A 69232-nucleotide genomic window follows, 5' to 3' on the forward strand; every position below is an offset into this window, starting at 1 on the left:
TAGATAATTAACTGCTAAATATGTGAATTTCTGTTTTACTGTATTACAACTTAAAGCTGAAGTATACTAAAATAAAATAACTTTCTTTCCTATCTCTTGAACTTTGTATATGAAATGATTCTTAAATAAATTATGATAATATTATGAATAAATCAGAAATATTTCTTTTTAGAAGAAAAAATTGGAAAGTACGCCCAGTAGGTTGCTAATAAAACCTAAACAAATCCTTGAAATATGCAGAAACATCATTTTTAAAGGATTTAATTTTTAAAGGACATGCATTTAGATTTCAAACTATTTCTTAATAATTTTCCGTACATTGTAAATTATGGATATCATCTTTATTAGTTTAAAACAAAAATTTAATAATAGCGAAGCATTTGATTATAAATTTAACATATTTTTACTGGAAAATTCACGCAAGGAACAGCTTAGAAATACGTACGTTTCACTGCCGTAATGTAATATATTGATAGAACTTACTTGACACTGCTTGTTAGGTAGGGTTTCTTTCTCCGAAATAGTGGAGGGAAACTGCTAATTCTCTCTCCCTCTATTCTCACTTCCTTGGCCTACACTATTATTTCTGCGAAACTCTTGCATGGGAGCAAAACAGTAGCGAACCTGGTGGCAGCAGTAGTAGTTCTGTTCGTTCTTGTTTCGATAGCGGAAATATTAAGTTTAAAATATTAAGATGTTTTTTCTGAGTGAGGTGTTGCGTTTTGTTTTAATGCTAAAAGAATGTAGGACGTTATTTGTTTAGCACAATTAAAAACGGCAATTTTCTAATGTTCTCATGATGCACACGGAATTTTTTTAGGTTTCAGGAAAATGTCAACAATGAATACAATGCACACTCGCGATGCGATCCGTGTTAAAGTTAAGGTAAGGATAACTGATCAGAGCTTTAAAATTTTTATATATCTGTCAGTTATATGTAATAGCTTTTGAGGTAAATCTAGTTTCTTATATGATGCTCCTGTTTTAAGTTTGAATTACGAGTGTTCTGCTAAAACTTTTGTGAGTTTATTTAACGTAATGATTAATTTATAACCTTTTAACCATTTCAGTGTTGTATCCTTCTTACGTTATGAATTGTTTATACGTAAATCAAACAGTTACCCTGTTACCTAAGAAATGTTGTTACGTCTTTAAGAGCAATAAAGTAGAAACCAGGAAAATATTTTCTGTAAACGTTGGAAATTTCATATTTTTATTCATCGTTTCAAGTAAAAGAAATGTAGCTTAAATTTTTATGACAAATAAATGTTGATTAACTCTTTTCAATTCAGATTTATTTTTGCTTAACCCAATCTGTCAGTGAAATTTTTTATTACCCTTGTTATCATGTTCATTATTTTACCATTATCAGATAAGTAATCATCCTTACAATTTCATCAATTCAAAATGAGTTATAATTAAAAGATTTGTTTCCAAAGTGTGAATATAATTTTCAGAATTTCTTGCAAATTTTAATTTGTGACATTAATTTCAACTTTACATGTGTGTCATTGTTAAAATATTTTAAATTCAGTGCTGTTATGACATACACTACTTAGAAATACTTGCAGTTATGTTTGAGATAGAGGTATTAGCTTTAAAATTAGTAAACAGTATCTGAAGTTCGGCAGATTTCTCTGTTTGATTTTCCTTCTAAATTTTACCCAGCTTTAAATTTTAATATGTATTGTACATTTGGTAACACTTTTAATTTCTGTATTTTAAACTTGTAAAGACTCAAATATGCTTTAACCCACTGCTTGGATAATTTTCTTTGGTGTAGCTTTCTCCCTTTTCTCCTTTTCCTTCCCCTCAAATTATAAAAGTCGTTTTTTTTTTGTTCAAAGAAAAAAATGTTTTTTTTTTAAATAGATGTAATTATAGAACATTCCCACATGTGTAAAGTTTTATAGCATATATTTCTATTTTTGCGGCTAGTAAACCATTTAAGATATTACCTGAAATATATATGTGCGGTTAGCTCACAAGTAATTGTATGCATTTTAAGTAATAAAAAGTTAAACCGTTAAGGCTAATCTTTGGAATACGGTAACAGGTAGTTTGGCGACATTTTGGTGAGGCGATAAAGGTTACTAGCTAGGACTTTAGCAGTGTACATGGATAAAGTCAAGAGTGTGCACAGTGCCCTTTTTGTGCAATTCTGGGATGTTTTTTTGGTTGATCTTTACAATATGGTAACTGGTAGTTTGGCGACATTTTGGAGGCGATAAAGGTTACTACCTGGGACTTTGGTAATAATGTGAGCAGTACTCAGTTCCGATTACGCATTATTTTGCATGAGGGAAATGAGAGATCATGGGATATGTCATGTGATATTAATGGACGAATTACGGTTCTTTAATCGGAAAAGGGGGGAAATCGGGAAAAAATGTGGAAATTTTGTATTTAGCTTTATTCTGTGTTGTGTGAAACAGTGTTGTTTAATTTTTGGATCCCATGGCCCTAACTAAAGTGAATTCGAAATGGGTATTTAGGCATTGTGATAAAGAGAAGTTTGCTTTTTATTTAGCAGAGGAAGTATGGAGGAAAAATTCGCAGAAAAAATCTTTCAATAATTTTATTGAATGAATTAGAAAAGTGTATCCGCCACGTAATCAAGATTCTGAAGAAGATTAGGTAAGTTAGTATTTTTAATTATTTGAGGATATTATTTTTATGCATTGTTCTAAATGTAAGGTGGAAAGGAATTTGGTATTATTGGGAAAATTGTTACTAGCAATGATTTAGTTTAAAGTAATTAGGATTGTAAGGTAATTTTTATTAAATTAATGTATGTGCTCATTTATATTTTAAGTAGTGTTTTTGAATTTAATTATATTTTAATGAAATGATAGTTATTTTGTGAATTTTATGTTTGTAGGAATTTGGTATACGTTTAAGTTGAAATAAACGTGCATGGAAATAATTTAAATATTTGATACTAAGTATTTGTAATGCTTGCGATATGAATTTGTTGGTGACGTGTATAATGTAATAGATGATTTAGAGGTAAAAGTTTTTGGATATTTTATTTATTTTATATGTGGAAATGTTCATATTTGTAAAGGGTAAATACTTTTTCGCGATCAGGTAATTTCATATATGTTCATTTTACCGGGTTTAAAGATTGAGGAAATTGTCATGTATTTTCGTGAAATTTTTCTAATTTATGAGAAAAAAGCAGTGTACATAGATATAGTGAAGAGTGTGCACAATGCCATTTTTGTGCAATTCTGGGATGTTTTTTTAAGTAAAAATAAGTCGCCGTGTACATGGTTTATGTGTATGTGTTATTTTGAAAAACGTGTGAGGAGTATGGTATTGTGCACTTTTTCCCAATTTTGCAGTGAATATTTGTCATAATTAAGCAGTTTTCTTTGATAAAATTTCTAGCATAAGTGTAATTCGGCTACTAGTTGGAAGTTGTTGGAAGAAGTGTTCAGTAGATAAAAAGAAAAGAAACATGTCTTTACTTCGTGAAGACAAAATGGCGGCGGGGAAAAAAAAATAGAGGGTTGCTGTAGGAGAGTTGGTTGCCAAATTTTCGCCAAAAAATCGCCAAGTTACCATAATGTAAAGATCAACCTTTTTTTAAGTGAAAATAGGTTGGCGTGTACATGGATACCGTGTATGTGCAATTATTAAAAAGGTGGCAAGCAGTGGGCGAATCTGCACTTTGTCCCAATTTCGCACCTAATCTTCATCATGATTAAGCACTTTTGTTCCATAAAAGTTCTAGCATAAGCGTAATTCAGCTAGCATACTGTTGGAAAAAAATGTTGAGTAAAAAAAAAAAAAACATGCCTTTACTTCGTGAAAACAAAATGACGTACAAAAAAAACTAGCAGGTTGCTGTAGCAGGGTTGGTCGCCAAATTTTCGCCAAGTTGCCATAATCCGAAGATTAACCGAAGTTAATGTACTGTGATACCCTTAAGTTATACAATAACTGGGACCAGTGAAAAGTGGGCTATGAAGTTATTTTTATGCTGATGGCTTCATAAAATGTAATAAATCGCGACATCTGAATTCATAATTATAAACAGGAAAAGAAGGAAATATTGAGAATATCAAACTGTGTTCTTTGCTTTTCTGTACCAAAGAATAAAACAGTGACTGCACTTCGTACATAAATGTAGAACTGCATTTGCTGGGAAACATAATTATAATTTAAGAATAATTATTTTGCTTTCCTACATATTATTTCTATAAAGCTAATTCTAATACATAGGCAGAGCAATGTTTTGTTTATCAGCATTTTCTAAATGACTGACAATTTCAAGTGCTAAATAATTATAAGCATAAATATGCAAAATAATGAATTTCAAAACATTTTGTGTAATTTTTTTAATAAATTATCAAACGTTCATTCTTTGCAGAAATATTTATATAAAATTGTAAATACAGAGAGATTATTTTCAAATAACATTATATATACACTCATGTCCATAAATTAAGGATAATTCGGAGTCACGCGGAAATCGAACTCTAAAATAAATATATCACCTGTAAAATCACTACACACATCTTCAAGAATCGTATGCAAATTTCAGGAAGTAACCAGATGACATTAATGGTGCGTCACAATGACAAGAGTGTAAGAGAGTGATATATAAGGAATACAAGCAAAGAAAAATTAAAATTGTTCACAGGTGCTTTTAAGCATTTCAGTGCAATAACCAAATAGTTATGACACAAAGGACTCATTTGGATGATTTTTTATGTGGTAGATTTATCGGCCGTCTGGAATGTGGGCATACCCAACTGGAAGCATCAGACGAACTTGGAATTGCCCAGAGGGTCATCTCCAGGCTTTGGCAACGATTCCAAGATGATGGTAATGTGAGTAGACGTTACAGCACAGGTCGCCCCAGAGTTACAATGCCGAATGAGGACCGGTATTTGGCAGTTACTGCTAAAAGAAACAGGCGGAGCACAGCCTCAGACTTATCTCGTCAGCTCTCTTCAGCCACTGGTACGACAATTTCAAGGCAGACCGTGTACAGACGCTTAGGACAGATTGGGGTTAATCTTTGGATTATGGTAACTTGGCGATTTCTTGGCGAAAATTTGGCGACCAAATCTTCTACAGCAACCCTGTATTTTTTTTTTTTTCCCGCCGCCATTTTGTCTTCACGAAGTAAAGACCTGTTTCTTTTCTTTTTATTTACTGAACACGTTTTCCAACAATCTACTAGCCAAATTACACTTATACTAGAAATTTTATCTAACAAAACTGCTTAATCATGACAAATATTCACTGCAAAATTGGGAAAAAGTGCACAATCGCAAACTCCTTGCGTGTTTTTCACAATAACACATACACATAAACCATGTACACGTCGACTTATTTTTACTTAAAAAAAATCCCAGAATTGCACAAAAATGGCATTGCGCACACTCTTCATCACTATATCCATGTACACTGCTTTTTTCTCATAAATTAGAAAAATTTCACGAAAATGCATGACAATTTTCTGAATCTTTAAACCCGGTAAAAAGAACATATATGAAATTACCTTATTGTGAAAAAGTATATACCCTTTCCAAATGTGAACATTTCCACGTATAAAATATCCAAAAATTTTTACCTCTAAATTATCTATTATATTATAAACGTCACCAACGAATTCATACCGCTAACATTACAAATACTTAGTGTCAAATATTTAAATTATTTCCATGCACGTTTACTTCAACTAAAACATATACCAAATTCCTACAAACATAAAATTCACAAAATAACTATCATTTAATTAAAATATCACTAAACCATGTACACGTCGACTTATTTTTACTTAAAAAAACATCCCAGAATTGCACAAAAATGGCATTGTGCACACTCTTCACTATATCCATGTACACTGCTTTTTTCTCATAAATTAGAAAAATTTCATGAAAATGCATGAAAATACTCAACGTATACTACTCAAACATATTCCAAAATACTACAAACATATAACTCGCAAAATCACGATCATTAAAATATAATTAAATTAAAAAACACTACTTAAAATATAAATAAGCACATACATTAAATTAATAAAAATTAGATTACAATCCTAATTACTTTAAACTAAATCATTGCTAATAACAATTTTCAAATAATACCATTTTAATTTATTTACTCCTTACATTTAGAACAATGCATAAAAATAATATCCTCAAATGATTAAAAATACTAACTTACCTAATCTTCAGAATCTTCATTACGTCGCTGCAGTACTACTGCTAATTTCTAAATCCTAAATCCAGTAGTCAACTGGAAGTCTATTCACCAAGTAATAAGAAATTAATAAAATTTCACCTAAACTCAAACTACTTTCAGCAAACCACGTACCCTTCCTTACACTCCTTTTCACAAAATGTCCATTTTCACCATATTTCTTGCACCGCCATTTAAGCTTGAAATATCCTTCCTTTCACACAATCTCAACTTATTATTATTATTATCAGATAAACGCATTAAAAATTTAGAATTCACTTTACATAGCGCCATGCAATCCGAAAATTAATCAACACTATTTCACCCAACACATAATGAAGCTTTTCCAAATTAACCCCCTTTTCCGATTAAAGAACTGTAATTCATCCATTAATGTCACGTTTCACACAACACAGAATATAGCTAAATACGAAATTTCCAGATTTCCCCCCTTTTCCGATTAAACAACCGTAATTCGTCCATTAATGTCACATGAGATATCTCATGATCTCTCATTTCCCTCACACAAAATAATGCGTAATCGGAACTGAGTGCTTCTCACATTATTACCAAAGTCCTAGGTAGTAACCTTTATCGCCTCCAAAATGTCGCCAAACTACCAGTTACCATATTCCAAAGATCATCCCAGATTGGTCTATATGCTCGTAGACCTGTGAGATGCGTTCCACTTACTGCAACTCACTTGTCGCCTGCGGTTATCCTGGAGTAGAGAGCATGCATTTTAGACACCGCAACAGTGGGCTTGTGTGATGTTTTCTGACGAGCTTGCAGTCTCGCCAGACTTTCATATGGAGAGCTCCAGGTACCCGTTACCACCAAGAAAACATCATTGAACGACACCGTTACGGTGGTGCAGGAGTGCTCGTTTGGGGTGGAATTATTCTGGGTTCCAGAACTGACCTGCATGTTCAAATTGGAACCATGACAAGCCAAATCTTTCGGCACGTCATTCTGGAACAACATGTACGTTTGTTTCGGGACGCCAAGGGCGCACATGTGTTTATGGATGACAACGCCCGTCATCACCGAGCAAATATCGTAAGCGAATGCCTTCAATCGGAGGATATCACCCGTATGGACTGGCCAGCATTCTCACCGGACTTGAATCCAGTAGAGCACGTGTGGGACATGCTTGGCTGACAAGTTGCAGCCCGTCAACCTCCTCCTACATGTCTACCGGAACTTCGGAGAGCATTGCTTTTTAAGTGGTGTAATATTCCCCAAGATCATATCGATAATTTGATACTCAGCAAGCCTAGGTGTTGTACGGACTGTATTACATCGTCTGGGAGACATACAATGTACAGTCAAAAGTCTTTAATCCGGACTCGTTGGGACTTCGGCGATTCCGGATTATCGATTTTTCCGGATTATAGATCATCAGTTTAAATCTGGTAAGATGGCATGCAGAAATTATAAAATTAAAAATATGAAACCATAATTTATAAAATAATGAGCAATTATGATCTAAAGGGTATCAAAATTTACCAAAAAAGAAGCCTAATATTTATTTGTTTACTTTATTAAACATTTCTTTCAACGCGCGGATGCGTAAAGCATACCTTACACATAGCCGAAATTAGAAAATTGCAACCAGAAAACTATTTGATTTGTATTCGTGGTATTTATAATGACGAGGAATTTGATTTAAATCATATCAAAGACAGAGTACATCGAAATGAAATACTACATTTAGTAAAGAATTATAAGCTGAATAAAATAAAAACATCTGCTCTGAAGATAACGATAGTGTTGACAAATCAACTTCCTGTTCACTGCGCGCCGCGACGTCTTTCCCCCCCCCCGCGCAGAGCAGCGTGAAATTGATAAACAGATTTCGGAACGGTTAGATAAACAAAGAATATGCCTTTATCCATTTTTTGTAGCAATTCGTTTTTTGTTTGATGGACATCGAAACATACTTTCGTTTTCTAGATCCTTTGGGAGCTCCAGCATCGGAAATTCTATTTGACATAATCAAAACTTCAAGTTTACTTTTAGAAAATTGATCTTACAGTCTGCAAAAAATAATAAGCCGGATCCAATTCGAAGATTAAGGAACAACGCAATCATCAACATTAACTGAAATAGATAATTAGATAATTTTAGCTTATAGCGTCCGTTATACATTAAACGCGCACGCGAAAACGTATTCTGCACTTGCGCAGATGCATATGCGCAGTCGTAAATGTCTTGGGCACATGAGTAAAACGCCTATGCGCATGCGTCAATGCGGCGCATGCGCAGAAAGATTTTAGCTTTGAGGACCGGATTATAGATCATTCCGGATTATGGGTGTCCGAATTAACGACTTTTGACTGTATTAACAATCATACCAACTATGTAATATTGGTTTTTTGTAAATAGGTGTTTTTTTTTTGTAATTTGCTCCAGGGAGAAAAAATCGCTACTTTTTTTAATAATATCAAACATATAGCATTTTTCTTTGCTCTTTACCTTTTGTTTAATTAAGCTTTACAAATATGTCAAATTCGTTTTGCTTCTATCTCTTGCATTGCCTGATTTTGCATTATCCTTAATTTATGGACATGAGTGTAAGTAGTGTGTACTATTTTTTTTTTTTTTTTTTTTTTCCTGTGGTCTGACACATTAATTTTGCCATATATGGAGATATTACCAGAGGAACTGGAACTATTACTATCGGTTTAAAACATAAGCATACTTCAAAACTAGATTTGTACTGTGCATAAATTATTTGCTGAAACTTATAGTTTATGTCACAGTACACCAAAAAGTAATAATTCAAGTTTTGTTATTTTTAGGCAAAATTCTGGCTCATTCACCTTATAACTTTGTCAAACATTATATTCTAAGAGAATACTCATCAGAATCTTACTTGCTATGAATATCTGTTAAAAGGACATGATGACAAGTATCCTTGGAAGACCACTATCCATTAAAATGAATTCTAACTTAAAACTGTGGTAGTATTTTAAAAGAAGTATAAAACTTGAAAATAATGCTTTACCTGCTAATGCAGATACAGATAATTATGTAAATATTATATAAAAAAAACATTCCTCTGCAATAGTTGGATACTTGCTTAATTAATTCACAAAGTAATTTATACTGATAATTATAAAATATTGAAAAATTTCTGGCCAACCAAAATGGAGCCTTAAGGCAAGCAATTTGTATTATGCATAGTTCTTGATAAGATATGTAAATGCTTAGCATTACAGTGCTTATGCAAATCGTGTGAGTGATGCCACATCGAAGCTATATAAAAAAGATTAAGTATAGGTTGGTTTAAGTACTCGAATTGTGTTTTCAAATTGTTCCTTTGCATAGGAAGTCTTAATACGCCTTTAAAAAATTGTAGGTATTTGATTTAACTTTCCAAGTTCAGCAGAGCCCTTTTTTACATGTATGTAGGAGGGGAGCTTATGTAAGCTGCATATTATCTTTCCGAAAAGTTGGTGCTTTGTTTAGATGAAATCAAGTTACAGTGATGCAAGTATGGAATCAGTGGTTGCAAGAGAGATGGAATGATTGCACCAGCCACATCATGCCATCCAGTGAAAGGACATATGTGTTATATACATGTAAATACACTAATGTCCATAAATTAAGGATAATTCGGAGTCACGGAAATCGAACTCTAAAATAAATATATCACCTGTAAAATCACTACACACATCTTCAAGAATCATATGCAAATTTCAGGAAGTAACCAGATGACACCGATGGTGCGTCACAATGACGAGAGTGTAAGAGAGTGATATATAAGGAATACAAGCAAAGAAAAAGTAAAATTGTTCACAGGTGCTTTATAAGCATTTCAGTGCAATAACCGAATAGTTATGACACAAAGGACACATTTGGATGATTTTTTACATGGTAGAATTATCGGCCGTCTGGAATGTGGGCGTACCCAACTGGAAGTATCAGAGAAACTTGGAATTGTCCAGAGTGTCATCTCCAGGCTTTGGCAATGATTCCAAGATGATGGTAATGTGAGTAGACGTTACAGCACAGGTCGCCCCAGAGTTACAACGCCGAATGAGGACCGGTATTTGGCAGTTACTGCCAAAAGAAACAGGCGGAGCACAGTCTCAGACCTGTCTCTTCAGCCACTGGTACGACAATTTCAAGGCAGATTACTTAGGGCAGATTGGTCTATATGCTCGTAAACCTGTCAGATGCGTTCCTCTTACTGCAACTCACTGTCGCCTGCGGTTAGCCTAGAGTAGAGAGCATGCATTGTGGACACCGCAACAGTGGGCTTGTGTGATGTTTTCCGACGAGTCCAGGTTTAGCTTGCAGTCTGATTCTCGTCAGACTTTCCTATGGAAAGCTCCGGGTACCCTTTACAACCAGGAAAACATCGTTGAACGACACCGTTACGGTGGTGCAGAAGTGCTCATTTGGGGTGGAATTATTCTGGGTTCCAGAACGGACCTTCATGTTCAAATTGGAACCATGACAAGCCAATTCTATCGGGACGTCATTCTGGAACAACATGTACGTTTGTTTCGGGGTGCCATGGGCGCACATGTGTTTATGGATGACAACGCCCGTCCTCACCGAGCAAATATCGTAAGCGAATATTTTCAATCGGAGGATATCACCCATATGGACTGGCCAGCATTCTCACCGGACTTGAATCCAGTAGAGCACGTGTCGGACATGCTTGGCCGACGAGTTGCAGCCCGTCAACCTCCTCCTACATGTCTACCAGAACTTCGGATTGAGTGGTGTAATATTCCCCAAGATCAGATTGATAATTTGATACTCGGCATGCCTAGGCGTTGTACAGACAGTATTGCATTGAGATATACAATGTATTAACAATTATACCAGCCATGTAATATTGTGTTTTTGTAAATAGGTTTTTTTGTGATTTGCTCCAGGAAGAAAAAATCGCTAATTTTTTTAATAATATCAAACATATAGCATCTTTTTTTGCTCTTTACCTTTTGTTTAATAAATAAGCTTTACAAATAAGTCAAATTTGTTTTGCTTCTAACTCTTCCTTTGCCGGATTTTGCATTATCCTTAATTTATGGACATTAGTGTAATGGGTCCATGACACATAGCCGACGGGACACTTAACTGACACCACTTAGCCGACAGGACATTTAGCCGACAGGTCATTTAGCTGACACGGACAGTTAGCCGACAAGACATTTAGCTGACAAGGACACTTAGCCGACACGGAGTTAGCCGACAGGACATTTAGCTGACAAGGACACTTAGCTGATAAGACATGTAGCCGGCACGGACAGTTAGCTGACAGGACATTTGGCCGACACAGAGTTAGCCGAAAGACATTTAGCTACGGGAGACTTACCTGTCAAGACACTTAGTCAACAGGTTACTAAGCCGACAGTGACGTTTAACTGAGACATACCCAAAAATTATTTAAACTATCAGTTACAAAATTTTTCGACTACTCCATAAGTTCAATATTTAAGTCATTTTTTTCACTTATCAGTAAAATTCATTTTTTGATTCTTAAGGATCTCATATTAATTATTGTGTTAATTTAGCATTGTTTGATATGTATCGTGCTGTTTTTATTTATTAAACATCATGTTCTTCACAAGTAAACCACGTAAAATTTAATTCAAGAGGAATATCACAAAATATTTGAAAGTGAATCTTTAGAATTTCTGCGCGTTGCCATTGCTTGCTTTGAACTCATTGAGTTTCTTAATCAAAACTTCGTTAAAGTTACAAAATATGAAATGGATTAAAACAAATTCGAAATTAGGCCGTCCAGGTGCCCATGTTCGGGTGGAGGATTATGTTATTCAAAATTTTATGGTGCTAAATTCTGTTGTTTTTTTTTCACAGTGCGAGAGAAACGTACATGCATTCATGCAGATTCTTAATTATTTAATTTCTTTAAATTTAATACAGGGCGAAAATATTTGGTGGCAACAGTTTGCAAAGTGAAACGGATATTTATAGTGAAACAAAGCAAAATGCCGTTTCGAAACTAATAGCTTTTCTGAGCTGCCGCCCTTTTGGGTTAATAAAATAAATTAGCAATAAATAAGAAAACTTATGTAGAACTAGACATAAATTAAAAAATAATCACTATAAAATACTTGCCAATTAGTTATTACTGTTAAATACAATTTTTAACATTAGAATAAATGCATAAAAAATATTAAAGTGTTAAAAGTGTTAATCACTATGATGTATTAGAAATATTATTGAAATAAAACTTTGTAGAATATTATGCTATAATATTGAGATATACTTTTAAAAAAGCAGTACAAATAAGAATTTTAAGCAAAAACTTTCAAAAATCCATTTTTTTCGATTTTAGTATTTTCTACTTATTTACACCAATAAAAAGCATAAAAATTGTAAGAGGAAACTGTTTGTTTGAATTTTTCTATTAGTTCAGATTTAAAATATTATTTTTTAAAAGAAGGAGATACAAATTTCCTTACAGCATAGGAAAAGCTAAAAAATATACAGACCTGAAAGCATGTAACAGCTTTATAATTATTTAGAATGTTAATTACGCTTGATAAACATGCTAAATTTTAAAAAATCAATCTCAGTTTCAAAAATAAAAATATCTAAAAATTCTAATTTGTGAAATGAGTGCTATCACCAGCTTTTTCATGAAAATTATACGCGCTGCAATTTGCTGTGTCAGCAAAATGTCCTGTCGGCTAAATGTCCTGTCGGCTAAGTGTCTTGTCGGCTAAATGACCTGTCGGCTAAATGACCTGTCGGTTAAGTGTCTGTGTCGGCTAAATGTCCTGTCGGCTAAGTGTCCCTGTCGGCTAAATGTCCATGTCGGCTAAGTGTCCCTGTCGGCTAAATGTCTTGTTGATTAAGTGTCCTGTCGGCTAAGTGTCCACGACCGGAGTGTAATATACTGCATAGCAACATGAAGAACTCTAGTGCACGAATTAAGGTCTGTTGCACAACAGTGTTTGGCAACGCATTCCATTCAACATTTGCCTGTTGAAGAGGGGAATCTGCAAGTCATCCATGGCTGCAGTTACCATAGATTCTCTACCACAGGCATATGCAACTGTAATAGTGTGGTGAATGTGATAAATGGATAGATTAATGCTATAAAATTGTCTTTTCATATAACTGTTAAGTCTACCAATATCATCATATTGGTCATGTCCAATTCTGGTAGCACTGCAGTGGCAGACATCATGATTTTTGCATTACGTATCATCAGACCAATAAATGTATATGTATAGAGCAGAGTAATTTAGAATTAATCAGCTGCTTTCAGGTTTTAGTTCAGTTCATATTCAACAATTGTAAAGTGCTGTGATTGTATATGCTGGAGCAAGGAATCTTATAATTAATCAATCTTCAGTGTCACGCAGGTCCATTACATAAGTTGTTTAATAAATGCCAAATTCAATTTTCCATAAAATTTTTAAAACAGGTATGTGAGGCACATTCTTGAGTCTTGAAAAATCTGCAATTTAGGATCCAACATTCACAATTTTATCTTCTTGTGCGACTACAGTAGCAGGTTCATTGACTTATTGTAGACTGATTTATTTATGACATTTTCTGGGTCTGTTCTGCAGTACCTCTTTCCTCCTCCCAAATTAACCAGTTATTAGTTGCAGAGTATGCATAGTTTGGCATATGTTTCTAGCAATTTTGAGAGCAAATCAATGCTCACAATGGTTTCTCGCACCACGTGATCACTACATGTTCAAGCAGTAAGTGTACTGAATGCAGCAATAATATTGCAATAATCTAGGATGTGTAACTTCACATTCCAAGCACATTGGGACAACATTAATGCCATCACAATGACTTCTATTACAACTAAAGTAAAGGATAAAATCTTATGTATGTGTTTATAGATATAAAGTAAAGGATGAAATCTAATATATTTGTTTAAACACTTTTGCCTTTGTCGAATTGCATATCATTAAATTTCATGCATTGCTCCGTCAAATTTTAAATTTTTTTACTTTTCGGATGTTTCTGTCATTTGAGACAAAATGTATTCCTAAAAAGTTTCATTGCATTTTGGATCATTAAGGTGACATTCCATTATACATTAAATGTGATTATTTTGATATTTGATAATTATTTTATGCAGGAGAGCTATAGAGCACAGAAAGAGGGGGAAAAAAAGAATTGCCATTTTTTATTGAACAGTCAGTCATACTTATAGGTACGAAGGTGATGGTGAAATTATGCCATAAGTACTTGCTGAAAGATGAATCGGTAGTTTAAAATGTAATTTTTATTAGACTTTTATTTTTAGTAAGAATACCTAAAATAATCATTCAACCAATCTGTTTATTTGCTTAGCATGATTATCCAAAGGAGACTGAGTTGAGATTCATTTCAAACTTATAATATTAATGAAAAATGACTAATATTCAGGAAAAAGCTTGAATCACTAAAATAAAAGTTTCGTGTAAAATTATTTTGGAACATTTTACAGATTATCCAAAGGAGACTGAGTTGAGATTCATTTCAAACTTATAATATTATTGAAAAATGACTAATATTCAGGAAAAAGCTTGAATCACTAAAATAAAAGTTTCATGTAAAACTATTTTGGAACATTTTGCAAACAACTCTTTCAGTTATGCATATTTTTATAAGTGGTAAATTGCATATTACATCATTACCGATAAAAATTAGGTTGTGATAATTTAATAATTGCAAAAATAAGATAAAGCTAAATACTCATATTGTTTGTATATTTTGATGCACTGGTAATAGCTGCAATAGAATAACAGTAAAGAAGCAATAATTGTAGATTTTATTGCATAGTGTTCATGTTGATAAAGAATGTAGAGAATATTTTTGTTTAGGCTTAATCATGAAATTTTAATTTATTATGAAACTGAAATAAAATATTTTTTTAATTTAATTTATTGGTTGTATTTTTAATAATAGAAATGTGAAGGACTTCTGGCTCCAGAGTATCGAAGGTTTAGTGTTGATCCTCAGATCACTTCCTTTGAAGTTCTACAAAGTTTATTAGCAAGAGCTTTTGATATAAAAGGGTAAGTAAACTATGTAGTTGCACAAAAGAGAAAGCTGTATAGTTTCTGTATAGTATTTTAATGTGTATAGATGTTTTGCTTTACATAGTATCCATTATGTACACAGTATTCATGAAGCTTTGGATTAGTTTATTAAAATAGAATTATAAAATTCTTTGTATAAGTAAATAAAGTTGAAATTATGCAGAATGTCAGTTCATGCACAATTGATAACTTTTAGTTTTCATAAAGAAATAAATGCAATATAAAAGAAATTAAGCATTGGAAATATAAATAATTGATGCTTCCAACAATCCATATACACACTGAAGTAAATTTAATATAAAATTAAGTTTTGGAATTATTAAAGTTGTTTAACTGTAGGGTGTTTAAATGCAATTGTGACCCATTTCCATGATATATTTTTATCCAGCATATATCTCAAATGCGATATGAATTTTGAAATTTCAGATAATAAGACTTAAAACTTATCTGTTTTCCATAAGAAATATTGTCTATAATAATTTTTAAACCATTATTATAAACTTGGGAAAAAGTAAAGTTACCTTTTTTTCCAATTTTAAATTGTGATAAAACCTGCAAGAAGTAAATTACTATGTAATAATCCATGCATAATCAGAATCTCACACTTTCATTAATGCATGAATTGTACAATGGCAGGAAAAATTCAAAGAACATATTCAAAATTCTTACATAAATTTAAAGAACATATTTAAAAATCCTACATAATTTAAATGTTTTTTTCTGCTAGGAACAGGCAACTTGCACAAGATCTTTATTTTGCCATGCGTAACATATTGTTACAAAATGTACAGGCGCAGTGAGATAGCTTCCTCGCAAAGCAGTTTTAGGGTTGCTATAAAATGTTAAGGGAAGACCGGGTTGCCTCTGGAACGAATTCTTACCAGTTTAGCCCAGAATGTTCTCAAACACCAGTCAAAAGCTATATAAACCTTGCTGGTATGCTGAGAGTTAGTTAGTATCGAGTTGGTGTCTGGTCTGGCAAGCCAATCCCTGCAGAGTTGATCGAGTTGACAGCCAGGCAGCAAGTGCTGAATGGGTCGTCGAGTGCACCGAAAGAGTCTTGTAGTGTATCGTGGTTAGTGCATCATCAAGAGAGCATGTTAAGTTCTGGGAATGACTGAACCGAAGAGTCGGGAGCTGTGCTCTGTGTGTCATCGAGTGCATCGCGAGTTGTAGCGTGGAGAGTCTCGAGAGTACGTGGAGTTCCGAGAATGACCAAGCAGAGTGGGGAGCTGTACTCTAGTGCTTTGCCATGAAGCTGTTTCCGCTGTGATAGCCTGATAACCTGGAGGCTGTGTCGCTGATCGTGTCAGCGTGTTTGTAGTAGTTCATCGACGACTGTAAAAATGTGTTTTGGAGCTGTTCTGACAATGCTGGCCAATAAAATGTGTTTAGATACTTCAAGAAGTATTGTCATTATTCACTCTAAATCCTCACGAACCCCGTATTAACGTGAAGGAAGAAAATAACGTAAAAACTGGTAGCAGAACATAATATCTTCAAAAGCAAAAATTACTGTTTCTAAAAAAAATTAATGAAATATAAGGTTGTGGTATAAAGTGGGTGAGACAAAAATTGGTGTTTGAATGTTTAAGAAATACTCAGAAAAAATTAATTAGGTGTGTAATCATCCCTGTGATCACAGGCTTTACAGTAATTTACTATCCTATTGATTAGACTGTCTGGGACTTCCTGTGGTATCAAAGTATATTCATGATAAAGAGTGTTAGGTAGAGTGTGAAATGCAGATTAGCATCCTACACAATTCCATCATTTAAATCTGGGAAATATATGAACTATTCCTGGATTCATTTGTCCTCAAGATAATTGGTCAACAGTACCGCATGATGGGGACAAACATTATCATCCATTTGTGAAGAAGTTATTACTGATTATATCTTTAAACAGCTTGACATAAAGATCAAAGCCACATCTCTATATCTTTCAGCATTCATAGTTGTCCTGGTAAAGATGGGTAGGTCAGTGTGGCCATTCAGAATGATGTTTGCACATACCATGATTCCATCACCTTTGTATCTTTGCATTTCACAAATGTTTTCAAGCTAATTCCTTGTATTTTGCTTCCTGTAGATTGAAAAGTGTCTGGAATCAGTCTCCAAACAAAAATGAGACTTATTGGTGAAGAAAGCTCAGGCCTAGTCTGTGGTACTCCAGTCACAATGACCACTGCAGTGGGATGAGTTTTGAAGCTGCAATTAATGCGACACAGACCATAGTTTTCTATGCATATAGCCTTTTTTTATGTAATTTGTCACTTTCAGTATATATGGATTGTAGCAGTAGTGAATTCGTGAATTCCCTTGCAATCTGGGCTATCAACACTTATCTATTTCTGTTAGCAATCTATGCCAATTAATGATTTTTAGCATCTATTGTGGCATGCTTCTGACCTTGGCTATATCATGTGCATACAATCCTATTGTCTTTAAACCATTTCCAAATTCTTGACATAAAGCTTTTGGCTACTTTAAGGTCTTAACAGACCTGCATGAGTGTCTGTCCTGCTTCCATTTTCCCAATCGCATGCCACTTTTCACATTTCATCAGATGCCTTGTCAAGAATGTGTCCCAACGTCCATATTCAAAATTTTATCCAACTACTTGTACAACCCTTGAAATTAGAGTTTGAAACACCCACTTATACTCCTTTCTGTATATGCCAAAAGGATGAATGCAAAAATTTGAATATTTCTGTGTAGCAAAGGTGAATCACATTAGATTGCATGTTACATTGAAATTGAGCTACCAACCGCCTATCGGTGGACTCCTATTCGAATTTGCAGAAAGCATCTTTTTTTGTTCTTTTAGTTTTTTGCTCGAGTGTATATCATCAGTTAGGTAATTCAACAGTATATTAAAATAAACAAATTTCTTCAGTAGGAAAATGTACATTGGAAACTTGCAGTTATTTCACTTTATTCAAGCTGTGGTTATCTGAAGCAAGTACTGCAATTTTCCAAAGGAGTCTTTTCCTAAATTTTGGGATATCAGATATTTTGGAATAATAAAAATGTCTAAATATGCTTTATTTTGAACTTGTAGGACTGAATATGAATAATATAGCAGTTGGATCAAAAAAATGATGTCTTGGAGTTTTTCTCATTTTTTGTGTTTTATGTGACCTTGAAAAGACAAGAATAGCAGTATGGGAAAACTGCTTAGTGTTGCACTGTGGTATCATGCAGTAAAACATATACAAGGTTTTTGTAAACTAGTTCAACAAAATAAGAAAGGAAATAGTACGCATTAAGACGTAGATTGCGTACAGTAAATACTAGGGATGCATTTTATTCAGAGTGTCAGAAAAGTGTAGAGTTAAATATCTAAGTTAAACATTCAAAAGCTAAAAAAAAATATTTAATTAAAATCATAAGTTGTATATCCTCATTCAGATCAGAGAAAGACTTAACTGGTTCCGGCGGCACACTACCTTTTAAAGTCAGAATTTCAACAAAAAAAAAAAAAAAAAAAAAAAGGTAGGCTGTCTAATGAGGCCTAGAAAACTACACAGGTAAAATTTTGTGAAGATAATTATCATTTTAATTCTGTGGGCACACTGAGTGAATAGAGCTTTGAAAAGAGTGCTGAAACGAGCATTGCTGGGAAGCGTGTAAAAGAGCAAGAGAGTTTGCCTACGATTTAAAGTCACTAGATTCTGAGTACTGTAGCAGATTTAGCATTACCCAGGGTGTGCCACAGGGAGGCCTGGTGCTCTACACCCCCTAAAAAAGCTCTTCTTGGTTATATGATGATTACATGCGTATGAATGGAAAAAAAAGTAACTTGGGTATATGGTATTTATGTTATTTACATTTCATATTTACACTTTCATTTAATTTTTCATGGTGGTACTTGTGAAAGTGACACCACCTTTAAAAAAGCACAACCCAATATTGCATGTTTTGCCACGTATCGGGATCCATATCAGATTCACTATCTGAAAGCAATTTGTGTAGCACTAGTGCTACAGAAATGGTCAGCCCTCTTCGATCCATTTCAAAAATAATTAAAAATCTGAAAAACAAATAAACTAATATTATATCTACAATTTGAAATTATAAACTATAAAATAAAATTAAATAAACATCTACAACTCAAAACTATCAATTGTAGTGCTAACAAAAAAAAAAAAAAAAAGAGAACTGCTCTAGTGTCTTAAAATTACCTGTGACCTTGAGAAAATCACCCCAACAATTTCTTAGTTGATCCAAACCTCCCCTCCCCCCAAAAAAAGAGAAGAAAGAAAAACAGGAAATGAAACACATATGTGGACCCACCTTTCTGTTGTCAATGAACTGACCAGAGAGCTGCAGAGAAACAGTTACAGCTTTTGGGCTTGTCCTAGCCTCTCAGTGAGCCCAATTTGGGCACACCTGATGTTCGCCATTCGATTTTAGGCAAGATTTCAAGGTAAAATTTTTAAACTAATATAGAATAAGGACATTAGCATACCGCCAGTAAAATAACATAGAAATTTCTTTTCAAATAATTCCTTTTATATCCTACAAAAAATAAGGAAGATTTCTTTGAAAAATGAGGGTCTTTAAAAACTAAACATGGCTAAAATATATGGATTGGTTTGTGTTGGGCTGCCATCTACTTGAAAACTTACTAAAATAAAGAAGGTTCAGAGTAACCTCTAGTAACCTATAAATCCTTTTTCATTCAATTTTTGTTTGCGTACAGAAGGAAATTTTTAGGTGTGCTACAAAGGGTTAAAATAAGTGCTCAAAGTGGCATCCAAGGGTACCATTTCATAATTCATACCAATGAATGAAAGACACATTTTCATGTAAATTCTTGGTGCCATGTTTACTTTGACACTGCAACAACTCTTGCAGCAAGAACTTTCACGAAGTCTACAGGTATCTCAGTGATCTAAATTTAGATCTAATAAGCATAAAAGCCAAGCAACAGGACCATCATATCCAGTCCCCTGTCTATGATGTATAACATTCAGTAAGTGTTGGACTGTAGTGTCTAAGTGTGCTGGAGCTCCATCATGCATAAATGGCATATTCCTTTGTTTATGAATAAAATAGCCTGTAACAAAATGGGAAGCTCTTGCTCTGCCTGGACATAAGTATGCTGTTCTCAGACATTCTAGCAGCAGGTAAGAACCCACCATACAATGACAAAGAATATCTTTCTAGATTTTCCTGCAGATCTCTGTTAGTGCTTATGAGGAACGGTGACATGTAAATTGCTTTCAGCTCAAGCATTTTTGTTGTTACTGTTCAGATTGCTTCCCTAGGTAAGCGAAGCCCATCACTGAAGTATCCTATGATAAAAAAAAATGACTGATTTTTAGTTGTAGTCTGGATCATCCACCACGCAAACCTTAGCCAATGGGGATGGCCAATTATTTGTATTTAAAGATTGAACATTTTGCATGTGGAATAGGTGCATGTGGGCCTCAGGTACAACTTTCCACATCACATTGTGACAAACTCCAATGTTGGATGCATGCTTGTTATAGAAGTTGCTGAAAATCTCTCCAATACATGTTCTTCTATTTTTAGTTATGTTCCATGTCTCTAAAATAGTGGATTTTATGTTTTTATCCAGTCTTTTGTCAACAGTGGCGGAGATAGAATGACATATTATGCATTGAAAATTACTTATGGTATAACAGTAGTTCTGTAAATACATTCCCACTTGCTTGACTGTGCATTAGATATGTATCTGCGAGTTCCTCTTGCATCTAATCTGCCATGGCTTTTATGAAGTTATTTCATGCAATATTTGCACAATAAAAATCTAAAGTATTGAGCATGTGACACTTTTAAAGATCAGTGTTTGCTTTGGACAACTTTCCATTGAACCTTTGTCAGCTAGTCAGCTATAGCCATCAGTGCTGCTTCTTGTGGCTGGAAATTTTCCATACAATAATAAAAGGTTTGCAGGAATGTTCTGAAGGTGTGCTATTTCGTTCGCAGGACAGATGCAACGTCAGAAATGTTGTGCTTTTTGGATTTGTTTTGAACTCTTCTTTGTGCATGGAATGAGGACTGAGTTCCATTGTAAATATTGTTTATTTTAATGGGTACTATCACATCTTATTTCGTTAAGACAGGTGTATATATCTCTGGATTGTTAAAGGCCATGTTAACTTTTAACCTAATTCTGGGCCTTTTATCCATGTCTTGCCTTCCAATGCAACTGAGAAACAGCATTGGAAAAAGTACCCTTGGTTTTTATCATTTCAGAGTACATTGCAAGTATCCATTCATAAACTCATTCATGCAAAAGAGGTGGATGTCAGTGTCCTATTTTTATTCAGATGTTGATGATTACTCGTTACTTGTGACCACTTAGGAGGTGGAAAAATCCAAACCATCACCAAATCAGGAAGAAATATATCTTTTTTTCCCCATCTATATCCAGCAGCAGTATCCTGGTAACAGTGGTGCCTTATTAGTTTAAATTTGAAGTTCTTGATTGTTTTGCAGTTTCATAGTATTAGAAATGGATAATTTGATTGGGATAACATAAAAGATTGGTTCTGCAAGTGTATCTGCACTGTCATAGCCTGGAATCTCCCATTATCTTGGGATCTACTGTTAAAAAATTCCTTTCCCATCATCAGTAAATCAGCTAATGATTTCTTTGCAGCATTCTCCAGCTTCAACTGCTGATGTACGATTCTTGTTCACCATTCAAGGTAGATCTTGAATGGCTACCTGGAAACCTTTAAGACCAACTTTTCATCTTGTATTCAAGGCTTCAATAGCAAGAATAACTTAAGAGATATCTGAATCAAATTTTTTAAAACTTAAATGTTTAGACTGTCACCTGTGACATCAAACATCAAATGTTTTATACTTAAATTTAAATCTTTTTGAAATGAAATGTATACCTTTTCAAATCCTATCATCAGTTAGCACAAAATGTGTCTTTACTGCACATTTTGTGAAACGTCATGTTCTGGTTAAAAAATGCTTGGTGGAAGGTATTGCTGAACTTCTCCAAATATCTTTAAAAATCATCAGAATAATTTCCGTAATGACATTTAATAATATCAACAATAACCGGTTTTAAATATAGTACTCTTCTTACATTATTTTTTATTATATTTGAGTATCCTAGAAAATTTAGAAAGTTTTTTTCTTCAATATTAATTCAGAGTAAATTTTACATTTTGGTTGATTTTAAGGATCTTCCTGTGAAAAGAATGATTCTTAAATTCAACAAAACATAAAATTTATATATATATTCATTCTGCAAAATATATATATGAAATGAAAATCAAGATCATGTTTCATGCTTATCAGCCATGATCTGCTTAGCAGCACAGGTACTGTAGTTGGACAGCTCAGAAACAGTTTTCTCTTCTGATACAAAGAGGAGGTCGGTCTATGAAATTATGCATATAGAGTTTTATGGTCTGAGACACTTACTACAGTACAAAGTCCAAAATCTGAACTCGTTGGAACTTCAGCAATTTCGTATTTGGGATTTTTCCAGATAATAGATCATCAATTTAAATCTGGTAAGATGGCATGTAGAAATTATACAATTAAAAATATGAAATCATAATTTATGAAATAAAGAACAATTATCTAAAGGGTATCAAAATTTACAAAAAAAGCTTAATATTTATTTCTTTGCTTTATTAAACATTTCTTTCAATGTAAGTTGTTTAAGTTGCTTCCATAAAAAATTAAAAAAGTTGCTTTTTCTTATGTCATATACAGTTGACTTTCCAATGCCATGCTCCTTGCATAATTTTGAGACAGATATGCCTTTATCCATTTTTTGCACAAATTCCACTTTTTGTTTAATAGACATTGAAACATGGTTTCGCTTTGTAGATCCTTTGGCAGCTGCAGAACTAGAAACTCTTTTCGATATAATCAAAAGTTCAAGGTTAATTTTTATAAAATTGCTGTAATAATAACAGTCTGCAAAAAATAATAAGCTGGTTCAAATTAGAAGATTAAGGAGCAGCTGCATTAACTGAAATGCCTTAGAATCAGTTAATATACGTTTAGCATGTGGGGAATGATGTGTTGACACAGCCTATGCATGTTAAGATCCTTATTCAGTATCCACTGACATGTGGCCTCTGATAGCTCAACTGATTCTGCTATTTGGTAAATTGTTTGCTGCCTGTTTGCACGTACAGCCGCAGACACCTTTTTGATGTTCTCGTTGGTGCATGAAGACGTGAGACGGCCACAGCATTTGTCGTCTTTGGCACTTTCCCTGCCTTCTGTGAAACGATGATACCACTCAGAAACTTGTATTCTCAATAATGTTTCACTTCAGTACACATTTCAAAAGTCTCCATAGCACTCTTTCCCAAGTGAACGCAAAATTTGATATTGATTCTCTGCTCAACTGATGCCATTTCTTTCTATCACCGGTAAACTAAATGCACCTGCCTATAAAAAAACGCTGTTGCTGCGAGCTTTCAACCACGTGATTTTTGACAAACCACTTTTAGAAAAGGGTGAGAACGTAGTGTTTTGTATTAGCTGAGAAATGCTTGGCGCCAGAGCGGAATGTTGGCTGATGTCGCATGCGCCTCCGGAATTGGCACTGAAATGTATTCTCTGAGAAACTTGATTTGTGTGGTACATTGGAAGTTGCGATTCATATGTTACGCTGTAAGGTGGAACCTAGCGCCTGAGTGTCGCTATGGAAAATAAAGGTATTTAAACTGTGTAATGTGTGTGGAGTTATTTTATTATGATATACAGCTATCGACAGGAAATAGAATAAGTCATTTCAAGTTTTGTGGTCCGTCGAGCCGGAGAGTTAACACAAAACTGTCCTCATAGTCACACTACTGCAAAATTTTTTACTCCGGGTCTCAGTCCGGGAACTTTTGAGTCCTACAATATGTATATAAGAATCATTTTCTAAAGAAAGTATGAGATGAAATAATAAGTTACATTTTGTACGGACTTCAGTTATTTTCTTTATTTTGTTTCTTGTGAATTTTTTTTTATTATATATTTTTTAAAGTTTTTTATTTGTGTGTAGAGCTTATTTTGTAGTTCCATAAATATTAAATAGAATAAGAATTACAAAATAGATATTTTTCCTTTGTGTGTAAGGTATATTTTAATTTTATAACAATTATTTTAAGTTTATGCCTCTCTCCTGTCTCTCCTAGTTTCAGCTTACAACTCCTAACAGACTGAGTTTTTAGAAGCATGTTAAATGCAGATGAGAAGGAGAATAGTATTTAAGTTTGACTAACTTCAAGAGAGAGAGTTAGGATTCCCGCTTAGCGCATGCTTGCCTTTGGACTACGTCTGTCTAAGCTGTTACTATGCTCAGCCATATTATGTCCCTTTTTGAGAGTTCGCTGGCTAATTTAATATTACGGGCCAACTAGTTTAGAATTGTGTTAGCTTTGGCTAAATCTCTTTAGTTAGTCATTAGTTAGTTCTTATTTCTTACATTTTGAGTTTAAGCCTAAGTGGAGGCTTTGCTGTACACCCTGAGAAAGGGGCTGACTGTTAATCTTTATTTGGAGTAAATAAATGGTAATTAAATTCTTGAGTTAATTACCATTTATTTACTTAACGTATCTGACTAAACGTTTCTCTTCTTGGACTTAAGTGATTATTCAATTAGCAGTTCTTTAGGTTCCTCGACATTACATTTAATAGGATAAAAGTGAGGAATTCTATATGTGTATGCATGAATGTATGTGTAAGTAAAGAAGAGTATGAAAAACACCATGAAGTATTTGAAAAAATTCCGTACTCTGCATAGCCTTATTGTTCTTTACTTCTGAGCCTTATGTTAAAAAAATAATTAGTTTCATTGATTTATTTTAGTTGAAATAGAAATGTAGTAGGTAAAAATGTGAACAAAAAGAATTTTCGCTCTGTAATTTTATTGAAGCAAATGTGTACTGAATTTTCTTTTAAATACATGAAAATATTTTACTTTTTTTAACTGTAATTTTTTTGTTGAATGAAAGAACAAAATTTCCCCTGCTGTATTACATTAAATACATACTTGACATGCAGGGTTGAAACCCAACTGTTGGAGTTTTTCAAGTGTGCAGGAGAGTTGTGGTCCCATTTAATATGCATATGTTGAGTTTAGTGCACTTAAATTTAAAAGAAATTTATTTTTAATTTCATGCTAAGGACGCCTCAGGGGCTCACTTTTGTGAGTACAGGTGTGGCAATCCCAAGGTACCCTAGCCCTTCAGATCATCATCTTGGTGAGACGGGTGTCACAATCCTGGAGCCCCTGTGATCTGTCCTCTTTTCCGTCTCCTATCCTCTGAGCTGAAACTTTTTTCCTTCCATTATTCCTTGTGGTTTTCCTCTTTGGAAGTTGAGGCTCGTCATGAGAGACTCGTACAGTGCGCTGAAAGCATTAGAAGCTTTTTCCGACACTCAGAATGCTATAATAGTGGATGTTCTCGAGATGCATATAAACGAGTCGTAGATATGAAATCCTGTACTGCTGGGTTCCTGGACATACAGGAATAAAGGAAGATGAGCTGGTAGATATCAGAGCAAAATCTGCTGTTGAACTGTCCAGTCGCCTCATCCCTTTTAGAGATATCTGTTATGTCATCAAAGAAAAGATTAAAAAAAACTAGCAGCAACTTTGGGACGTTCAGCCTCACAACAAGTTGAGAAGTGTAAAGCTGAGCATTGGAATTTTAATAGAAAAATCGGAAGGAGGAAGTTCGTTTGGCTCGCCTCAGGATTGGTCCCACTAAAGTAACACATAAACTACCTTCTGAAAGCTGAGAAAAAGCCTATTTGTTTAAATTGTAATTTTTTCTATCTGTCCGTCATATTTTGAGTGTCTAAGTTTTAATAATTTTTGTCAGAAATATTTTAATAGATGGGACTTACCTCTCGACCGTTTAATCGGAAGACAGGTCAATTGTAATTAATTTTATTACTTAAAAGAGACTGCCTTTTGTTACCTAATTTAATCAGCTTTGAAGATTGTGTATTGTATTTTAATGTTTAACACTTGTGTGCCTTTACCTTGTTTTTATATGACTTCATCCTTTGAATTTGGACATGCTAAGGAACTTCCTAAATCAGACTTTTAAGATTTTGATTTTTTGTTGTTAAAATGCTTGTAAAATTAGGTCTTAATTGACCATTACATTTTAGCAAACATCATAAAATCTTGTCTTTCTTTTAGAGAAAAATCTTGTCTTTCTTTTAGAGAAATATTTAAATGTTAATTATAAACTTTTATTATTTTATTTATTAATTATGATAAGTTATTATTTTATTTATTAATTAGGGTAACTTAAAGGGAGTTTCTGCAGCAGCAACAACAACAGGAAAAAAAAAAAAGAGGGTAACCTAAACAAACAAAAAATATGTTTAAAGCTATGATCAGTAATATTTCTGTTCTTGCACTTAGTCACATTTAAATTACATACTTTAACATTGAAGACTAGATCTGATTATGTCTTTTCCTTTTAGAGAATTTTCCATTAGTTATCTTGCTAGAGATGAAGATGGAAAAGATACATACTTATCCTTATTATCTGACTGGGATTTAGAAGCGGCATTTCTTGGCTCTTCTGATCCATGTTTGCAACTGAAAGTAGATTTAAAACCATTTGAAGAAGGTAAATTTCAAAACTGAATAAATTATAAATTGCATTTTTATGATTTTAAAATATTTTAGTATTTCTGATTTCATTAATGTATGTCTGTATTTAATGCATTAATTATTACAGTCAATCTGTATTTCAAATATTCAAATTTTATTTATGGGTAAATAGGCAAAATCTTATTTCCAATTGTGTTTTTCTTTTCGCATCTTTCGTAAGCTGAATAAATGCTTTACTTGCTTATATATTTAAATAAATAAGTAACTTGTTTGCTTTGCTACAGCAAGAATATTTTAAACCTCTAATTTGCATTGATGCTGAATTCAGGACAGACTACTTTCATTTTTGTCTGATATATTTCATGTCACTTCAGAATACTCATTATTGCTCATTAGTAACATTGTAAATGGTTTACTTTGTTATTCTAATGAAGAATTTAAGAGTATAATTATAATGTTTTAGCTAAGCACTAGTTTTGACCTGTGTATGTGCTCATATTTTGCATAAAGATTTAATTTGTGTTTATGAAACAGAATCATAGTTAAAGTATTACATCCAAACAGTGTTTTTATGTTTGTTACCATGCATATAAAATGGTCCTATATTATGTATTTGGTTTGTTTTTTTTAATTAGGATTAGAAGATTGGGATGTTGTTGCTTCTCTTGATGTTGGTCGTAGCAATAATGCTAGCTTCTTAATAGATCGATCATCCATAACTGGCACAATTTTGAACCATGTAAGTATTATACACCATTTAGAAATAATGTTTTCTATCAGTTTTTAAACTTAAAAAAATTGCATGAAAAAAATGTTACTTTTTGTCTGAATTCCTAATTTTGTGCCTGTTTTAAGAAATCTCTCAACTTTTTCCTATTGTTTAATGACGTTTTTCCATATATCTACGATCAGCATTCATTTTGACTTATTCCAAGTAGAAGAAAAGGTTCACTTTTTGCTAATATTATGTAAAGTTAATGCTTATAAAGATACATTTTGTTTATTTAAGAAGTAGATAAAGTAAATTGAGTAAATACAGGCAACCAAAAGATAATTGAATGTAACAAAGAGCAAAATAAAGCAAAGTGAGTAAATTTATTAATCAAAAGATTATTTAATATAACAGAGCTAAAAGAGGGGGGAAATCATTCTAGCTATTTTTAAACTTCTTATGATTTAATAAATTGCCTCATAAAATTTTCAATATGAAATACATTACTTAGTTTTGCAGTGCATGCAGGTTAGTAATTTTTTAATTTTACCTGTACAGGTTCCATAAACATGATTTTTATAGTATTGACACGTATTCAAAGTTTTGTTACCGCAGCATGTATTTATTTGGCATTTTTTTCCACTTACAGGAAGGGTTGATGCAATTACCAATTCTCTTTTTGTTAGATACAAAGTTTGTGAACTTTGGATGAAATGTACATGTTTCAAAGCTCCTCAGCCATATTCAAAATAAAACCATTTGGTTTGCTGATATTTTTATATTCAGTTGTTTCCCTGTAAATTATCCATGCATTTATCATGGCCAAATCAAGTATATTAAAAAAACTTGAACTAGCCTACGGCTGAATGAGGACTTCACTGAGTATTTTCAGGCCATCGGGTCCAAAACGTCATCTCCATATTTTTGTAGAACTGTAAAAATTCACAACTTTTGGAACATTTTTTTCATCAGATGCTATTTCTAATGTTGTGCATGTCACTCAGGAGCAGGACTTTTTTTTTCACCCCTCCTTGATAAGACATAAGCGTTATATTGTCGTGCTTAGCAATCTAGAACAGACCTCATCCCTTGTACTTTTGACAGAATTAGATATTTCTCTTGTTGAACAATTTATTGTGCCAATGCCGCTTATCCCTGAATTTCTCGCACGGGTGTTTTCGTGGTTTCCCCATGTGTAACGTGTATACAAACCAGTTTCCCTTAGTAAGCCCTCCACGAAGGCATCCCTCCCCTTGGGCGGATGGCCCTCGAGGCATTGCCGTAATTAAACAACGTAAGCTAACCTTGGATTCCTCATTTTGTTTGCTAATTTCAGCGATTCCATTAAACAAAAAGCTGCATGTTCACCTACTGTTTCTGCAGCTGGTCTTGTTTTGTCTTTTCGCAGGTAGGGAAATCCGTTCAGTAAATATTTTTTGGACTGAACGTCAGTAGCAAGTCAAAATTTAATGACGAATTTGTCCACTGTTTTAGGCATATACTGAATAAGTTGGCATCGGGTCTCCATGGGAAATAATTATTAATCCACTGTTATATTTTCATCCAGTTTATAACATTTTGAGCAGTTTTCTATAAAAAGCATTCCAAATATGTGAAACTAGGGCAAATGAATCAGTTTGCAAACTTTGGGATCTTCATCGAAATGTTTACTTTTCTTTTCTGTTTCGTGAACAGGTTCTCCATCAGACAAATCGAATTCCTTGTTTTAGTAGGAAATCCAGTTCTCGTCGGATAAACTTTATATAGTTTAAATATGAAATTCTTCATCAGGTTCAGTTTCTGAAGCAGAATTATCATCAGAAAGACTTTTAGAAACCTTCACCATCACTTCCTTCGTTAGATATTTTTTACCAATGCTTCTATGTGGCTTGATAAACAGGTCATAACAGCAAAACTATCCAAGTAAAGTAAAGTACATTTGTGTCTACTGAAAAATAAACTTACTAACACGAGCAAAATGTACAGACATATGACACACAAAATTTCTAAAAGGTGATTGTATTCCCTCCTCCTTCCCTCCCCCTCACTTCTGTGAAATATGCAGTCTTCCTTAGCAAAAATAGCACCAGTTTATCAATCAGCAAACTGGAAATAGCTAAAAGTGTCATAAAAATATTGAGAAATCTGTTATTTTTCTAGATACTGTCAAAATTACTGATAGTCGTAATTCTAGGTATAAACAGTAATATTGTTGAAAATAATTATTTAATATGAACCCAAAAAAATATAATATTGGTAAATGTTTAGAAAAGGTATCAAAGTTATAAATAAAGAAAAAAACATTGTGTCCAATTAAAATGGAAATATGGTCAAAATGACCATTCCTGTAATTCTAGTGTTAATGTCTGATAACAAGGACCCGTATCAGTGTTTAAAGTCTGCTAATGAACATGCAGTAATAGTAATTTAAGAAGTAATTATTAACCCTTTAACTGCTTAAGACGTGTTTAAACATTTTCGCAGTTTCCTTTAAAAATGCTTAAGACGTGTTTACAAGAATTTCAAATCGCATGAAAAATGCTTAAGACATGTATACACGAAGCCCAAATTTCGCGAAGATTGCTTAAGATGTGTTTAGACGACAGATCTGGTCTTCCTTCCCCTACCTTTCTGCAGGCGACTGTCAGTTGACACAAAGGTCTTAATAGGCTGTGAAGTCTGTTTGAAAAGAACACTTTACGGATGGGTCCTGAGAATGAAGAATCATTGTCAGACAGCAAGTGTGCATTATCTTTCCAACGACTGCAAGCTTGTGAATGAAGATAAATCGTTTTACAAAAGTTTGCCTTGTGGTTATTTATACAAATGAAACAGAATCGCTTGTTGTTATAATACATTACCGAAATTTAGAAGAAACAGGAAAAAAACAATTGTAACGTAAGACGAACTTTTTAATAAATCACATATTATACAATGTATTAAAAGATATTTATTACAATTTCTGATTCGTCAAGAACAGGATAAAATACGAAATGTTGCAAACACCTATCTTGTTTGTTCTCATATTTCAAGTGCGGTTGTTTTTAATGGTATATTTTTCTTTTTTACATTTTAAAATGTTAAAACTGTGCTTTCAGTATGTCTGATTTTTGTATTCGTATATGTGGCTGTATGTTCCTTATAAACGCGAACTGGCGTATAAAAATTTCTTGGATGTTAAAAGGAAGATATTTTACTTGAAAACTTCAATTAAATCGAATAAATTCATATGCTGAAAGAATTTCTAGAGATATTTATTTTAAAATATTTTATTATTAGGATTTTAAATACAAAATAGTTTTAAAATCTAGGGGGGAAGTATGCGTTTTTTGGAAAGAAATCTACCGGTATAAAATTGCATAAATTTAACGGAGTGTAAGTTAAGTAAAAAAGCGGTAAAATCGCTGTAGTTCAGTCTGAGGTTCGAATCCCGTAAACAAGCTGGCTGCATGGGCGTTTTCATGGTTTCCATAAAGTATAACGTGTATACGAGCCAGTGTCTATCAGAAAGTCCTCCACAAAGGCATTCCTCCTCTTAGGCAGATAGCCCTCGAGGCTTTGCCTTAGTCACATAAAACCAAATCAAATTAAAAACCAATATAACTGTGTTCGTGATTACTTTGCAAAGATTTTTGATAAAGATTCAACTAAAGCCCGCAGCGACCTAGTAGAAATTGGCAGTTTGAAGTGAGTTTAAATCCTGGCGAATGGGCTGGCTACCTAGCAGTTTTCGTGGATTTTTGCTGCCTAATAAGCCAATCTCATTTAAAAAGTCTTTCACGAAATCTCCTCTGAGTACTAGTCCTCGCTTGGGATTAGGTTTAGTTTGGTTTGTTAGATTATGATAAAACACGCAAAGGGCGATCTGTCTAAAAAAAGTATGTTTCGTTAAAGACTTTCGAAGAAAAACTATCTTGTATTTGTGTTACATATAGGTAAATTCACGAAAATGCCCATGTGGTGAGCCAGTCACAGGGGTTTTAATCCGGGTCAAACTACAATTATATTAATAGTCCTTGTGTTATCATGAGCTAAATAAAATAAAATACAATCTTGCAAAAGTCGATTTATGCTACTGAAATGGCAATAATTTCATATTATACAGGCCATCATTTTGCATCTATTATGAGATTTTGCTCTTTTCCATTACCTAGTCTAGCCCACAACGGAACACTGCTAGTTCTATCCGGGGTTCGAATCCCGACGAAAGGGCTAACTGCATTGATGCTTTCATGTTTTTCTCATGTGTCATGTGTACACAAACCGGTTTCCCTTAGAAAGTCCTCCACGAAGGCATCCTTCCCCTTATGTAAAATAACCCTCCAGTGCTTTGCCACAATCAAATAAACCAAGTGATTACTACACAACATGCTTAAAATATTTTGTGTTTAAAATTTTTGCGTCAAAGTTGGCTCTTGTTAAATGAAATATGCTGTTCCTTTTTTTTTTTTTTTTTTTCCTTTTGCTTTTATAGCAAGGTTCTTATTTTCAGAATGTGAATAAAATATTTTTAATAATGTGTCATTCTATTTGGTTTTTTTTTTTTTTTTTTTTGTTTGTTTGTTTAATGAAGTTAAGCAACAAATTTCTTATGTTTAGAAAAATTATACCATCACCGACATGAGCTGCTGTCAAAAGTGCATTTTCTTACTAGTGCATATATTTGTATAGAGAAAATTGTTTTGCACGTGTTATCCTATAACTGAAAAGATCCTGAGAAATTTCTATAGGGAAATAGTTATTAAATGTAAATAAAAAAATTAAGTTATTAGTGGATTGTATGTGTTTTGAGGTAAGAGTCGAAACACGAGGTATGCAATGAATTTAAAATAAGGATGTATATAATAAGGATTTTGCCGCCAGACATTCCCAGTGAAATTTGCTAAGTTTTTCTATATATAGAATTAATGTATATTTTGTTTAGTATATAAATTCAGTGTTATAATACTCCCCTTTATCGGTGTTATTCTGTGTTATATCGAGATTTAGTTACGTCTGATATAAGCATTTTATTTTTGTTTTATAAAACTGGTTCGTTTATTAGTATTATGCTTATTAAATACAATTTATCAGATTTTCAAATCTATCAGACCCCAACCAGTGGCCTTCCTGGCTAAGACTGCTGATCCACTTGCACTGAAACCCACACGAACAAATTATCTGCATGGTTCGGTTTCGTAGTTTTCCCATGTATGACATTGATATGAGTGAGTTTTACTTAGAAAGCCCACCACAGTGACTAGTCTATCTTTTAGACAGACAGATCTCATTTGCTTTGCCATATTCAAATAATTGGACAAAATTTAACAACAAAGACTAGTAAATGCATATTACAAAACTAAAATAAATGCACATAACGTAAGAAATGAGATCACAACAAATTTTTAATACACTAATTCCTAAATTGCATTATTTTCAAATTTTATTTCATTTTTATGTATATATTTTATACGTGCGAAAGTGCACTTGTTGAGCATATCCATATACATTAAATAAATCTGATTTGAAAATACATGTAGGTGAGATTTTCATAACTTGAAAAAAATTACTCGCAATATAATCTCTTGAGAAAATATATATATTAAGAAAATAAAATTTTATCTTCCTACTTGGTTCTGTGTAAAACAATGTAAAAATTACTTATTACTTTTTTTTAAATCATGCTGTCAGACCGGAAGTATGTAGAAGTTCAAAATTATTCTTTTGAACACATGTTTCTGTGGTATTTCCTTATGGACGTAGATAAACAGATAAGAGGCTAACCCTTCAAGAAGACATTCACAGATTTCACCACCAAAAGACCTTTTTTCTAACATAGGGGGCGGCCACTTTTATCTTTGGCTTCTGCTTTGTAATGTAGTATAACTAAACCCAGAATGGCCATTTGCCCAAATAGCTTCTGAGAACCGTTCGCAAAGACTTCGTGTTCCCAAAGCAATCAGTCAGACACCAATAAAATTTGTTGTCAATATTTTTACTCCCTCTTTCTTTCTGTGAGTTCTTCAAATCCAGGAAAGGGTCATGTGTGCATTTGGTGCATCTGAGAAAAAAATTTCTATGCTGATTTTGTATTACTTTTATAGTGGAGCATTTAAAAAAAAACAGCTTTATATGCAAAGTTTTCTCTTATAAATGAACTCAGCTGAAAACATGTTTCTATCTTCTGTACATCAAAAAAAAAAAAAGCATGACGTTCTTTTAAGTGAATTAAATTCTTTTTGTGCTCTTATTACATTTTCTAAATTTTTCTGTTCCTCTTTTCTTATAACACACAAGCAATTTTTTAAATATGAGTGAACCCTGAGCGTTAAGTTCGGTAAAATCGCAAAAGAATGGTAATTTGAAGGAGTTCAAATCTAGGCGAATAGGTTAATTGCAGGGTAGGTTTCATGGTTTTTCCTCATGTGAACGTAATACGAATTCCTTCCCTTTAAACGTCCTTTACGAGACGCGACTCTTTTAGTCATATAATTTTCAAGTGCTGTGAACAATTCTAATCTAAATTTTTATGATATAAAATTTCATATGAATGTATTCTAGCTGCCTCTTTTGTGTGAATTATATTTATGAATACAAACCTGAGATTAATATTAAGAATACTATTGATGCAATTGATGTTATGATTAATACTGAAAATAATGTTTATGCTAAAAATCAATTTTATAACACATTATATATTTTTTATAATACCATGCGCCAAAGATTTTCCGACAGAGATTTTGGTTTGTGGTAAAGCACACAGGGGTTACTTACCTAAAAGAAGAGATTTTTTAAGGAAGACAGGCTGGTAATTCACAATACACTTGTGAAAAAGATCGAAACCTCCCATGCAGCCGCTAGGATTTAACATGCTCAACTATCTTACCTCTCGACTAAGCTTTCTCAGCTTACGAAATATGTATTTTAAGTTGGTTATTTACATAACAGAAGAACAAAATAAAATGACATTATAAATAGTGCATTTTACTGACAAAACGTTCTTCTACAAAAAAAAAAAAAAAAAAAAAAAAAAAACTACTTTAAAGAAAAGAAAGATGCAGTTAACTTAATGGCGGCTGATAAGCATTGTTGGTGCATATGTTTTTTCAGAGAAAATTATTTTGCTCGTGTTGTCATAAAACGAAAAATATTCATAGATTATTTTTTACAGTGGTTAAAATAGTCATGGATTATCTGTGTTAATAGAATATCTTCTTAGAAAATTTTCAAAATGAAATTGGCTTGAATTCACAATACGCATGGGGAAAATTATAAAGACACCAAGCCGCTAACCTGTTCGGTTGCCAGCGACAAATCCAGGACAAACATCACACATCCAGCATTCTTATTCACTCAACTGCAGTGAACTTAAATATTTGTTTGTATATTATTAGTATTAAAACAATAAAAATATTTGCTCTAATAAAACTTTTGTTTAAGACATTTTATTTGGTTAGGGATTTTATGTGAATAATTAAATCTGTGTTGAAGCAAGATAATTTCTTAGAACGTAATGCTTTAAAAAACTGAATACTGGGATTCCTAGGAGAGAAATTGTCCTAAAAAGATATATTCCACAAAAAATTTTAAATTATATTCTTGTAATGACTTCTTAAATAATTGTTACAATTATTAAATATAATGCTTCCTTATTTTTTACAAAATGTACAATAATACCCTTTATTTACAAAAATACCATATTGAACAACTATATTCTAAGCTAATAAATAACAAAATTGCATTGTTTCTTATTAACTATACGTCATTTTTCCTTTTCAGCTTTCTGTTATAGGGTAATGTTTTTAATCCTATTTCAGACAAAGTGTACTAGTGTTTCAAGGACAGGAAGGCAAGGATTTTTAAACTCAGTCAATAAATTCATGATCAAGTGAAAATTCATGAAGACTGTTGTTTTGGGTTAAAACTCCCTTTCAGAATAGAATAATGTATATAAAAAAAGTGAAATGTAAATTTTAAATTGATATGCTCGCCGTTTCATCCCTTAAATAACTCCGAAATGTTTCGTTTATCGCTTTTAAAAACAGATCAGATTTTTAAAAGTTAATATCGTAATGTTTGTTTTAAAAAATCTCAAAATTATTGCTTAAGAAAAAGTGGAAACAATGGCATTATTATTATTTATTTATACCATGAGCATGTTTAATTTCTTTGAGATCGAGAAGATATTTTTAAAAAATTTTTTACGCTGTATCCTGAAATCACTTAATTTTTTGTTTTCATAAATCAGATGAAACATAAGTCACATTTGAAACCCATCCATTTTCAAAACAGCTATCCACATATAATAATAAAACTTTCCCCCCCCCTCTTGAAATTAAGATATTCAGTTACCAAATTTTATCTTGCTGAATATTTAACTTTACTTTAAAAAAGCATATTTGTATACATTTTTAAGTATATATTGTTCATTCAAAAAACAAAATCTTTCCAGAAAATAACATCCGTTTTAAAAACTAAGTAAATTTCAGCATTAAATATGCCTGAAAAGTTAAAATTTTTAAATCTTCTTAATATTTAACTAGAGTTTATTTAAAGAGCAAGTTTAATAGTCACATCAAGTTAAATTGATTAAATTTGGCAGAAATAATAAAAAAGATGTTTTCCAGAATAATTATACAAATATTATGCTAAATATCTATAAATAAAAGAAATTATTAAAAAAAATTATTATCTGCATGTAAATGAAGAATGTAGAAAAAGGTTGAAAGATTTAAAGATTTTTAATTTATGACAAAAACATAGAAAATCAGAAATAATATGAAATGCAGTCAAACTATAAATATTGCTTTTCAAATGTTTCAGGAATCTCACAGAAAGAATGAATATTGCACCAGATATTTTTAACCCTCCGAGCGTTACGAGTTTAGCCCTGAAATTTCAAAGTTCCTCAAACTGTCATGAATAAGTAGTATTTTCTTGATTTTAATTAAAAAATGAATCTCTCATTTTGTACCTTGATTCCTTTTCTTCCAATATACATACAAACTGAAATCAAATACATTAAAAGCTAGCAGAAATTTTCATTTGTAAGGTATATAGAAGGCAGCCTTCTGTACGGAATTTTCCGGCCGTAACGCTGAGAGGGTTAATATGGATTTTATTAATAGCAGTTTAACCAATCTGCATTGAAATTCATATGATAATCAATGACCCAGAGATTTAGGTAATTTAGATTAAACATGAATAATAATTAAAAAAAGAGCTGGTAAATTTTAAAACCAAGTTGTTTCAAAATAAGAGTTTTTTAGGAAAGAAAACTTTTAAGATAGTATTCACCACGCGTGTAAACCCTGCAGCATTCAGACGGTTATCACGGAGAAACTAGTTTTTTGCAAATTTCTTGACAGCTCACATCTAGGGGTACTAATATTTATGGTAGTAATCCATCTCACTTACAGTCGGAACCCTTGATCAAGTATTCTGGGAGGGGAAAGAACTAACAATAGCAATAGCTGGCATTTTTCAGAGGTTTAGGGTTATTTTCCCGACATTTTAAGGGAAGCTCAGTCCAAAATTAGTGACATTTTTAAAGATATTTGTAGAAAATCACTCGACAGGCTAAGGGTTAATATAAATATCAATAGTAATCAAGTAAAATGAAACTTGACCTTGTTTTAGGTTTGATATGCCTCTCATAGCAGCATGCACAGTGATCACTTTAGAAAATTTGCAGTCTAGGCAAAATCGTGAAGGAAGAACTTGTCCAATTGTGATAAAAACAAATTAATTCAATTAAATTACAGTTAGTATTAAAGTATATGACTAACACATAAAATTACAGTTTATTTCCATTAGGGCAGAAATAATTTCTTCAGGTTCTTCCTCCCTCCAGCAGAAAATAAATTTGCCATCCTTAGTTTAAATGATTTTAAATATTTAAAGCTGCTTTTACAATCTGATAAAAGAATTAGATCTAACTGAATAAATGATTTCCTTTTCTCTAAAATACAAGGACCATTTTGATTGCTTACTGCTTTCAGTGAAATGTGTGCTGCCATCTACTGCCAAGAAACTGGAATTGTTTCTGCATTTATTGCGAGGTTCTTTTTTGTTGTATTCATCATAGTTTTTTTGCTATAGCATTCTGAAATCCCGGAGGGAATTATTAATAACCAGATATATATATGCACACACACAGACATATGTATATAATTACATGTTTCCTGTTGGAATGTATTGTATAACATTTCAGTGTGCCATTAACTTATTTATATTTCTGGCCTAATTACAGTAAACTGGAAATCTTTTGTAATTATCTTTTTCTTCATAGTTTCTAAATCTGGCTAATTGAGGCACATGTATACTTAGAGTAATATTTAGTTCATGCTAAATTGTACCAATGTGTTGAATATTAAAATGTTTAACTATTCCCACATGTGTTCATCAAATGATTGGAGTCCTAATATGCAAGATAACATTGACAAGAAATATAGAAATGAGGGAAAAAAAAAGGAATATGCTTTTCTTTATGAGTTTAAATGTAGCAGAAGTAGCCAAGAGCATTAGTAGAAAGTGTTTGAAACTAACACAGTGGTGAATTCAGCAATATGATCCTTGAAATTCAGAAGCACAGACCTTTAGCAGCAACCATTGACAATGATGAACAATGACTACTGTTGGTTCTGATAAATGAATGTTTAGGTAATAGAGGCTGTTTCTGTTTCCATCAAACAGAATGACTGATGGTTCAACAGAATCAAGCAGTATGACAGACTACTAATGGTTCTGATAAATGAATGTTTTAGATAATGGAGGCTGTTTCTAATTCTTTTTATGTCTGCATCAAACAGAATGAAACAGATGACAGAACATGTCACAATGATTTCAAGTATCTTATTTAGAAAAGGTAGATTTAATTTTATATTTGCTATTTCAGCATTTTCTCTTCCATGCCTTATTACTATGATAACTATTTTAGTTATAAGAATATTTATTTTAATTCCTTTTGTCGACTTGGGGTAGTTTTGTCAGTGCACACAGCAGTTGTAATAAAGCTTTTTATACTACTTTATGGGTACACAAGAAGTATCTAAAATGTATAAGAAGTAGTGGAATTTTTCATTGCATATATGCAGTGTGTGTTCAAAAACGTATGTATGCACAGAGTGATCATAAAGTCAGTTTTTCTTAAAATGTGGTTTATTTACAAATTTTAAATTGGCTATATGGCATTGATGCCTAGTTTTTAAGTGTACTTTCATCACTCCAAACATTCTTTCTTGGAAACTGTATTCTTAGCATACATCTTGTCAAGTAGCATTTTGCAGTCTGAATTATATTGACTGAGAGTGTGGATTATTCTTGAGATAATTTTTCTGATGATGGTGCTTCAAAATGTGATAGACATGAGGTTTTGAAATTATTAAATTGTAGTCCACTTCCCTCTCATATTTAAGTCAGTTGTTACAATATGTTTACATCAAACGTTCTTGTTATTTGGGGTTTGATGATGTCTGTTATCTTCCAGAACATTTCTGGGGACATTCTGAATGTATGTATTTAATTTCTGCATTATTTACATGTTGGCTTTGTGTTGCTTAACTCTGAATTTATTACTGCATTTTTAGAGAATTTCAGTGATTATTGTAAATTAGCAATTTTTATTCATTTATCATTCATCATAATAATCTGATTATTTATGCTGTCATTTGAAATGCATTTTATTAGTGCATAGTTCCTCATTTATCACCTGTGACCTATTTTGATCAGTTAAGAGGTTTTTGTATATCCTTATTGGAATGAATAGGTAACTTTTGAAAAATTTATGTGCATTAATTATAAACTTTGCAGGTTTATTAAAAGTAAGCAAATTTCTAAAATAAATTGAGTGCATGTAATAAAAACAATTTTTGTTACTGTTTGGTTAATAGGAGGCTAATGACACTTGACACCAAACATAATTGTTTGCACAAAGTCTAACTAGAGATAGAAATAGCAACCTTAATACAGTTTCATGATATGAATAGCTGTTTCATTTAATCTGAAATATATATTTAAAACAAAAAAATACAGAAATTCAAAAATTAGAATGCTTGTAATTATAATATAAGTAAGGCATATTAGATGCATTTAATTAAATTATTAATTGAAATTGTAGTAAGCTCACCTAAAAGTTACCAGGAGCTGTTGCTCCAAAAAGTTCAACACGTTTAAAAAATATATATATATATATATACATTAATACAATAATTACCGTAATTTTGCACGTATAGTCCGCACCATCGTATAGCCCGCAGACACGATTTTATATAAAAAAAAATTTAAAAATTGTCAGATAGTCCACACCACCGGATAGTCTGCGGACTATACGTCCGAAATTACGTTTTTTTAATACGGCAATATTCCCATGCTTTTTAAACACATCCTTTTGTTTGCGCAAATTTCTCACCGCTTTCTTGTCCACTTTAAAATAACGGAGTAAAATCCTAGTATACGGTGCAGCCTTGGCGCGACTTTGAAAATTATCGCCAACACCAAAAATGATCCAAAGAACGTCTATATATATACACCATGCGTGTATAGTATATATACTATATACATAGTATATACTATGTTTATATATTTTCTTTGAATGACCCATTAACTACTCATCGTATATGTCCCGTTTTTACTGCTCATCATAAAGTCGCCAAAAGTAGTCAAATCCCGTGTGCACCGGATACTAGGATTAAACCAATAACGGCCCGCTTCTCTATTTCCATCTTTTTCAGTTTTCTCAACTACCTCTCAGCAGTAAATCTCCGGCGATGTTTCATCAACGTTAGCGAAGATGAAAGACAAAATACTGTGCAACATGCTATCCTCGTGATAAGTGGTAATGAAATGTGACCTTCGACTCCATTCACTCGGTGTTGCCAAACCACGCTATAAGTAAATGAATCACGCTTTTTTTTCGTACTCCAGGTACTTGCTACTATGGCTCCTAAAAACCGAGTTGACACATCGACTACTTTTCCCTCCCGGCAGTTGTGCTAAAGCAGTGCGAAGGATACTTGGAATCTCACACTTTTTTTATACTTGATCATCGGCAGTTCACGACAGCGCGTTTTTTAAATTTCAACAATTTTAACCGTGAACAACCAGCGTATTATCCGCACTGGTGGATAGTTCGCAGCTTCAAAAATTCGCATTTTAAACACAGATAGTCCGTGGACTATACGCTAGAAATTACGGTAATTATATGCATTAAATTATTATTACATATATGAACTGATTATATTATACTGTTCATTTACATTAGGCTCCTCTATTTTTAAATCAGCATGAATCTGCTTCCCCTTTTCTCTCAGGAGTACAGGTTAGGCTTGGCGTGTGCCTGAAATAGGTACCCCCATCACTCTGCCACTGCCGGAACCACTCGTATAAGACAGCATCGAAGTTTGCCGATTTCGCCTCATGTAAAGATTTCCGGTTTCGGATTCCGATGTTAGAATCACTGTTGCTGTAAAATTTCAACAGCTTTTCTTTATTGTTCCGTATATCAAACACAGTCCCTGTTGCAACTCCATACGATTCTGCTATAAACCGAGCAGGAGCACCTGCCTCCATCTTTAGCAGAATTTCCACTTCTTTCATTACCATCAATGCAACGCGTTTATGTTTTTCAACATTGCAAGCAGTAAAATCACAAGTGCCTTTCTTATCTGTCACTGTATTAAAAAGCACTGAAATTTAAAATATTCGTAATATATATCCACAAAATATCTGGATAAAAAAAAACGACATTACTAAACAATCTCGTGAAATAACAAAGCTAAGAAAGTACAACAACATGAAGCGTGAACTTGAAAGAAGAGTTGAGTTAATCGTCTGCTTTTTTACCCTCAATGCAGATTGGAGTGGGAAAAACTATTATCATGATGTCAAAAATTTGGTATTTCCATTATGACTCATTATTATTCGGTAATTATGACGTCATTTATCCAGTAAATATTTTTTCTTCGATATTTCGTACTCCATGTTGTGGTTTCCGGAACCTATAAACTAAATGCTTATATTTTAAGAGGCAACACGGATTTCAGGTCAGCGGATTTTCGGTATTTGACTGTATTTCAATTGGCAGCTGTACAATGATACATTTCTAGTTGGAGCTGACAGATTTCTCCTGATATAGGCTGTTAACACCAGATGTAAATAAACAGAATATCAATCAAAAAAGCATTCATGAACCCTTAAACCACCATCTGCTTTGTTAACCTTTCTTCTGCACCACATTTCTTCAACCCCATTTCAGAGCTTTGGTAATTGTAAAATATAATTTCACTTAAAGGGTTTCTGATCAGTTTCTTAGTATGAAATCATAGTTTGTTCTTGGGTGAATTTAACTGGAACTCTTTATTGCTCTGTAATTTATATTGATTCTTTAAAGAAAAGTGAGTGCTCTACAAAAAAAAAAAAAAAAAAAAAATGCAACTGAAAATGCCTAAGGGAAATTCACAGGATTTATAGTCGTACTTCTTGCTTGCTTATTTCTAACGTAACCGTTTAGTAATATGTAATCACATTTGGCAATTTGATGCACAAAAACGACTGTTGCCTCATTCATTAGCCAAAAAAGTATTCAGTTTAAAAGGAAAAAAGCTGTGTGTGTCCCTTTACGATGTAAAAGCATTTGGGCAGTATGATTTGTGTAGATAAAATTTCCATTTATAAGATTATTCATTTAAAAAGAAAGGGAATTATTTTACAATCATAGGGTGTTGTAATCCCTAGTTAAAGAACTTCTGTTCATTAGCATTAGCTTTAACTGTCTAAAATGTTAAATATTTCAAATATCAAATTTGGAAACAATATTGTTATTTTTCATATCTTTCAGATGGAGAAAACACTAAACATGGTTCAAAGAGCTTTTAATTTATCTGAGAGTGAAAATGAGTATGACAGCTTCAAGCCTGTTAAACAACCTATGGTGGATTCAGAGTTTCATGTGTATTTAGATTCTGAAGGACGTTTAATTAAACCTAGAGAATTAAGACTGTCTGTATATAATAGAGGAATTGATCCTGCTTTACGTAAAGTTGTGTGGAAGCACATTCTTAATGTTTATCCTCAAGGCCTTACAGCAAAGGAAAGAATAGCTTATATGAAACAGCGTTCAGCAGAGTATCAGAAGTTAAAGCAAACATGGCAAGATATGATTTCAAATGGGAATTTAACAGAAGAAATTCAATATGTTACTAATATGGTTCGAAAAGATGTTCTGCGGACAGATCGCACCCATAAGTTTTATGCAGGCTCAGATGATAACAAAAATGTTGTTTCACTTTTTAACATCCTTACAACGTACGCCTTAAATCATCCTAGTGTGTCATATTGTCAAGGTATGAGCGATTTAGCATCTCCCATTTTAGTGACAATGAAAGATGAAGCCCATGCATATGTGTGCTTCTGTGCATTAATGCAGAGACTGAAGCCTAATTTTCATTTAGATGGTAAAGCTATGACTTCAAATTTTCAGCAACTAACTGAACTTCTTGAGCATTATGATTCTCAGTTTTTTGAGTACCTTAAAACCCAAGGGGCTGATGATCTTCTCTTTTGCTATCGTTGGCTTTTACTCGAATTGAAGAGGGAGTTTGCTTTTGATGATGCTCTGTCCATGTTAGAAGTACTTTGGAGTTCTATTCCTCCATCTCCACCAGAAAAAGAATTAGCCTTGTATGAAGAATTGTTCTCAGAAAATTCCTTTCGCCCTCATTCCCCTCGAATTCATAGTAGAGAAAATCCATACACTAAAGTTCGTGCTATTAGAAAACAAAATTCTGCATCATCAATTAGAGGTCTGATGAAAAGTGGTAGCAAAGAAAATGAAGAAGTAGAATCTGACAAAAAAACAGAATCTCAAGCTGAACCATCTATTAATACAGAAAATTCTGTGGATACCTCATGCAGAGAACATTCAATGTCCCTAAGCCGCCGTAACAGTGTTTCAGAAATCAACACAGATGATTCACAAGACTATTTTCCAATGACAACATCAATGACTAGAGAACTCAGAATGGAGTTGGAAAATTTAAATAGACAATTACCTGGCTCTTTTTTGCAAAGGTCAATTACAATTGATTCTGAAGATTTAGATTCTCCTCGTTCACCAGATTGTTGTGAATCCGCAAGAGAAAGTCTGAGGTATTGTCAGCATTTGCAGGGCATTGAACAGGCAGCTGAAGATGACGCACCTGAAAGTTGGACTAGTGATGATTTATCATGTATGGATCAGATTTGTAGGCTTGGTGCTGCTAAGAAAATTCAAAAACATCCAGAATTTTTACACTTGAATGGCAGTGATGGAGGAGGTGATTCTACATATTGTTGTACTCCAGATGAGCAGCTTGACATAGATTTTGATGTACAATTAAAATCAAGTTCTGATATACCTTGTAATGGAGAAATTTTGGAGAATGAAGAATCTGAAGATACAAATGGCTGTGCATGTCATCTTAAATCTGTAATACCTATAAGGTTAGTGCATAGTCCGGGCATTGATAATAGGTATCAAAGACATGGTAGTGATAGCTCTGATTCACTGTCTGAAAGCTGTCCTGGTAGAATTGAAAGTGACAATGAATATTTTCCTCTTGGTTTTCAAACTGTAGGTGGTGGATCTGAAAATAATGTATCAAAAGAAGGTACATTGAATGATGAAAAATCTTACAAGAGAAAAAATGATAGTCTACTTGATTCTTCAGTGCCATCTGATCAAGTTACTAACACATGTGTAGAGGCCTTAGAATATAGTGGCAAGTACCAGAAAGCTTCTCTCCCACCCCCTTACGAACTTGGTGGAGGAAATCCTTTCATGTTGTTTTTGTGCCTAACTCTTTTACTTCAACATAGAGATATGATAATGAAAAGTCACATGGATTATGATGAACTAGCAATGCACTTTGACAAAATGGTTCGTAAACATAATGTACATCGTGTTCTGCATCAAGCTCGTGCAATGTTTAGAGAATATTTACAAATGAGCTGTCAAGAGCAAGATTCAGACCTTCATGTCTGACATTTAAACTCTTTCTGTAAGTAATATAATTGTTTTAAGAGTTTTGCTTTGCTCATGCTGTTTTACAAAATTAACATGCATACAGAATGAAATTGTCATTCTCAACATACAGATTGTGAGTATTTAAAATTTGGACACATATTCAAATTTTATGTGCAAGAAAAAATTTTAAATAAGTTTCAAGTCATTCGAGTAGCTAACGTAAATTAGTGAAATTATAGACAGTCCCGTGTCATCATGGCATAGAACAAACTAAGCCATTTATTTGGTAAAAAATTAAAATAATCTTATTGATCTTTTGTTTAAAATTCAAATATTTTTTCACCAAAAAAAAATGCATTGCAAATTTGAGGGTAAAAAACAAAAAAGTATAATTTCTGCTTAATTCTGTTGATTTGAATTTGAAACGCGTGTATACTTTTGTTTGAACTTTTGTTCAAATATAAAATTGTGAAATATGAATTCATGCTAAGTGTTCAAGTAATTGCACTATTTAAAATCAAAAGCTACTTATAAACATTAAAAATATGACTAAAGATGACATGCAAAAGTTTTAGTTTTATGAACAATGCAGAAAACATTTTTCATTGTTATATGGTAGCTTTTTCATATTTTGATCAAATATGCTTCCAGGTTTATTGCCTCAGAGCAAAGAGCTAGTATTTATATGCTTTTGATATTTTTAATTAAATATTCAATTTTATATTTGGTTTTGGTAAACAATGTGTTAATTGCTTGGTCATTAGTATGTTCCTAGCAGCATTCACTTTTACTTAAGAAGTGCACTAAGATTTTTGTCAGATAGATACCAAGACAGGTGTAGATAATGGATGAAGTAATTTATTCTTAAAAAAAATTATTATAAAATCTTTGTCCTAAAAGGGGGGAAATTATCACTTTGGACACAATTTAAAGTGATAATTTTAATTCTTACAAAAATAAAAATTATCGCTCTTTACAAAATAAAGTATTTCCATCTAACAAGTTAATACAGTGAGCAAAATAACATTGTCAATATTAGTATTATTGTAATAGGTTTATATTATTATAAAAATTATGTGTATCAGAAACAAATGGATGTGAGAGCATATACATATGTGAGAGTGAAAATAAATCATTGAAGAATTGCTGAAAATATAAAATAAATTTTTGTTTAACGAAATGAAGTTTGTTTTTGTTAAAAATTATGTTAGCATCTAAGTTGTGTGTTTGTTTGTGCCTTTTCAACTACTTCAAAACGTTTCCTATCCTCTCAAATCAAACAAAGAGGCATTTAATTACCATACAAGACAAGAACTTTAAGATGTTCACATCTCTATGTATATGACTGTAATTATAAGGCAGAAGTTTAATCAGTTCTTTGTCTAGTATAAACTTAACTTTATTTTTACCTGTAATATACTATAAAAGGGTAATACTATAAAAGACTATATGTGCTATGTCATATCAGGGACTCTAAAATTTCTTTTACTTATTCTTTTAATGAAAATTGTCTTAATCATACATTCCTTATGAGAATATTATATCATGATGTTCAAATATGGAGGAAGTTATAGAGAGTCTATTAGGCTTTTTAGCTCTACTCTTATATGCAGCCTAAGATGACCAAATGTGGCAATATGTGTTCTGCGCTGGTTTTTGGCACGATTCCATGTTGTGTGGCAACCCTTTTGACGTTGAATACTCTTTTGCTGGAGTGTTTTAATTGTTGGTTCGTGTCATGCGTGTTTTGAAATGGCCTATGTTGCAATGAGAGACAAGGTTGCAAGAGGGTCTGGGAGATTATTTGTAGTGGCTGGGCATGATAGAAGTAAGGAAATGCTGATGCAGTGTATTAAAGAGTGGATTGAGCCTTGTACAACTATTTTTTCGGATGGCTGGAAATCTTACAAGGATTTAGGAAAAAAGGTTTTGAACATGTATTTGTGAACCATAGTATGGATTTTCTGGATAGTGTGTCTGGCTGTCATATAAATATAATAGTGATTACGTGGCGGCATGAAATTGGTATTTCTGCTGTTCGAAAAAGCATTCATTCATGGTAAGTGCATTTTATTTTAATTCTTGTTCTTATTTTGTAGAACGTTATGTTCATTGTTTTTTAGTATGAATTTCTGTCGTTATTGTTTTTTTTTAATTGTTTGAAATTTATTTTAGTTTATTTTGTTGATTAGTGCATAGTGCCTAGATTGTGCAATTCATAGATGTTTTTTTAAGTTTAAACAGAATGCTGTGTACATGGTATTCTTTGGAATTTATTGTTGTTATGTTAATTTATTAAAGCGAGGTGTGCATAGTTCGTAGATTCGTTTGTTGCCTGGATTTTGCAATTCGTAGATGGTTTTTTTAAATTTAAACAGGATGCTGTGTACATGGTATTCTTTGAAATGTATTGTTATTATGTTAATTTATTAAAGCGAGGTGTGCGTAGTTCATACATTCGTTTGTTGCCTAAATTGTGCAATTCGTAGATTTTTTTAAAGTTTAAACAGCATGCTGTGTACATGGTATTCTTTGAAATTTATTGCTGTTATGTTAATTTATTAAAGCGTGGCGTGCGTAGTTCATAGCCTAGATTGTGCCATTCGTAGATGTTTTTTTAAGTTAAACCATATCGCTGTGTACATGGCTTCTTGTCAAATATTTTTGGTTAGAAACTTTACATTTTTGCTATCTAAATTTTTTGTTTTTGTTTTGGATTTTTAGCTTAAATTGTGTGTTTAAAACGTGGTTTTTGCATATGCGAAAACTGCGTTTTTGGGAACATTTTAGGCGTAAAGTTCGAAATGTAGACAAAAAATTTAGATAGTAATATGACTCTGTGGATTGGCGAGAAATTTGGCGACTTGAGAGCACATATAAGAGTAGTTCCGGCTTTTCAAAGCAGGAAACAGAAGGAGTTCGCTTTGTCTTTGCCAGTATTCAAACTTTGAATCTTCTGATTGGTAACCGGATACCCTATCAGTTACATTATGAAATCACACAATGAGGAAAGTGAAAATTCCGTTTAAAGTTAAATACTGAATTCTTGCATATTACAAAATTTAATACAGTGCTGCGTACATTTATGCAAATAGTTGCAGTTTCTTTAAAAAGGTATGAATTACCAATAATTGCATTTTATAACAAAAGAAATATCTGTTTACTTAATTATTTAACAAAATGATAGTTATCATTTTAAGAATTGCTGTAGTTTGTACTGTGAGACTGAAATGAAATTTAGTTATTTTAAACCTGTGCATTCTGAAGTATTCTATATGCACTTTAATTTTTAGTAAGATTCTTATGAGATTAAAAATAAGAAAATTATAGTTTGATTCTGTTGTTTTTGTAGTGTGAAAAAAAAAACTTTAAATAACTTGCCTGTGTAAAAAAAGAAAAAAAAAAAAAAAGATATTTTTCAATTTGGGGTAAACTTAAACACTTTCTTATTTTCACTTTCATATAACCTTGGGGAAAAGATGAATTTGTTTTGCAAGATTTCAAGCTGAACTGGTTATGGGATACAAAATGATACGATTAGATTATCAATTTTTCTAATGTCTTTTGAATTTCTGAAATGGTATGTGTGCAGTTAAGTCATGATCTGAAGGCTAATTTTCAGTAATACAAGATGTCGCACATGTTACTTACTTGTTTAAGAATCTTATAACATGTCAGATTTGTTATGATTTGGGGGGTGTTCCAGAACTTACATATATTAACAATAGGAAATTAATTTATGGTAAAATTTAATGCTGAACAAAAACTGAAAATTGGGAAATTTTATTAAACTAGACAAGCATTTGCACACAAAGAAGCATACACCTAATTTGTGCAAATGGTTACCTTGTCAACACTACAGTAACAGAAAAATCATCAGTTGATTCAGCGTCAGCTCAAGTATAGAATCTGAGCAGAAAGTTGATGGCTGCACCCAGAATCATTAAACACTCTGAAAATTACCAGCAAAAGAGAACATTTGTATGTAAATGGCAGACATTTATGTCATGATATTTTCATTATTAAATAAAAATTTATATTCAGTGTTTGAAATTATTTTTATATATAAAACAGTTCATGAGTAATGAAAAAAGAATGTGTAAGTTACAAGATTTTCTTTAAATTACGTCAGTTTGAGGGTACACTGTAGGAAAGCTCAACAGTTAGTGAAAATAAACAAACTCCTCAACTTAGTATTAGTTGATTTTAAAAAACTATTATGGATAAATTTATCCTGTCACATCTTGCAGTTACATTTCAATATTGTTAAATATTTACAGTAGCAAAGCTTTAAACCTCAGAAGTGCAGTTACTCAACCAGAAACAACAGAAAATATGTAATTCAGTAACTACACATAAAATTATACCATTGGTGGATACATATTACAATAATATTTACATGCTACAAGTTCATCACTACCACTTAAATAGCTAGGCCAAATGAAGATGAAAGTTTGAAATCTTATTTCAGTTTGAAGTGAACAGTTTTTACACATAAGAAAGATAACGAAAATTAGTTCAAGTAGAACACAGGGTAACCGAAAATACCCCGAACGCGAAATGAAAATTGTAGATTACGGAAATCGCTCACAGAGCAGATTAAAACCATTCACCTGTAAGCTAAATAGCACATTATTTTTACATAGTAAAATGTAAAATGACACGCGGCTCCCGTGTTAGCATATTTATACCATTTACTTAGGTTGCAAGAAAGTTGTTGCCGGACTTTCTTGAAAAATCATGACTAAGGTCTCGAAAATGTGTTTTTTGGAAAATTAAGAATGTAACCAAGCCGGCAAGTAATCACCGATATGTTACCTAAACCCTTGAGCTGGCTTAAGTGTGTATCTCCAGCTCTCGTCAGCGCTCAAGTTGATAATTCGACCCCGAGTTAAAATCTCAACGAATCGAAGTTTATGTGTTTCCATGGTTTTTCCCTTTTGCAATGTGAATGTGAGTGAAATCCCTTTAAAAACTATCCATGAAGACATCCCTTACATTAGGCAAATAACCCTAGTGTGCTTTGCCATAATCTAATAATTCCAATCCAGTCTCTTTCAAGTTATTTTCAACTTGAGTCAATCGAATCGGAATTATATATGCAGTGGCGTAGCTAGGATGGGGCAAGAGGGGACATCTGACCCCGTGCGCCAAATTGATACTACGAAATTTTTTAATGAAATGTTTTCCATTCTTGGCACACAGAAAGGGGCGCAGATTCTTCAGTTGTCCCCGAGCGCTGGAAACTCTAGCTACGTCTCTGTATATATGCCTCAATATAAAACAAATTAAATACAGGGACACCTAAAGTGGCTGAAAACGTAAGATTTTCGAAAATATATAGTAAATATGCAGAAAATTAACTAAAAAATGCATTAAATAAATAAGCAAGTAAAAACGATAAGAAAATATGTGAAAATCATAATACATGTGCAAGTTTAAGCAAGGCCGCTTCCTGTGCGTTCCTTTACGTGTATGTAAGAATATAGCCAGTCCTTGCTAACTGTTAATTCTGCCCAAAATTTGGAAGAACAACCGAGGGCGGTCTGAGGATCTTCCACCTCTCTTCTGCCATCAACCTGTCGAGAGGACTTCTGTCTCGCCGTGTGTTTTGAGCGCCCCTTGCTGCACAGGCACTACATGCTTACAAACATCTATGCCTTTTCTAAGCCCACCAGCACGGCAGTCAGTGTGACTAACTACTATACTGGCTGGGCAAATTACAAATACTTGTGTGGAGTACAGCGTTCTCACTCCTCAAAGATCACATATTGGCGATGCAGTCCCCAAAATCTTACACAATTAATAAGTCACGGTAAAGAGCAGGTCTATTACAGTGCATTTACATTAGATATGCAAGAAGAAATTATTTCTTTACGAACTACAACGTCGTCGAATATATCACTCGGAAGGGCACCTTCAGGAATAGCATAGCTTGGGGGTTTTGCAATTACGCTTGGTTTCTGGCTTTGAATGCCTAGTCCGTTGATTTGGTATTCATTTCATTGTTGTACTGATCTTTGGCGAATCAATAAACATCTTGTAAATGCGTCTATGTTTTCTAAATGCCATTCAGCGGAGAAGGTGTATGCAGCATTCGTCCGAAGAGCAGGTCACATGGCCAGGGTCAAAAATCATTTGTCATGCAGAAAGTCCAGTGCTGTCATGAACTGCATGTCATATATACTAATAGAATGACGGCAGTTCTGGGTCCAGTCCTGCTCTCTCGGGGTTACAAAGAGATGGTCCAAGATTGTAAGATTAGACCTTTCTGCCATGCCGTCGGATTCTCAACGGTTTGAATCTTCATACCAAACATCTCATGTAAAGCTTTAAATATGATAGATGTGAAGTTCATTTTTTCTGAAAGTGATAACAAACGGCGCTTTAAATAGGGAAATCAACTGATGCAATTTTGGACTGACTGTCTTCATTCCAGCATTTTTTTGCCTGGGGATAACACCACAGTTCATTGAATGCAGAGTTGGTATTCTACTTTTCCCAGCATTCTATCGGGCATCGAAGTTCTATTTTATCTTTCTCTGCCAGGCAGGGCTTGTCTCAGCATTCCACAGGAGGCTTAGCCGAAGGCTTTTCCCAGCATTCCACAGGAGAGTATGATTTTGGAAGTGTTAAAACTCATTTTTGTCAGAGGTAAGGTAACTGCGTCCTCCTCAGGCTGAGCAGGGGGCTTAGTGAGGGGTGTGTTCCAGCATTCCTTTGGAGATGTAATTTTGGAAGATGTTAATCCTTCTTCTCCTCCTAATAGCCCGAATAGGTCTTACTGTGAATAATGGGTTGTTGTTTAGTAAACAAAAAGTCCCCTTACAATATATCCCATTAGTAATATCACACTTTATCTTCTGCACAGTGTATATATCGGTAGAAGTATCAATGCCTGTCACATTTGCTGAGGCACCACCATATTACACATCTGGTATATATATATCTGGTTGTAACGAACGTTTTCCGCCAAAAAAACGTACTAAATGAAGTTAAGGTGCGGCTAGTAATTACTCCCCAAATCTATGATTTTCTGCCAACGTTTTGGTAGTTTTTCAAAGCCTTCGGCCCAGAAACTTGGTGGCACGAGTCCAGAAACAGATCAACCTTATTTCGAACGTCCTGTGCGGAAAGGAAGATATAGCTGCAGGTGTGAAAAACGGTAGAAGTCCGAAGGAGCGATGTTGGGTGTGGAAAAAGATCCCATTCGAATCAGTACAGAGTCCAGCCGGTGAATGCAGAGACATGTGATCTTGCATTATCTTGCTGGAACATTACTTTTTCTGCACCGGAACGCATTTCGACGTTTTTTCTTGATAGCATCGTCAACACGGACTAGTATTTCGTTGTACACCTTACTGTTAAGCGTTTTACCTTTTTCTAGGCGCTCTCTGTCGATAATACCATAGCAATCCCAATAGATACAAAGCATGACCTTTTTGTTATTCAAATAGCGCTGCTGATGGGCTCACTTGGCGCAGACCAATTCCCTGTTCCGCCGTTGTTGAAGTAAATCCACTTTTTGTCACAAGTGACGACCCGGTCCAGAATTTTGGCCTTGCGTCGATATTCGAGCGGATTAGTGCAGGTCCGAACACGTCTGTTCTTATCTGCTTAAGTCAGCTCATGTAGCACCCAGTGATTGAACTTATACGCCAAGTGTATGCGATGCATAGCGCGACTAATGGACATGGTACTAACGCCTAACTCCTTAGCAAGCTCTCGAGTGGTTGCATACTAATCTTCTTCCACACATTCTCGCAGGCGGGCCTCATCAACATCAGTAGGCCTGTTAGAGGACTCTGCTTCTTGAATGTCATAGTCCTTGTTTTTTAATTTTCGGCACCAAACTTTCACAGTGTTATATGATACAATATTATAGCTAAAGTTATAGACATGATTTGGTGACATTTTGCAAGAGAACTAACCGGAATTAATTATGGTTCTAATCTGGTAGCGTGATAGTTCCATTTCAGACACTTTATACTTAATGATAACTATATCTTTTTACAGATTTCACAATGCAGTGTTCTAAAGCAAGTCTCTTTCAAATGCTAAATATCGTTTGACAAAATATAATTAAACACGCCAACGTGAACTGTGCGCAGACGATATTTGCGGTGGCGAGAAACTTTCTTTTAAAACCCGATATTTCGATGGGTCTAAATTATTATAAGGAATACCCCCATCGTTCCATCGTAAACCCTGGAGGTAAACCAGAGATCGGTTTTTCGATCTTTAGATGATAATTCATCCCATGGAAAGGAAAAGCAAAAAAATCATTGACCCTGCTATTGTCAAGTCATTAGAAGTGTAGTGTGGTTATTTTAATATGTAACTGTAGTAACCACTACTTTCGTAATACTGGAAAATTATTTCGTAACTAGGTCTAATACGATCAAGCTTGCGGAAGAGTTTTGAATGGGGAACTTTCCTTTCTTTGCAACAACTTTCGTTTACAATAGAACATTGCAGGAAAAAAAGCAAAAACCGAGCTATTCACTGCTCTTTTAATTTAAAAAAAAAACTTTACTGATGTATGTTAATCATCGAGCTATCTTCTGCTCTCTTAATAAAAAAGTAACTACAATAACGTACATTAATAATCGAGCTATTCTCACCTTTCTCATTGTAAACTTTTTTCGTAATTTATTACGAGCGTAGACTATTATAATTTTAGAAGAAAAGTAGGATTTGTTTGAAATACTGAACTATCCTCTGCTCTCTCTCCTTATAAATATTTTCTTCATCCTTTACACACATAAAATATTACAATTTTAGAAGAAATTGTCACAACTTGCATATTATTCTATCACTTCGAACTTACGACCTCGTTCCCTTTATAGGGTTATGCAAATTTTGAGAAGAGCGTAGTGATTTAAGCAGTTAACCGGAACCGACAGTGGGTCGGTACCCTGCAGTTACCTTATGTTGGATGTCCTTTGCTTCCTTATCTAGAATGTATCCGAGTCTGGTCATAAGCGTGGCAGAACATAAGAATGAAACCACTGGAAGCTGTAGCTATTGATTATTCATATTGAAGTAAGTAACGATTATCAGGTTCAGTGTTCCTCCTTACTTGCTTTGGGAACATTAAATGACCTGACTCGGAACAGGGAGCTTACTAAAGCTATGTTCAATAAATGTGGGAAGTAGACAAGATACACAGGAAGGGTATACGAAACCTTTTATTTTTCTCTCTTTACAATGATTTCCGGACTTCGGAATACAGAGACCAACCACTTGTGGTCTGAACGTAAGAATATAAAAATATTAACTAAACTAACTTTGGATTAATAAACAAGTGTCTACTTGAAGATTGGCCGTATATTAACAGAAAGGCCGTATGTAGTACAGAGAACTGTTAACACTACGATACGTTTAAAATTATCAAGAGGATTAAACATCTGGCCTTGAAGGCAACCAGCAACCGAGTAAAACTGCAATGGCAAGCGGTCTGCTCCTAATCACTCAGTTCCTCTCTCTTGCTTGGCAAAAAGCCACAACTTAAGTACTTGGCGTTCGCAAGACAAATTTGCATAAATAAGTTAAAGCTTTTAATTCTGCCCGGAAGTAGAAAATAAGAAGTGATAGTAAAGATTTAAAATAAAATAAACGTTAGTAAAACTTAAGATCCTTACATACTTCCTGCCAGAGTTAATTAGTTTGAAAGTGAGGTCTAAAACGACCTTGTTGAAAACTTTTTGCTCTAGAATCTAACGCGAGGCCAATCTTTTACAAACATTTCTCACTAGAAACTAGAAATTTAAAAAAAAAAATCGTTTTTTACATTATCAACTCCATGGACAATTACTTTTCATCTGTACTGCATCTAAACAGGAGCTTTTAGTTGAAATCTGGTTCCTTCCAGAGATCTGGAAGGAAAACTAGTTTAATGAAATGTTACACAATTAAATGGCAAGTAACATGAATACTTATATTTCTCTTAACATTCTTATTTCATTTATGACGTTATTTAATTCTCTCCCCGTGCTCTCTGACATGTGTTGTAAAAGAAAACACCAAACACGAACGTGTTTATGTACAAGTGTTCAACACTACCGCCTGCAATCAAAACACTAACGTATTAAAATTCAACATAACAAGACCTCATAACACACCTTATATTCATTTCTAAACCCTGAGGTACTATTCTGAAAGTGGCTAACTCTGAAGTGTAGCGTCAGAGAGCCTAACTACATTCATTCAACCTTTAACACATATTCACAATAATTTGGCTCTTTTTACAGTCACACGAATTAGTTAAAATTTTTTTTGGCATTACCTTCACTTTTAACATATCACAGTATTTCTTAACGCTTAAAATAACAGTTCGCATTGTATATAAGAACATATTAACATGCCGTTAATTTTACGCATTTTAAAACATACATTAGTAGTACATTGTTAACTTCTATTCTTTTCCAAGCAAGTGCCAATTCTTCTACATTGAAATACTACATTTCAAAAGTCTTTCAGACTAAAACTTCTTTCTTGCCAGAATCTTTTAAATAAAATTTTATACAATAACTTTTACAATATTCAAGTATTTAAACATTCCTATTATATATTAATTTTAGTTTTACTCGCGAGTAATTGAAAAACATAATACCAAAATAGGTAACAACTCATTTCTCGCCTTTTTGGCGATAAAGGTAGACCTCACATGAGGTAAAACGTCTTGAATTCTGCCACTTGCAGTAAGAATGAAAGATTAACTTAAGGTTGCAAAGTAACATAAAGTTTTACTTATCTTTGTGATATTCGGACAGTCTTTTTTCTGCCCAGTCCTGGAAGGTAGTAAAGACTAGCGTTTGGTTTATCTTCCTTCTTGTGCGGGTTCGCCCTTCAGTTCCTTCCTCAATTCGTCGACATTTGCTGCGTAGACTCCTGTCCGATGGGTAGATCTTCCGTTTGGGAGCCGGGTTATAGTTGCCGTTATTTCTCCTGGCTCTCTTTGCATTCGTCGTACTTCTCCCTTCTTCATTCTGTGGGTGGTCGTGCGCTCTCTTTTCTAGTCGGTGGAACGGCTTCTTTTTCTTGTTACCTTCAATTTTCCAACGGGGAAACTTTCTTTTCAATTGCTCCTGCCTCTTAATGGCTTGCCCTTGTGATTGTCGTTGTTCCACCTCTGGAGCTTGTGCCTGCAGTGCCTGCCGTGCCGGATCCTGCAAAAGACCTTTAAATATTTGCATTTTATTACGGTCATAGAATGGTTTTATCTGGTCAATGTTTGCGGAGCATGTTTCACCATTCCTGGCTTTTAACACCACTACAGCCTGAGTTATTTTTTCTATGACATATGGTCCTTCAAATCGTGGAAAAAATTTGGCGGTTTTATCTTCTGGTGCTGAAGAAAGTGAATGCTTAATTTTTAATACTTCATCTCCTACTTTATAAGTTACTCCCCGTCGTTTCAAATCGTAATAAAGTTTCTGTTTTCTCTGTGCTACTTCAGTGTTCTTTTTTGCTTCTTTAATTAATTTTTCTATATCACCCATTTTAAATTCTGGGGCTCTTTGTTGAACATAAAATAATTTATCTAACGGCGTTATAATCTTTCTGCCTAAAAATAACTCAGCAGGAGTTTTCCCCGTTGTATCATGTTTTGAGGTCCTAAGGGCGAAAGCAAATTCATTGACATAGTTATCCCAGCTTTTATGAAAATTTTTAACATAACTACGGATAATTTTCACTATATTTCTATTGACCCGTTCCGCTATATTTGATTGCGGCCGATACGGGACCATTTTTAAATGGCGTATGCCCAGTTTTTGGCACATGTCTTCAAATATATTACTTACAAATTGAGGACCATTATCCGATATAACTTTTAGGGGCGCCCCGTATTTTAAAATATATTTATTTAAAATAGAATCAGTAACTAATTTCGCGGAGGCTCGTTTTAAGGGAACAATTTCGGTCCACTTACTAAAATGATCAACCATAACAAGGAGATACCGACTTTTATTTACTGACTTTTTGGGAAAGGGCAAATAAATCGATGCCAATTATTTCATTTGGAAATTCGGATTTAATGCTATTTAGAAACCTGGCCGGGCGGAAATTAATATAATTAACTGCTTGACATGTTGGGCAGGACTGGACATACGCCCTTGTTAACTTTTGCAGTTCAGGAAAATAGACTGCTTCGCGTACGCGTTGTATAGTTTTTCGAATACCAGCATGAGAAGCTAATGGGCTGTCGTGTAACTCTTGCAGGATATTTAATCTAAGACTAGCTGGGATAACAGGTCGAAATTCGTTGTTGGAATTTGTAGTTTTTGTATAAAACAATAGACCATCTATTAGTTCGTAATGGGCCGCCCTATTTCTTATCGCCACAATATCTTGGTGGCTAAAATTTTCAGGATCCTTTAAATACTCATAAATGTTTCTAAATTCAGGATCCATACCCAGTTCGGTTATTACAGTTTCTGGGGAATTTATTGTACATGCTGTGAGCATTGCCACCTTTACAGTATTACCATCTTCATCTATTTTTATTCTGGATAGGGCATCTGCTACGATATTTTCCTTTCCGGGGGTGTGCTTGATTACCAGAATATACTCTTGTAACTTGAGTGCCCATCTTATTAACCTTGGGGATAAGTTTTTCCCTGAGTACAATCTAGTTACCGCCGCATGATCAGAATACACTGTTATTGGCGCCCTTGCAAAATAGACTCGGAACTTTTGCACTGCTAACAGAACTGCAAGTGCCTCTCTCTCAGTCGCGGAATAATTTCTTTGTGTTTGATTTAAAGTTTGACTAAAAAATGCCACGGGCTGCTTATTTTGCGAAAATACCGCTCCTACCGCATAATCCGAAGCATCCGCTGAAATTTCTAAATTCTCATCCTTTTCAGGAAATTTCAAAACAGGGGCTTGCGTTAATGCTTGCTTTAATTTTTCGAAAGCACTATTGGCTTCGGCCGTCCACGAGAATCTTGCCTTTTTCCTTTTTAATTTTAACAATGGTTCAGCAATAGCTTCAAAATCTTTTATAAAGGACCTATAATATGAACAAAGTCCTAGAAAAGAAGAGAGCTTCTTCGCCGTATTTGGCGGCGGATACTTTTGCACAGCGATTATTTTTGATTCGTCTGTCTAGTTTCCTTTCCGAGATATTTTGTAACCTAAATATTTTAATTCAGGGGCTGCAAATTTGCACTTTTCGACATTAACTTTTAGACCGGCGTCATTTAATAATGAAAACACCTGTCTTAAATCCTGTACATGTTGGTCCAGATTATCACTAGTAATAATGATATCGTCTAAATAGATAAATGTGGACTTTCCAAGAACAGGCTTTAGCACAATGTCCATACATCGCTGAAATGTTGCCGGTGCCCCTGAAAGGCCAAACGGCATACGCAGGAATGCATAAGTGCCAGACTTGGTTATAAAAGCAGTCTTAGGCACATCTTCCGGTCTAACGCCTATTTGAAAATAACCAGTCGTTAAAGTCGTCATGTATTTGGTAGAAGTTTTGTTCCTTAGAATTTCTTCAATAATAGGTAACGGATATACCGGATATTTAGTCATGGAGTTTAATTTACGATAGTCAATCGCAAAACGCCACCTTTTTGGATGTGTTACTGGATAGTCATTGTTTTTCTTACATAAAACAACCGGGCTAGCATAACTACTTGAGATGGGCGTTATGATCTTTTTACGTAACATATCTCTAATGTGCCACTCTATAATTTTTTCTTTATTCTTATCATATCGGTATGGTTTGTGGCGAACTGGCAGTGAATCTCCGGTGTCGATACTATGGTTAGTAACTTGAGTAAATCCTGGAATATCACTAAATAAAAAAAAGCAAATTCACTTACCACTTGTCGGATTTTTTGTTGCTCTTCCTTAGGCAGGTTGTCAAGGTTTAACATTGGTGGTTCTGTTTTTTCTTCTCGAACTGGTTTCATCGTCAGCTTAAGGGACGCTTTTTTAAAATCCAGCGTTGCTTCTGCCTCTGAAAGAAAATCTATCCCTAAGATGATATGTGCTTGCAAATTCTTTACTATAAAAAACATAATCTTTACTTGTTCGTCCTTGATACGAACGTATAGCGGTAATTTACCTATGCACTTGCATCTTTCTCCCTGCGCAGCTAACACTGTCGTATTATCCGAATTATATATGCGGTATTTACGAAAATACTTCCTAAAAAAATCTTCTGCCACACAGGAACACTGCGCGCCTGTATCCAGGAGTGCGGTGGCTGGGATGTTATTCACCAACACTTCAATCTTTGGAAGAGTCAAATTTTTCACCATCACTGTATTTAACTTGAAGGAAGAGGGGTTTTCTTGGCCTTCGGATTTCCGCACCCTCCCGTCAGCAGAAATCCGTTTTAGTTTAAATCTTGGTTTTTCCTTTCCATGCTTTCCTTCTTTTTCCACTGGCCTTCAGACTTTTTTCCTGGATTACTATTGAACTGTCGACGTTCGCCGGTTGTTTTTGGATACTCGGATTTCCTTGCCCACTGATTCGCTTTGCTTCCGTAGCCGTGTTCTTGGCTTTTCTGTGGTCTTGGCGCACCAAATTTGTTTCGTTGCTCATAGTGGCGTCTTCTTTCAATGTCCGCCGTTCTTCTACTTTCAAACTGGATTGCTAGCACAAATAACTTTTCCAGTGTAGTCGGATTCCTTAATTCAATAAAGTCTTGTACTTGGGGAAGTAACCTCGGCAAAATCACTTGAATTATCTCAGGATCCGGACGGTTTCCATACAAGAGTTTGAAGACGTGAATTTTTCTTAAAATAAAGGTGGAAATATTTTCGATTCGTTGCTGATATATGCTGAAAAGTTCCGTTTCTAATTTTGCACGATCTCTTACGACAGGGAAGGCTTTTACTAAGGCAGTCTTAAAATTTTCGTAAGTATAGGTGGGACTTCCCGCTTGACCCAAGAGACTTCTGCCTATACATTTGAACGAATTAAGCGCTTGGCCCCTCAAAGCGCTGGTAGCTAAGGTGACTTTCTGGAACTCATGCACGGGATACAGCATGAAGTGGTTATCCAATTTTTCCAAAAAACTGGTTACCGGTGAGTTTCCATTAAATGTTGCTTCTGGTTTCATCCATGCGCGCATGGTCTGGACGATGTAACCAAATCCTTCCAGGGCGGCAGCTGGTATTTCTGGATTCTGAGCCGCTTCTGCAGGCAGCACAGGTCCTTCTTGAAACTCGGCCATGGTTATTCTTCTTCGTCGGGCGCCACTATCAGGTTCAGTGTTCCTCCTTACTTGCTTTGGGAACATTAAATGACCTGACTCGGAACAGGGAGCTTACTAAAGCTTTGTTCAATAAATGTGGGAAGTAAACAAGATACACAGGAAGGGTATACGAAACCTTTTATTTTTCTCTCTTTACAATGATTTCCGGACTTCGGAATACAGAGACCAACCACTTGTGGTCTGAACGTAAGAATATAAAAATATTAACTAAACTAACTTTGGATTAATAAACAAGTGTCTACTTGAAGATTGGCCGTATATTAACAGAAAGGCCGTATGTAGTACAGAGAACTGTTAACACTACGATACGTTTAAAATTATCAAGAGGATTAAACCTCTGGCCTTGAAGGCAACCAGCAACCGAGTAAAACTGCAATGGCAAGCGGTCTGCTCCTAATCACTCCTTCCTCTCTCTTGCTTGGCAAAAAGCCACAACTTAAGTACTTGGCGTTCGCAAGACAAATTTGCATAAATAAGTTAAAGCTTTTAATTCTGCCCGGAAGTAGAAAATAAGAAGTGATAGTAAAGATTTAAAATAAAATAAACGTTAGTAAAACTTAAGATCCTTACACGATGAGAAAGAGGTCCTTTCCAAATAGGTGAGCTAAAGATTTTATGGCTAACTTCATAAAAAGTAGTGAATTGTGGTTCCTTGTGATTATCTTTGAAGTGTGAATTTTATTTTCGTCAAGTAGACTGTTATCATCAAATTTTTATTTGTGTTAAATGGAGGGGGGATGACTTGCGTCCTATGTGAAAGTGCCTTAACAGTGCGTCATCATCAAAGCTCTCGTCCTTTTTCTGCCCGACAAGGTGTGTGGAAAAGATAAGATTTATGTTTTCGTAATTACTATTTTTCTTAATTATTATTGCTGTTTTTCATATACTTTATAATTTCCTTCTTTTGCCACATCCTTCTACATTGAAAAGACTATATTCTGAATATAATGTTTATCCTAAAGTGGAGCAAACTCTTGAAAATTTCCTGAATTATGCTAAGGAAAAAATTCGCTTTTAGGACGAAAATGATAAATATGTCACTTTAATGGTTGATGAAATTAATATTAGGCCATTCTTAGATTTCAAAGGTGGAAATATAATAGGCATATAAAAGGTGGCATAAAATGGTGAAGAAGCTGCTTATTCTGCTTGAGGTTTTATGCTGCAGAATATTAAATCTTTATATAAAGATGCTGTAAGTATTATTCCAGTAAAAGCATTACCAGCGCAATATTTGCATGGATATATTATGAAAATAATAAAAGTTATGGAAAATTTAAGTTTTCATGTAATATATGTTGCTACAGGTAATAATGCTGTAAATAGAAAAGCTCTTTCATATCTCTGTAATCCTCCAAAAATTAGTATCGTATACCAACATCTAATTCATCCTGTTCCACCATTGTTTTATATAATTGACAGTGTTCATGTACTTAAATATGTTCACAATAATTGGCTTAATCAAATGAATTTAGGACTATGCATGTATTTCCCAGACTTTCCTGTAACATCAAAAACAAAATCTGCGAAAATTTTAAAACCATCATCTTTATTGTGATTAAGGAAACTTCATGAAATTGAATACAGTGGTATTGTGAAATTTGCTCCTACTCTTGACTACTAAGTCATTGTATTTTTCATTGTCACCTTCCTATAAGAAATAAGAAAAAGTTGCAATACTACTTGTGTATATATGCGTATAAAGCGAATTAGTGTTTTTAATGTAAAAGTTTGTGCTTATAAATATGCCCTGCTGAAATTTAAAAGCTTCTAATATCCTTAAAAAATATTTCCATACATCCTTCCTATTTTTATGCAGTTAAGTGACTTGAATATTATTAGTATGGGGGGGATTTTAACTTTTTATTATTGTTACTTATTTTAAGTCAACAATTACTTTAAAACGTTATTTTAACTGTAGACCTACAATATATGAGCATGCAAAAATTAATAATTTATAATGTATTTTTTTTGCGTTTGAATATGTTTCCAATATTATATCCTCGAATGAATTGAAAATATATACACTCTATAACAATAAAACTGACGCACCAAGAAGGAATCATTCGATTGCTTTGAAATTTCGCATGCATAAATGTTTTGACCGACTATGCAAATGATTAAAATTTGGTATCCAATGAATGAATAGTGCGATCTCTAGCACATCGGAACTGCGCATCCAGCAGATGTATATAAGGAGCTGTTCTTGTTAAAAAATGTCTGATGCATTGCGATTTTCAACGACTGAAAAAATGCCTTCCCGCAGAATTCGAGTTCATTACGAGCAACTGTGATAGTTTGAAAGAGATCGTATCATTGGATTAAAAGAGGCAGGTTGGGCAAATCAGAGAATCGCTCGTCATATGAGTCGAAGCGATGCGGCGATTAGAAGATGCTGGCAAGAATAGGTGGACAGTAGCAGATTTCAGCGTCGAGATTGTAGCGGTCGACCTTTAGCCATAACAAATCCCGAAGGCAAACTTTTCTCACATCAGCTGTCACAGCACTTGGTTTATCGTTATCAGGCATCACACGTGCGAGCCGCACACGAGCCATGACCATTCACAGACGACTGATAGAGCGAAATCTACGCTTGTACCGACCGTTACGCAACCTGGCAGTCACGCCTGCACACTGTCAAGCCAGATTACAGTGATACTTGGCTCGATCAGGTTGGAATGATGCTGGCTGGGAACGCATAGTCTTTAGCGACGAATCCCGCTTCCAACTGTGTCGTCACGATCATCGAAGACGTGTCTGGAGACGCCCAGAACAGCGTGCCTGTCCTGCTTTCACTATTCACGCCACACAGGCCCTCAGCCAGAAGTTATGGTCTGGGGGGCATTTCCCTTGATAGCCGGACCCGTTTGGTCGTCATTAGAGGCACACTTACAGCACAGCGGTACGTCGAAGACTTTCTGACATCTGTTTTGCTACCGTTCCTTTAGCAGGACCCTGGCCTTATTTTCCAGCAAGATAATGCCGGACCACATACGGCACGTGTTGCTATGAACTGTCTTACAGCTTGTCAAACACTTCCTTGCCCAGCCAGATCTCTCTTCCATCGAGCATGTCTGGGATATGATAAGAAGGCGGCACATCTACCAAGGAATGTTGATGATCGAACCCAACAATTGGAGCAAATTTGGCAAGAAATACCGCAGAAAACCATTCGGGAGCTTTATCAGTCTATGCCACGCCTTGTGGCAGCTTGCATTCATACTAGAATTGGGTCAACACCTTATCGAGCTCGTTGCTATGTAACTATGTAACTGAAATAAATCATTCAATTGTTCTGAAATTTTTATCAATTTCTATTCTTTATATAATCCTCCCATCCACCCATTTTTGTCTGCATCGGACAACTTCTTGGTGCGTCGATTTTTTTTTAATTTTTTTTTTTTTGTTTTTTTTTTTTTTGTTTTTTTGTTATAGAGTTCATCTCTCTCTGTATATATATAAAGTAAAAAAAGAAAAATAGTATACATATATATATATATATACATCATTAGAAGAACCCATCCTTCTAGTAAAGCTTTTAAAACGTATATAATTTTACGGCAGGTAGTGGATCATCAACGGCGATTGTCAGCAGCCAATTTGTGACGTCACGTTCTGGTAGTTGGATTTCTGTTTAAAAAGCTGTTGGTACTTCTCTCGTCAGTTGGCCATAATAACGAATGCTTAACTTTTACCACCACACCTCCCACTTTATAATGAGCTTCTCTACGACTTTTATCATAATATGCTTCTTGTTTCTCCCTTGTCCTATCTGAACTTTTAACTACTTCATCTAATTATTTTGGGATATTTTTCATTTGAAATTCCGGGGCTCTCTTCTGCACAAAGAATAATTTGTCCAGTGGCATAATTAAATTTCGGCCTAAGAATAGCTCGCTGGACTTTCCCAGTGGTATAATACTTCGCTGTTCATAATGCGTACGCTAACTCATTGACTCCGCTATCCCAGCGCTTATGATATTTTAATATGTAACAACGCGTTATTTTCACTATATTCTTGTTTACGCGTTTAGCTATGTTGGATTGCGGCCGTTAAGGTACCATTTTTAGGTGACTATGCCAAGTCAAATATTTCAGACACAAACTCTTTACCGTTGTCGGGAAATTAATTTTAACGGAGCTCCGTGTTTTAAGACATATTATTTAAAAAGGAATCTGTTACTATTTTAGTCGAGGCTCTTCTCACGGAGGAGGCTATTCAAGGCCTATTTAGAAAAATTAACTGCGATAATGAGTAAAAAACGATTTTTATTTGTTTCGCTGCTCGGGTATGATCCCAACAAGTCGATCCCGATTAAGGAAACGCTGTTATTTAACCGGCAAGTATGGCAAGACCAGGCATACACAGCTTCGAAATTCTGTAACTGCGGAAAATACATCGCCTCACGAACTTGTACTCTTTTTCTGATTCCCAGGTGGACAGACACGGGCAAATCATGTAATTCACTTAAGAAGTTTAACCTTAACGCCGCTGGGATAACCGATCTAAGTTCATAATTTTGATTCGTCAACTTTCAATAAAATAAGAGATTGTCAATGATTTCGTAATTTTCGGATCTATTTCGTTTTACCGTAATGTCTGAATGTTCAAATGATCTGGATCCTTCAGGTAAAAATAAATATTTCAAAATTCGGGATCTCTTTTCAATTCTTCAATATCTGTCTTGTGAGTCAAGTATTTTTTATCTTAGCATGGTGCATTTTAGTGTGTTGCCTTAATCATCTAAATTTATTCTTGAAAGCGCATGAGCCACAGTGTTTTCTACCACAGTGTTTAACCCAGGTAAGTTTTATAATTAGTGCCGAAAGGATCAATCTTGGCGGCAAATTTTCCCTGATTATAAACGTCGGTAGTAGCCCCCAGTAACCGGATGACGGATGTGACGTCACAGAAAAAGAGCGTGCCCTCCACCATCTTGGATCACGTGACAACCGGAACTGACGTAGACGGGTTGGATGACGCAGTCGTGCTTTGAATGACGTCATGAATAGTTTCGTATTTATTGAGTGGCAACGACCCTATTTTTCAAAATTTATAATTTTTTGTGCCTGCTTTTTTATTTTATGGCAACGACATCTTGAACCACGTGTTTAGGATGATATAATTTTTAATACTATTAACTGTTTAATACGTGATTATTTTTAATTATTTAATGTTTTTAATTATTAATCATCATTTTCATTATTTAATATATCATCATTTTAAATTATTTAACCCGTCATTATATTTAATTAGTTTTATTTGATTTCATTACTTATTTTAATTTTAATGAGTGCATTTTATGTAATTGAACGTGTTTTAAAAATAACTGTACGGCCGAGATTCGAACTCGCCATCTCTGAGACCTGACTTCAAGGCAAACCTTTCGTCCCTACAAACTTGTTATTTCATCTTATCGCCCCCTTTTCCCATTTGACCTTGTGCATCAAAACCACTATGATCTCATTAGGCTGAAGGACTACGCATACGCGAACCAGCGACGACGGTGAACGAATACAATCTTACGAATATAATACGACCAATCAGATTCTCGCTAATAATATCCTTCTTGTGACCACCAACGAGCATGTTTGTTTCTTAAAACGGACATAGATTTCTTTTGGCTTCTAAATCATTACTTTGCTGCTTTAAATGTAAGATTTTTCCCACAATTTAAATTTTCTTTATTAGTAGGATATTTTTTATTATTTTCTTTTTCTTCTCGTTCTTACTAAATTTAATTTATTAATTTTTCATCCCACGTGTATACATGTTTGCAAATTAAAATTTTGCTTTTAATTTTCGCAAATTAATGTTTCTGCAATTTTTTTTCTGCAAAAGTAAATTTATTTTTTACATTTTCTTTTCACTTTAGCTATTTTACGAAAGTTTTTTCTCATCCCACGTGTATACATGCTTGCAAATTTAAATTTTGCTTTGAATTTTCGCAAATTAATGTTTCTGCAATTTTATTTCTACAAAAGTAAATTTATTTTTTACGTTTCCTTTTTACTTTAGCTATTTTACGAAAGTTTTTTTTTTCCCTCAAATGTTTTCCTTCTCACATTTTTGCTTTAAAAAAAAGGTTTTTATGTTTAAACTTATTTTTTTTACAGAACTCGTATTTATTTTTGCAAGTTTAATTTTTCCTTTTCGCTTGTTAAATTTAAAAAAAAAAAGTTGTTTTACATTTTTTCACTTTTAAAAAAGTAATATTTATTTTCAGAGTTTTTTTTTTTCACTTCTCTATTTTCAGAAATGCAATTTTTAGTTTTATTTTTTCCCTAATGTATTTTGCTTCCAAAAGTAAATTTTAATTTTTCTTTTCACTTTTTCTTTTTTCATTTTTATAAATGTAAATTTTTTCTTGTTAAATTTTTATTTTACCATTAATTCTTTCCCTTATTTTAAATACTTCTTGATGTTACATCTCCATTTCTCCAAAAGTAAACTTATGTATATTTCTCTGTCTACGAAACTGAAGCTGGAATTCACGTGCATATAATTTCACTCGGCAGGCCTTCGTGGATAATATTTTCTGCAACTTTAAACCAATACGTACAAGATTCATTCTGTATGGTTTAATTGAACATTATATTTCTTATTTTTTTATGCTACTAACACTTAATAGGAGCTGCTAAAGTAGCTAAAGATGCTTCGCAATTACCCATGTCTGGCCCAGAAACATTTAACCCAGTTTCATATCAAACTGTTAAAAAAGAAGTAAGAAGCTGGATAAAGAACAAACATGATGATATATGATCTAAACTACCAGACTGTGCTCATTCTAAATTGGTGCTCAGTACACTTAACTTATCAGGTAAACTCATGCACTAACTTACGCCAGGTAGAACTAACTTACGCCAGGTAATTAAAATTGTTACCAGACATGCTTATCTGGCCAAGTATCTCCACAAATGTGATCTTGTCGAATCTCCTCTCTGCCCAACTTGTGGAAAAGAAGAGGAAACACTTTTTTCACTTCCTGGGACGATGTCCGGTATTTTCTGTCACTAGAAACAAATTTCTTGGGTTTCCGTATATCAACTTAGATCAGGCCATTCTATTCAAAGGGCTCTCTGGCATAATAGGGTTCCTGATGTATACTAAATACCTACAGGTAAGGTGGATTTGAAACCACAAGAAACAAGCATTGAGACGCCCTGTGAGGGATCTCCCTCTCACAGCTGTGTTTTGGAATGTAATTTGGAAATAGATATCAAATTCTTATACACCACGTGGCCACTTGGCTTAAGAAAGTACCTCTGCTCTCCTTATTTAATTTTTTTTTAAGACTCGCGATCGCACCCTTGTTTGGTCAAGAGTTTGCGTTTGGTGGTTTGGGAGGGATTGAATCGGCTCTTCATCCAATTGGGAAGTTTTAACGATTTAACCGACACCCTGAATTTAGGGATAGAATCTTTTGCTGATACTATATATTTGGTGTCAGTTTGGAATCTTATCCACTCATATATTATTTACCTTTCACGGGAATTTCCATTTAAAATCTTTGTCTTATATGATCTCTTAGATCATATAGATCAAATGACGGAAGAGCAACGGGCAACATTGCCTAAGCTCTTTTCCTTCTGTTCATAAGAAGGAAGCGCCACTATTATTATGTTATGTTAACACTTAATAGGAGATACTCAGAACTTTTCCTTCTAATGTATGGTACAAATTAGTAATGACTGAATTAACCTTTTTGAACACTATATAGAAAACATGGTGGATTTTCTTTTACACATATTACTTTTATTCAAATGATTCTCCAAACTTCGTCTGACAAATGTAAATTTGACGTTCTCTACTTTCTATTTATATACTTTCCCTTATAATCAAATTTTATAGTGCTTTTGAAACATATTCATGCTGTATTTCTGATTCCTTTTCCCCAATAATAAATACAGACTTACAGAGGTTTCTTTATTGTAAGACATACTGACTTTGAACAAATCTTATAAGGAATAATAAATTTTTGACTGACTTTGAACAAATCTTATAAGGAGTAATAAATTTTTGACTGACTTTGAACAAATCTTATAAGGAGTAATTTCATAGCATAAAGTTCACTCAAAGTACGCATTTCAAATTGACATCATTTTTATCCACTTTAGTTCAGATACCTACCAAAAGTACTTCATTTCTTATTATTTTAGTCTACAGACATTTACATGAATATACTCTGAACACTCCTTTTTATTCAGAAGAAAGATTCCTTTATCCTAACACAGATTCCTTTTCCCTAACACAGATTAACGTTTTTAAATACATTACGAAAATATCTTGGATTTTATTCTGCACTTCCTACCTAAAACCGCTAAACATTTATCTAAACCTTGATTTTTTTTAAATTTGAAAACATCACTTACAGTGTTAACATGATGTCACCCATCTACCGCAGAATCTCTTAAACGCTACTGTGTTCGAACTTACCACAGCCTTGACTTTCTTAACAAGGTACAGGGGAGAATGAAATTTAATTTATCATACCTGACTTTTAAACTCCTACGTAGTTATGATACATTATACGTAATATTGAGTGGAGTTCCAAATAATAATACAACACAGTAATTAAGTTGTAACACAGTTATTTTAAGACAGGAATTTTAAATTGACATTAACTCTTAAACACAGACTTCCTTCAGCTCTTTGAGAATATTTAACATTTAATTTCTCATGAATAGCAATAAAATTACCCTTAAGCATCATACAGAACATATAATACTGACATGAATTCCAAATAATAATCCAACTTAACCTAAAAGTTTTAGCACATCCTAAACTGAAGTACGCATTTCAAATTGATATTGCTTGATAATGAACTCTTGCAACATTTTTTGACATTTAACTTCTCATAGATAGAAAATAAAATTGAGCACAAATATCATAAGTAGAGAAAAATGACTGTTCTGGATCGGAAGCACAGAGAGCGGGAGCCGAGGGAGCTTCCGAGAAGGAATGGTCAGCCGTGGGGAGGAGGCTTATCTAAAAATGGGGACAGGGAGCCTTATCGAGTAGGGTTAGTTGCTATGTCACAGAAAAAAGACGTGTGCTTAGCTTTTATTAATTTGGTGATTTAGACATTTAGTAATAGTAATTATATGATAATGTGTAAACTTTCTTATTTATATTGAGTTCTTAAAAACGTATATCAAGTAGGTGTTTTAAGTGACTGATACAGTTAATGTCCTTAAACAGATATTAGTATATAATAAAATGTTTCCTTAACAGTATAACTTCTTTGGAAAATAATTATTTTCTTACTTGCATTTACCCGAAGGTAGAATGTCTATAATACTGTTACATATCATACAGGCAATAAATTTTTAACCAAATCATAAGTTTATTAAAATACAAATAATATTGAGAACTATTTCTTAATTTGGTGATTTAGGCATTTATATCCATGTGATCACTTGTGAACTTACTTATATTGAATTCTTAAAAACATATATCA

General features: G+C 33.8%; 1 protein-coding gene across 1 annotated transcript; it reads left to right on the forward strand.

The window, feature by feature from the left end:
* The first annotated feature begins 616 nt into the window (after positions 1-616).
* On the forward strand, positions 617-45704 carry LOC118195338 (uncharacterized). The gene is made up of 5 exons (XM_035366643.2): positions 617-885; positions 15112-15221; positions 26699-26847; positions 27467-27570; positions 42359-45704. The coding sequence occupies exons 1-5, from the start codon at positions 832-834 to the stop codon at positions 44540-44542; spliced, it is 2601 nt and encodes an 866-aa protein (XP_035222534.1). The 5' UTR covers positions 617-831; the 3' UTR covers positions 44543-45704.
* Positions 45705-69232: the final 23528 nt, after the last annotated feature.

Source organism: Stegodyphus dumicola, chromosome X1 (genome assembly GCF_044657685.1).
Source record: "Stegodyphus dumicola isolate Sdum_Otavi_A_Nest chromosome X1, ASM4465768v1".
NCBI classification, from domain to species: domain Eukaryota; kingdom Metazoa; phylum Arthropoda; class Arachnida; order Araneae; family Eresidae; genus Stegodyphus; species Stegodyphus dumicola.

Excerpts from the sequence above, each read along its gene's own strand:
- LOC118195338 (XM_035366643.2), top strand. The coding sequence starts at position 832 with ATGTCAACAATGAATACAATGCACACTCGCGATGCGATCCGTGTTAAA. Across the intron at positions 15,222-26,698 it reads AGAGCTTTTGATATAAAAGG|AGAATTTTCCATTAGTTATC; the intron begins GTAAGTAAACTA and ends TTTTCCTTTTAG. Across the intron at positions 26,848-27,466 it reads TTTAAAACCATTTGAAGAAG|GATTAGAAGATTGGGATGTT; the intron begins GTAAATTTCAAA and ends TTTTTTAATTAG.